At 43.8% G+C, this 72,089-nt stretch overlaps 1 non-coding gene across 1 annotated transcript; it reads left to right on the forward strand.

Annotated features, from left to right (window-relative positions):
* The first annotated feature begins 21,121 nt into the window (after positions 1-21,121).
* On the forward strand, positions 21,122-21,204 carry trnal-uaa (transfer RNA leucine (anticodon UAA)). The gene has a single exon. It is a non-coding gene; the product is annotated as a tRNA-Leu (tRNA).
* The last annotated feature ends 50,885 nt before the right edge of the window (positions 21,205-72,089 follow it).

Consider the following 72,089-nt stretch of genomic DNA (forward strand, 5'->3'; position numbering starts at 1 on the left):
TTCTACATCTAACTACTGAACATATTGAACTTCCATCCTCTCAGGTCAGATGGCCTACACGTAGAGAGACAGAGGGGCGCTGTTTCGCTCACTCGGATGCTTTCTCCTGTGAGACACATTCAGCCTCTTGCAAATTAAAGAAAAATTATGAAACACAGAGACAAAAGATAAATTATTTAATGTTGTATTTTTATTTATTTATTGTACATTTTTGGGAGAAGCCTGGCTTCCCTTGACGTCCATGAATACACGCCACTGCTGGCCGCTAGACTTATTTACCAATCAAACTTATTTTAGCTGACTTAGACTAACTAAGTGACAATCAGTGCTTGACATAACAAAAGAAACTGCTGAGGCAACAACACTCTGGATTATCAAAAAGAAAGGAGGACCAAGGCACTTTTCATATAATTGATTAAAAGGCTTTTATTAGTATGGCATGTTCAATAGAAACAATGTTTTTATAAATCCGACGCGTTTCGGCTGCATGGCCTTCGTCAGGGAGTACAAAGAAATAATACAATGTTCTCTTTTTAACAGCTTTTCCAATTAACCCTAATTTGAAGAGGGAGTGGTTAAAATTGCTTGGACACACCTAGTAAGCAATAGTATACACCCTTTAAAATTAAATACTGTAGCTATGTTATCATAAAAATGTAACTCCAAGCTAGAAGTATCAGAACACTTAGAAAGGTAGTTCTAACCTTAAATATGTCTGGGAGAAGTGTCAAGAATAAGAAAGCAATATATTCCATAGTACACTAGAACACAGCAAAACATGAACAACAAGAGTCTAAACATAGCTGAGGGCAATTGAGCAAAATGTCCACTAGATGACAGCAAATGTACCCATCACAACCCTACAGGAAGGGTGAGAAATACATATCTTCATTTAAACCCGGGTATTTAGTGGCCTGTAGTTTGTAAATCCAAAAACTTTCCCTTTGGTTTAACTGTTTAAGACGGTCCCCTTTTCTAATAGAGGCCGGGATATGATCAATACCCATAGCTTGTAGGGAGGCAGGGCTGCCATGGTGTAAGGACTTGTAGTGCCTTGCCATGGGGTAGTCTTCATTGCCTACCCGTATGGCGTACTTGTGTTCCGATAGGCGATCTTGAAGGCGTCTCTTTGTCCGTCCAATGTAGAACACCTTGCGCTGTGGACATTCCAATCTATAGATGACATGAGTGGTTTTGCAGTTAATGAAATGCTTGACGTAATAATCCATTTTGGAAGCTGTATCAACAAAATACTTTTTCTGTGCAATATTTCTGCAATGGTTGCACTGGTTACATTTAAAAGAGCCCTTGGGTTTGTGGCCAAGCCAAGTTTTTTGAGAGTCACCCGGAAGATAACTGTGGACTAATTTATCCTTTAGGGTAGGACATCTCTTAAAGCTTATGACTGGTGGCTCAGGAAAGACTTGGCGTAGTAGCGTATCACTTTGGATGATTCCTATTTTTAATGATTCTTTTAATGTTCTCTGCTTCAGTGCTGTATTTTGTAACAAAATACACTCTCTCTGATGCATCACGAGGCACTCCCCTTCGCAACAAGTTCTCTCTGTCAAGAAATCCAGCCCTTATACCTGCATCTTTCAGGACCTGGACGCTGTAGCCCCGATTCAAGAAACAATTCTCCAATTCAGCAGATTTGACACTATAGTCTGTTTCCTGATCGCAAATTCTGCGGACTCTTTGGAATTGGCCATATGGAATATTCTCTTTTAGCCTTTTGGGGTGAAAGCTGTCTGCCCTCAGAATGGTATTCCCATCTGTAGGCTTCCTAAAGATTGATGTGTGCAAACAACCTTTGTCATTTTTACTGATGTCGAGGTCCAAAAAAATTCATGTTATCCTTGCTGTACTCCATAGTTAGTTTGATGTTAGGGTTAATGCTGTTAAGTTATTGGTGGAAGGAAATAAGTTAATCTTCTGAGCCGGACCAAAAAAGGCAAACATCATCAATATAGCGTCCCCACCATATAATCCGGTCAAAGAAATGGTTATTAGAAGGATCCAAAATTAAGTCATTTTCCCATTTACCCAAGTACAAACCAGCGTAGGAAGGGCTGTAGCAAGCTCCCATGGCACATCCTTTGACCTGTTTAAAAATACGGTCCTGAAAGATAAAGATGTTATGATTAAGAGTCCATTCAGTCAGTGAGACAATGAATTCTGTAGGAGGCATCTCAGTTTCAGGTCGGGTACTCAAGAAATGGTGCATAGCTGCCAAACCTTGTTCATGTTCAATGGTGGTGTAAAGAGACTCCACATCCATGGTGACTAAAAAGGAAGCTGTACCTATATTATTCAATTCCTTAATTTTGTTCAACACATCTGTGGTATCTTGAAGATAGGCTGGGAGTGACGTCAGAAAAGGCTTAATAAAGTAATCAATGTACTTAGAGATGGGTTCTGTCAGACTTTCATTACCACTCTGGATTACATGAAAACAGCCTAACCAGCTCTGCTAGGGCGAGTGAAATGGTCAGCGTGAGGAGTTTGGAAGTAGCTAGCAAGTTAGTCAGTTAGCTTGGGTGCTTAAAGAAAACATTGATCGATGTAGGTCAATTTCAATCAAATTTGAAATGCCTGTATTTCCTTCCACCCCCAAAAAAGTATAACTACAGAATTTGAATCTGAGTTGTTTTTCTAACAAATCTAACATAACAAAGTGACTTTTTGTGAAGACACACACAATTCCACCATCCTCATCTCTGCTGCACTTTTTAAGCAGAAGGAGGCAGTAAAGCTCCATGTCAGTTCCATGAAAGTAGTTCCAACTTCCGAGACATTCTAACGCCTGCTTGTTCAGAATGTTTGCAAAAATAATATTAATACATATTAATATCTTAAGTTAGTGGATGAAAGAATGAAGTGCGGTATGCACAAGATGGCTAGCTAGCCAATAAGCTGGCTAGCTAGTTAGGCTGTATTTGTATGCTTGCTAGTATGCTAGCCATTTATTCAAGGTTTTCAAGGTTTTTCTTGGAAAGAAAAACATAATTAAGCTGCACAAATAATTATGTTTAGACTATATTCAAAGGCTACTAGCTAGCTAACATTATTAGCTAGCTTGGCTAACGATAGCAGATGAGACAGTTAATTAGGGTTGCATGATAGTAATGGTTACATGCACACAATTATGTGATTATTGTTGAAAGTCAGATTAATATAATAGTTAGATTAAAAAGTTTACATTTTTTGCAAGAAGAATGATTTTCCTAATCCTATTTACATGGACACATCTGAAATCTACCTGATCTGATGGCACTCTTGATAAATGCAGAAAATCGCCAATTAAAATAAACGCTCTACCACAGCAACCATGTTATTTTTAGGAAGCATATTTGATTCTGAGTTCGGACATACATATAAAGTTATGTGAAAACTACTTCCAACTCACTTCACTCATGTTAAAGAGGGAGGCTTGCTCTGCTGGTGCTATCTGGACATGCACAGATCAAATGCACAGCTGGAACGCTGATTAAGGTGTTTACATGTTCTAATAATTCAAAAGAATGCTCAGAAAACCAGAGGTGTGTTCGAATACTCCTACTAACAGCTCTAACCATATTATTTGTGATGTAAATAAGGTATGTAGTATGCTTATTGGTAGTATCGCTTGTCGGCCTTTTGGCTAAGTTCAAGTTTGGTACTGCGGTGCCGTAACCCCTTAGTCAAAAGCCGAAGGCCGGTGGGCGGTAAGTTTTGTTTGGAAACTTTTCCAACAATTTTTTTGGAGCGCGCCATTGTCGAAGAGGAGATGGCACGCAATCCAGCCAGCAGGTCAGTCCCAGGGATGGGACTGGCAAATACGATTCGGTTTGCGTGGAGGAATAAGGAGCAGGAGCCAGCCGGGAGAGAAACCTTCGGAAGGACTGTACTGATGGGAGCATTGAAGCTGGCCGTGAAAGACGTTTTCTGCCTCCAGGGGAACCCGATGGAGGGAGCTTTTGACGTGACCTTCTACACTGAGCTAAGACACGACGAGGTTTTGAAAAAAGTGAAAGAGGTGGGAGGAGATCGTCCGATGTGCCATTACGAAGTATCAAGCCTGGCAAGGAACAACTTCAGGGTGGTGACTGTTAACCTCTACAACCCGCATGTCAAGGACGAAGAGGTGAGGGCCTTTCTGGGGAGATATATGGACAGTGTATCCTCAGCAAGGCTCCTCAGGGACTCCCTGGGCTTCTGGAATGGGAGGAGAGGATTCCAGGCCTTGCTCAGGGAGGACCCTAAGGGTTTGGGAGGCTACCTCCATCCCCCTGCAATGTTCTCCCTGGGGGCTGACAGGGGGACGTTATTTTATGCCCGTCAGCCTCCTTTCTGCAGGCGTTGTATGGCCTACGGTCATACCGTGGCCTCGTGCAGCACTAGGAAGTGCAGATTCTGCGGATCAGCTGAGCACGAGGCCAAGGACTGTGACGAGCCTAAGGCTTGCCACGGGTGTGGCTCGTCGGCACACCTGTGGCGGGATTGCCCGGCTCGTCATAGGTCATACGCGTCTGCAGCTGGAGGGAGAGCAGGGGATGGGGGTAGAGAGGACAAGGACGACGGAGCGGGCCAGGATGGAGAGACAGCACGGGAGGAGAAGGTGGCCCCTAGAGAAGAGGGGCAAAGGAGCGAGAAGGCCGGAGCAGATGGGGAGGAGGGTCACAAAGAGGAAGTAGGCCAGAGAGTGGAGAGGCAGGAGGAGAAGGATACGGAGACAGGCCCAGCGGGGGATTTGGAGGGGGGGGGGGTGGAGGGAAGGAGTGGGGAGACAGTGATATGTCAAGTGCCCTGGTGGAGGAGATGAGGGGCATGGTGGAGAAGCTGGGGGGGAGGGGGGGCGATGTCTCCCCTTTGCCACCCACACCGAAGAAGAAAGGGAAGAGGCGTGCCATGGAAGACAAGAATTAGAGCGCTGGGGGGGGGGAAGGGGAGGCCAAGAGAGCAATGGGAAAAAAAGGAGGGAAGGAGGGGGAAACCTCAGTTTCCTCATTGGATTCCACGGTCACTGGACCGCTGGGGGAACTGGATCTCCCGGGAGGGGCTCAGGAGCTGCGGACTGGGGTGCTGCGGTCCCTTTTTGGTGATGCAGGGTCCCCTTTTTTCTGCCCAGCCAGCGGGGAGGCAGGGGAAATGGAGGATTTGGGTGGCCAATCCAGGATGCCGGGCACTCGGGTACCCAACACCATTCCTGCATCCTGGATTGGGGAGATGGAGGAAGACGGGGGGCGTCAGGAAAGGAGAGGACGTCCCCGCTGGATGAGATGGAGCAGGGGAGCATCGGGTGAGCCTCCTTTTTATTTTTGTGTGTTTTGGGGGTGAGGGTTTCTTTGTTTTATTTATAAATAAATCTTTCTGTTACTTTTCTTAGTTTAAATGTAAGGGGATTAAGGGATTTTGTTAAGAGGAGGGCGGTTTTTAGTTATTTAGAGGGTGTGGGGTTTGATTTCTGTTTTTTACAGGAGGTTCACCTGAGGGATGGAGGGGATGTAAATAGATTTAGGAGGGAGTGGGATAAGGGAGATTCGTATTGGGGTATAGGAGGGGTGCACTCAACAGGGGTAGGGATTTTGTGTGGGAATAGGGAAATTAAAATAGAGAGCACTTTTGTCATAATGCAGGGGAGGGTTTTAGGGATAGATGTAACATTTAGGGAGGGTAGATATAGGTTAATTGGGGTGTATGGGCCACAGGTGGCGGCAGACAGAAGGGAGATGGTGGACTGTCTGGCGCCCCTGTGTGTTACAAATAGGCACTTAGTGATAGGAGGGGATTTTAATATAGATTTAGGGGTAGGGGGGGATAGTAGTGCAGGCTCCATCACTGGGCTAATGGCTTGCCATGGTCTGGTTGATGGAGGCCTGCACACTACTCCGACAATGGCTGGTCCCACATGGCGCAACTCCCGGGGGGTTGCGCGGAGGCTCGACTATATTTTTCTATCAAGGTCTTTGGGTCGGTTGTCTGGGCGGCTGTTGCCTGTGTTCTTCTCAGACCACGACGGGGTGCTCCTGCAGGTGGGGTCGCCAGTCTGCCTCTTCGGTAGGGGGTACTGGAAGTTAGATCGGGAGGTGCTGGAGGAGCAAGCTTTCGTCGACGCTTTTTTTGTTTTCTTTCGGAGGCTTGAAGGCCTCCGGTCCATGTGCGAGGGGATGTTAGAGTGGTGGGATTTAGTTAAGGTAAGGATTAGGGCTTTTATAATAGGATATTGCAGGAGGAAAAAAAGGGAGGAAAGGAGGGAGGTGGATCATATCCAAAGGTTGATTGAACTCGAGTATGAGGCAGGCAACCTCGGCGGGTCGATTGACTGGGAGAGATCCACAGCCCTGAAGGCGCAGCTCAGGGAGCTGCAGGAGCGGAAGGCTCGAGCTTTCCTGGAGCGTGCGCATAATGGCTTTTTAGAACACAATGAGACTTGTTCCGCTATGTTCTTTAAGTCAGTTAGGGGCAGGCAGAGTAGGAAGGTAATGCATGGGGTTAGGGAAGAAAATGGCAGTATAGTTAGAAAGCCGGAGGAGATGGTCAGGGTGACAACTGATCATTTCCGAGGTTTATTTAAAGAGAGGGTAATAGATGTAGAGCAGGGAAATGTGTTTTTAGAACACTTGTCCCGGCGTTTGCCGGAGGACATTAGAGACGTGATGGAGGCTCAGATCTCCCTCGAGGAGGTTGAGAGCGCTCTCAGGAGGATGGGAAAAGGGAAGGTGCCGGGGATGGATGGGCTGCCGGCCGAGTTTTACCTCAAGTTTTGGGGTATACTTGGACCAGTGGTCCTCGAAGTCTTGAAGGCCATCCTTGAGACGGGGGTCCCGGGGGGATCAATGGCTGTCGGTGTGCTGTCACTTCTTTACAAGAAGGGGGAAGTAACAGACCTTAGCAACTGGCGGCCGTTGACCATGCTGTGCGTAGACTATAAGTTGTTAGCAAAGGTCTTAGCGGACCGGTTGCGCACAGCCCTTCCCTACGTCGTCCATGAGGATCAGACGTGCGGGGTAGAGGGCCGCTCTATTAGGTGGAACCTACAGTTGATCAGGGACTCCATCGCGTGGGTAGAAGACAGAGGGCTGCCTTTAATGGTAGCAGCGCTAGATCAGGCGAAAGCCTTTGATCACGTGAATAGATCCTTTCTATTCAGGGTGTTAGGTAGATTAGGATTTGGGGAAAAGTTTATAGGATGGATCCGTACTTTATATGTCGGAGCGGGGTGCCGGGTTAGCGTTAACAGTCACTTAGGTGACGTTTTTGACCTCTCGTCTGGGGTCAGGCAGGGATGCCCGCTCTCGGCTCTCCTCTTCGTTCTGTACATGGAGCCTCTGGGGGCTGCCATTAGGGCAGACACAGGGGTGGAGGGATTGCTGATACCTGGAAGTGGCGGTCACCGTGTCAAGTTGACGCAGTACGCCGACGACACCTCCTTGCTGCTTTGCAAGGACTCGTGCCTGACAAGGTCCCTTGCCATCATTGGGGACTTCACCCAAGCGTCGGGAGCGGTTCTTAACCACGTGAAGTCTTCCGTTAAGTTTTTCGGGAGATGGAGTGGTAGGACGGATGTGCCCGGAGGGTTATCTCTCTGTAACGGGGCCCTGAGGATTCTCGGGGTCCATTTTGAGACCTCCGGCTCAGCGACACTGAACTGGAACATGCGCATCGCAGTGGTACAGAGGAAGCTAGCGATGTGGAGGGCTAGGTCTTTGTCTTTTTTAGGCAAGGTCCTGGTTCTAAAGGTGGATGTATTGCCATCTCTATTGTACTTGGCGTACATCTACCCATTGCCGGCTTGTCTGAGGAGGCCTCTAGTGAGGCTGGTGTTTCAGTTCATGTGGGGTGGCAGGTATGAGTGGGTCACCAGGTATGAGTGGCTGCGTGCGCACCCCGAGGTTGAAGTCGCCCGAGTAGGTTTAGATCACAGGCACCTGTACGAGGAGGTTAGACGGGCAGTAAGTCCGGCACCTGTAGTGGGCATCCCGGCGGCGGTCTGGGAGGGAGTGCAGGCGCGGGGCCTGGACAACAGGCTCAAGGACCTGAATTGGTTGAGCCTCCACAAGTGTTTGCCGGTACGCTCCACCATGTACCGGCATAGCTTGGCGCGATCCCCCACCTGTCCAAGACTTTCTTGTGGCAGGGAGGAGACTGTGCGCCATGTCTTTTGGGACTGTGCCATTGCCGGAGTAGTATGGGCAAAGGCACGGGTGTTGTTAGGAAGGGTTAGAGGTGATTTTGTATTGACGTGGGCTAGGTTAGAGAGAGGGGTAGGGAGAGCGAGGGGGACGGATAGGGATAGGTTTCTGCTCTGGCTTCTCATGAGCCTCTTTAAGCGGGGGCTGTGGGAAGCCAGGCAGAACATGGTTAAGACAGGGAAAGATTGGGGGGTGGAAGGGATAGTGAGGAGGGTGGAAGGAGATTTGAGAGGGAGGATGAAGAGGGAGGAGAGGAAGTGGGGGCAGCATGCTGCCCGGGAGAGATGGAAGGGGGGTTTAGGGCTGGGGTTATTTTAGATTAGGGACGGGAAGATAGGGAAAGTTAGTGTTTAGGATGACGGGGAGGGATGATGCTCCCCTGAGTTTTTGTTTTGGGTTTTCGTTTGGTTTTGAATTAAAAATGCCATTATTATTTGTGTTTGGATGGAATGTATGAGTTTGTATTGTTTTGTATTGTATGAATGGCATTGATTGTAATAAATTATTTTTTGTAAAAAAAAATTTTTTTATATAGTTAGTATGCCAAAAGTTCCCGGATGTCGTACTACTGTCGCCAAAGTACGAAGTATACAAGCAGTGGACACTATTTCCATGATTTTACGGCCCATAATGCAATTCTTCTACAACGTTTTCAGATTTAAAGAAAATGGGAGAAAATATGCAGTTCGACGAGAGCGGATACAAATTCATTGCTTTAACTAATTATGACAATGTTAATAACATGTTGAGCAGTGTAATAAAGTAATGACTTTTCAAATAAGTTACGTTACACATTATGTTGGCTAACAATTTGTTAGCTACGCTATCCTTACGAACCGCATAGCATATCATTACAGCAGTATGTACCGGTGTGTTAGTTAACTACCTAACGTTAGTTGGCTACTAATACATCGAACTTGCCAGTATATATGCTATCTTACTACCCAAAGTTTATTGAATTGATTATTCATGTAATTCTTAGCATAGCTAAGTGGTATAGTCGTTGTGTGTTCCCAATGGACATTCAGGTGCATTCTTCAGGGATGCAAACTGGTGAGGGGCCAAAAAGCTGACACTTTTTTTTGCACTGAAACATGCAAAAAATCCCTGCGAGGGGGAAATGGAGGTTTTAACTAATTAAACAACAAAGAATATGATCTACATGATTAGTCTCTGTGTGTAAAAATAAAAAGTGGTTAATGTGAACCTAACTTACAGGTAAAAAAATGTAAAGAAAGCAATCCAATGTTATTTGTTGCCTAGACTTTACTGCAAATGACACTCAAGTCTTGAGAAAAAACAATACACTTTTATTGCAGTTAACCTCTATGGGCTAGGCGGGACGAATTCGTCCCACCTACGTAACAGCCAGTTGAAGCCTGTGGCGCGATTTTCAAATACCTTAAAAATCCTATTACTTCAATTTCTCAAACATATGACTATTTTATAGCTATTTAAAGACAAGACTCTCGTTAATCTAACCACACTGTCCGATTTCAAAAAGGCTTTACAACGAAAGCAAAACATTAGATTATGTCAGCAGAGTACCAAGCCAGAAATAATCAGACACCCATTTTTCAAGCTAGCATATAATGTCACAAAAACCCAGAAGACAGCTAAATGCAGCACTAACCTTTGATGATCTTCATCAGATGACACACCTAGGACATTATGTTATACAATACATGCATGTTTTGTTCAATCAAGTTCATATTTATATCAAAAACCAGCTTTTTACATTAGCATGTGACGTTCAGAACTAGCATACCCCCCGCAAACTTCCGGCGAATTTACTAACAATTTACTAAATTACTCACGATAAACGTTCACAAAAAACATAACAATTATTTTAAGAATTATAGATACATTACTTCTCTATGCACTCGATATGTCCGATTTTAAAATAGCTTTTCGGTGAAAGCACATTTTGCAATATTCTAAGTACATAGCCCGGCATCACAGGGCTAGCTATTTAGACACCCAGCAGGTTTAGCACTCACCAATATCAGATTTACTATAAGAAAAATGGTCTTACCTTTCCTGTTCTTCGTCAGAATGCACTCCCAGGACTTCTACTTCAATAACAAATGTAGGTTTGGTCCAAAATAATCCATAGTTATGTTCCAACAGCGACGTTTTGTTTCGTGCGTCCCAGACACTATCCCAATGGTAAATAACGGTCGCGCGCGCGGCGCATTTCGTGACAAAAGATTTCTAAATATTTCATTACCGTACTTCGAAGCATGTCAACCGCTGTTTAAAATCAATTTTTATGCCATTTTTCTCGTAAAAAAGTGATAATATTCAGACCGGGAATCTGCAATTAGATAAACAGCCGAAGGAAAATATATCACTTGGTCGAATCGGGCACGCGCCTAATTCCATTGTCCTCTGATGGGCCACTTGGCAAAGGCGATTATGTGTTTCAGCCTGAGGCTGCCTCGTCATCGTTCAGGTTTTTCCCGGGCTCTGAGAGCCTATTGGAGCCCTAGGAAATGTCACGTTACAGCTAAGATCCTGACTCTTCAATAAACAGAAGCAAGAACAACAACACCTTGTCAGACAGGCCACTTCCTGCATGAAACCTAGTCAGGTTTTTGCCTGCCAAATGAGTTCTGTTATACTCACAGACACCATTCAAACAGTTTTAGAAACTTTAGGGTGTTTTCTATCCAAATGTAACAAGTATATGCATATTCTAGTTACTGGGTAGGAGTGGTAACCAGATAAAATCGGGTACGTTTTTTTATCCGGACGTGAAAATACTGCCCCCTATCCCAAACAGGTTAACCATGACAGGCTTTATAATAGAACGCTTGTGACCACACACATCTAAATATTGCACTTGGGGAAAAAAACATATTAAGTAGAAATATAATGAAACAATCAGGCATTCTATTTTTGCTCTATTATCGTGGCCACTATAGTAGACATCGATCAAGTGCACGAGGCTACATGTGTGCAAAAATGTAATAATCTCCCTTCACTCAAACACAAGTGTTACTGTCAAGTTCCACACAACAAAAGCAATATCTTTGGGCAGAGCATGACACCCTTTTTTGGCATAATTGATCTCTTTCAGGCAGAGAGTACACCTGGCATACCCCTGTTTATCCAGTGTATTGAAAAGCTAGCAAGTTAGCCAGTTGGCTTGGGTGCTTGACTGCCGTTGGGAGGTCAGAACGCTCAGATCAACCCTACTCCTCGGCCAGAGCGTCCAGTGTGCACTCTGAACGCTCTGAGAGCGAAACGCTTTGAATTTAGCAATGGACAATCTGACAACACTCTGAATTTACGAACACCCAGAGCGCACTCTGAGCGCACTCTGGTACTCCAGATTGAATTTACAAAGACACCCGAAGTCTTCTTCTTCTTCTATGGTATATTGGCGATCACACAATTTAATGTGCATCCCACCACCTACTATGTGGGATGGAAACAGGTTTTCGCAAAAAACTGAACTACCAAAAAATGACCCAAAAAATTAATAAATCAAACAACTTTTCTTTTCAAAATAAATAAATAAAACAGATCTGATCCCTACACAGGCTCAAGGGGAAACTGGGAGGCGGGTCTTCCGGCGCCAGTACCCCTTGCAAGTCTTCAAATGTAAACTCTTTGAGTCCCAAAAACTTTTCTGCTGCAGCCACAATAATGTCTGGTTTCCTTGACTTCTTTGAGACTTGTGCTGTACAGTTTATAACTGTGGCAATGAACACAACAAATCCACCTTTTTAACACACAGGGTATCTTTTGTCTGGCAGCAAACATTTAGTGTATCCACTATCATCACTGGCTTTCTCAATTATTTTGATTGCCTCCGCATAGGAGATGACATCTAGACGTTCCGCTAGCGGAACACCTGCTCCAATATCCAATGATAGGCGTGGCGCGAATTACAAATTCCTCAAAAATCCCAAAACTTCAATTTTTCAAACATATGACTATTTTACACCATTTTAAAGACAAGACTCTCCTTTATCTAACCACACTGTCCGATTTCAAAAAGGCTTTACAGCGAAAGCAAAACATTAGATTATGTCAGCAGAGTAACCAGCCAGAAATAATCAGACACCCATTTTTCAAGCTAGCATATAATGTCACAAAAAACAAAACCACAGCTAAATGCAGCACTAACCTTTGATGATCTTCATCAGATGACACTCCTAGGACATTATGTTATACAATACATGCATGTTTTGTTCAATCAAGTTCATATTTATATCAAAAACCAGCTTTTTACATTAGCATGTGACGTTCAGAACTAGCATTCCCATCGAACACTTCCGGTGAATTTACTAAATTACTCACGATAAACGTTCACAAAAAACATAACAATTATTTTAAGAATTATAGATACAGAACTCCTTTATGCAATCGCTATGTCCGATTTTAAAATAGCTTTTCGGTGAAAGCACATTTTGCAATATTCTGAGTAGATAGCCTGGCCATCACAGGCTAGCTATTTTGACACCCACCAAGTTTGGCCCTCACCAAACTCAGATTTAGTATAAGAAAAATTGGATTACCTTTGCTGTTCTTCGTCAGAATGCACTCCCAGGACTTCTACTTCAATAACAAATGTTGGTTTGGTTCCAAATAATCCATAGTTATATCCAAATAGCGGCGTTTTGTTCGTGCGTTCAAGACACTATCCGAAGGGTGACGCGCCCGGCGCGTTTCGTGACAAAAAATGTCTAAATATTCCATTATGCGATTTTTCTCGTAAAAAAAACGATAATATTCCGACCGGGAAACCCTGTTTTCGTTCAAAGATGAAAAAATAAAAACATGGAGTCGTCTCGTGCACGCGCCCCCAGTCTCATTGTTCTCAGATCGACCACTATCCAAATGCGCTACTGTTTTTCAGCCATGGCCTGCAAAGTCATCATTCAATGTTTTGGCGCCTTCTGAGAGCCTATGGGAGCGTTAGAAAATGTCACGTTACAGCAGAGATCCCCTGTTTTGGATAGAGATGATCAAGAAGGCCAAGAAATAGTCAGAGAGGGCGCTTTCTGTTTGGAATCTTCTCAGGTTTTGGCCTGCCAAATGAGTTCTGTTATACTCACAGATACCATTCAAACAGTTTTAGAAACTTTGGAGTGTTTTCTATCAAAAGCGAATAATTATATGCATATTCTAGTTTCTGGGCAGGAGTAATAATCAGATTAAATCGGGTACGTTTTTTATCCGGCCGTGAAAATACTGCCCCCTATCCATAACAATTTAACCACTAACTTTTGCCACCTTAATTTCCTTCACCCTTACAGGGCACTCCAGGAACTCAGGATCATGATCCCCACCACAACTGTAACACCGTCGTCCTTCTAGACACCGTTCTTCAGTATACTCTGTTCACGGCACACACTTGAAACATAGCCAAATCCTTCACAATTCTTACACTGCAGTGGTTTGGGGACAAAACCTGTTACGACGTATCTTACATAACCAAGCTTCACATGCGTAGGTAATTGCTCTTTATCAAAAAACAACAGGACCGACAGACTTTCTTATTTTTTTACATTTACCCAGTGGGTCAGACGCCAGGCTACAACCACACCAGGAATTCTCTTCAGGTATTCAACCTGAACATCCGTTGTCACCCTTGAGATGACTCTTTTGACGGGTGCTCTACTCCAAAGTTCAAAACACAAAACTTCTGTTGTCTGGATTCGTTTGAGGCTCACTGCAATCTTCCTCTGCTCGTCAGAAATAAAATTAATAAAAATAAAGCCACTCCTGGTCACTCTGACAGACTCAACTTTTCCAAGTGCATACAATTTGAGACACCTCAAACTGGTTTCCCACAAACACATCCCAACAAGAAGCGATTCATTATCATTATACACGTATCCTCCACTCCAATTTTAGACAATTTCCTTTTAGTTCCAGTTTTTGATATTACTGTTGTCCTTTCAGAACATTGTTCTTCACCAAATTTACTCGACGCGCTGCTTAATTCGAACTCAACCACTTCTGCTATCTTCCTCCGGCCCTCGTCCTAAAATGTCTACCTAGTAATTTGTTATGGAGGTTCCAGGAAGGTGGTAGCAAGTGTAGACGAGATTTTAGCTTGCTCCGAGTCACCTTACATTTAAGTAAGATTGAGAGGGATAAAAGTTAACAAAACCTGGCTTATAGTAGATACAATAGAGAACAACGCTCAGGAGACTGCTAATTTGATCTGAAACTTGGCAAAATGTAAGAAAATGTGCGAAAGAGCAAAGGGAGGAGAAGGCAGTTGCTAGCTGACCACTCATACACCAGAGAGAAACCGCCACCTGACTCCTTTGGAGAAGAAATGGAGGAATTTGGACATTCAGTTGATTCTGAAAATCCAGTCAATAGTCCCACACCCAAAAAGACAGAAAGAATTGTCTTTGCGCAAACTCCAGGTCAACATAATCGATGCTGTCTCTGCAAAGATAAACGAAAGAGCCAATGGTCTGGAGAAAATGATATGCGTAAACACATTAAGAAGTCGTTGACCTCTCTGAATTGTGCATACAAGAGTATCGAAGAGCTTAAACTTGCAAACAATGCTACTGTAACCGTGTGGCTCCAGACTTCTCCGATGGATATATGGACATGGCTGTGGATGTCGCTCATCGTATTGGGAAAAAGCAAGATGCCATCGGCAGCCGCTCGATCATCACCCAGTTTGCTTTTCGCACAGCGAGAGATGTAGTTTGAAAGAAAGCAAAAGAAAGCACCTTTCTCAAAGAGAGGAAATGTAGATTCGTTGAGGACCTGAGTGCAGCAGACAAGGCAGCAAAGGCAAAGTTGTGGCCTCTCATCCAACAGGCATGAAATCAAGGAAAGGGTAGATACTACAGGGGAATCAGAGCCTTCTTCGCTGACGGAAAAGAAATACGAATGGGGTGATTTGTTCCGCTGGTAGGTTTATAAGGTAGCCCCTTCCTCACAGCAAACTGAGCGTTCTAGTTTTGAATGGTGGTGTTATGGTTTACAAGTTAAGACTTCTGTTAATACATATATGAAGCAACTTTTTAGAGAGGGTAGAGTTGAGATTGCATAGGATTTTTCGATCTATTCTGTATATATTGACTTGAAGTTTATGGCAATCAATTCCAGGATACGAAACCTGTTGAAGAGAAAAGCTTTTTTTTGTAAGTACTGCAACGCAGATCTTGTATTCGTTCAAGAAACACATTCATGCAAAGAGGGCTATACATTTTGGATGAATCGGTGAGCCAGTGAAATGTGTTAGGCCCACGTGACTAATCATTCAGCTGGGGTTGCAATTTTAGCAAACAATTTTAAAGGGACATTTTTGTTTACTGAAATGGACACCAATGGACATTGGCTAGTAGCGTGGACAGATTATTTGTGTTGTAATTTATATGGATACTGTTCTAGTCCTCCAAATAACTTATTTCAAGAGGAAATTGAGGAAATTCTTAAATCTTCTGAGAAAATATCCATCCAGTCAGATTATAGTTGGAGATTTTAATATGGTTTATTAGAAAGAGACTGATACAGTTGAAGTCGAAAGTTTACATACACTTAGGTTGGAGTCAGTAAAACTTGTTTTTCAACCACTCCAACTCCCGTAATCGGGATCAACATCCAGCAAAAAATCTGAGCGCCATATTCATAACCAAATCTAATCATTTCTGTTTCTCAAACATAGGACTATTTTATACCGTTTTATAGATACACTTCTCCTGAATCGAACCAGGTTGTCCGATTTCAAAAAGGCTTTACAGCGAAAGCAAAACATTACATCGTCAAAATAGCCACACCGCCATTTTCCGACCAACCACATGCATCAAAAATAACCAAAACACAGCTAAATGAAGCACTAACCTTTGACAATCTTCATCAGATGACACTCCTAGGACATCATGTTACACAATACATGCATTCTTTTGTTCGATAAAGTTCATATTTATATACAAAAACAGCATTTTACATCGGCGCGTGACGTTCAGAAAATATTTTCCCTCAAATGCATCCGGTGAACAGCGCTACAATTTACTAAATTACTATTCGAAAACATTTTTAAAATGTAATATTGTCATTCAAAGAATTATAGATTAACATCTCGTGAATGCAACCGCATTGCCAGATTTAAAAATAACTTTACTGGGAAATCACACTTTGCAATAAAAGAGGTGCTATGCTCAGAAAAATAGGCTAGGCGATACAGGTTAGCGCCATCTTGGAACCATCTAAAATCAAATATACTATTGTAAATATTCCCTTACCTTTGATTATGTTAATCAGAAGGCACTTCCAGGAATCCCAGGTCCACAACAAATGTAGTTTTGTTCGAAAAAGTTAATAATTTATGTCCCAATAGCTCCTTCTTGTTAGCGCGTTCCGAAGGCTACTCAAAATGTACTGAAGCGCGCGGGACTTGTCGTCACGAATGTGCAAAAAATATATATTTACGTTCGTTCAAACAAGTCAAACGTTGTATAACATAAATCTTTAGGGCCTTTTTCAATCAGAGCTTCAATAATATTCAAGGGGGACGATTGCATTGTCTTACTAAACGTTTTGGAAGGGGAGGCTACCCATGGGCGCCCGCGTCATAGTAGTAATGGCCCTCCCCCTATGACCAACTTTCCGAGCCTCTCTTTTGGTCAGTTTCTACCGGAGAAGACTCAAACCACTTTGTAAAGACTGTTGACATCTAGTGGAAGCCTTAGGAAGTGCTCAATGAATCCTAACTCACGGTGTGTCTCATAGGCAAAGTGTTGAAGGTGATTCCACAAATCAGATTTCCACTTCCTGTTAGGATCTGTCTCGGGTTTTTGACTGCCATATGAGTTTTGTTATACTCACAGACATCATTCAAACAGTTTTAGAAACTTTAGAGTGTTTTCTATCCAAATCTACTAATTATATGCATATCCTAGCTTCTGAGTTTGAGTAGGAGGCCATTTAAAATGGGCACGTATTTTTTTCAAATTCGCTGTAGTACCCCCTATCCTTAAGGTGCTGTAAGAAGTTAACAAACTATAGTTTTGGCAAGTCGGTTAGTACATCTACTTTGTGCATGACACAAGTAATTTTTCCAACAATTCTTTACAGAAAGATTATTTCACTGTATCATAATTCCAGTGGGTCAGAAGTTTACATACACCAAATTGACTGTGCCTTTAATACAGCTTGGAAAACTCCAGAAAATGATGTCATGGCTTTAGAAGCTTCTGATAGGCTAATTGACATCATTTGAGTCAATTGGAGGTGTACCTGTGGATGTATTTCAAGGCCTACCTTCAAACTCAGTGCCTCTTTGCTTGACATCATGGGAAAATCAAAAGAAATCAGCCAAGACCTCAGAAATAAATTGTAGACCTCCACAAGTCTGATTCATCCTTGGGAGCAATTTCCAAATGCCAGAAGGTACCACAGTAATCTTTCCAAATGTGAGATGTTTGTTCTGAATGGAGCTGTCAATCCAGCAGACTGTAACATCTCAGAAAAATATACTGTAACCTACCTCGGTGTAAAGATCACCAAAAATCTTAAGGCTGTGAATGATCTTACTTTGAACACTGTAACTGAATTTGTAAAAAAATAAATGGATCCTCATGGTTAGTGAGGGATTTAAGTCTTCAAGGAAGGGTGCTTTTATCCAAAGCTGAGGGGCTATCTTGTGCATCTTCTTTTTTCATCTATTGACATTCTCAAATCCTCTTGCTGTACCTTAGACAGGTTATTGTATAACTTCATATGGATAAACAATCCACATAAGATAAAAATCTAATGTTATCTTATCACCAACCGGGTTTGTGATGGCGGTCTAAATGTCTTAGACTTCACTCTCTTTAATCAGTTATCAAAAGTCAACTGCGTTAAAAGGTACTTAAAAAAATCCTCAGTTTCTTTAATTTTATACCTCATTTTGTTTTTCAGAAGCTCGGAGGGCTTAATTCTTTACTACAATGTCCCTATATTGTGGGTAAACTTCCTGTGAAATTGGCAGCTTTTCACAAGCAGACTTTAATGTGCTGGGCTTTGTTATATAAACAACTTTTCACCTCAAATGTTTATATGGAATAATGGGTCGATATTACATAGAAACAAGATGTTATTTTACCTTAACTTTTTCTCTAAAAACATTATCCTGTCAGCCAATTAGTTAGTATTGGTGGGAATCTATTTACGTGGAGAGAATTTATGGAAAGAAACAACTTTGAGGTTTCAAGTAATGAGTATGACACTGTTATAAAAGCTATACCTAGTGGGATAAAATCTTTACTTCAGAATAATGCATATTTTGGAATATCTCCTATTGTAAGCAATATCCAGGTGAATGGCATAGGTTTACCAGATAAGAAATTCAACAATCATTATTTAAGAGTTATTTTCTACAGGAAGTCTATTCCCTCTGCGATATTTTGTTGGGCTTCATATGGCACCATGCTTGGCTCACTCCATACAAATGTATGGTGACCAATAAAGTAAAGGAGATCTCCTTTAAGATTATCATTAGATTCTATCCGTGTAATAGCTTGATTTCTAAATATAGACCTGATGGTACCAGTGAATGCAGTTGTGAACTAGAAACTGACTCTATTGGGGTGGCAGATAGCCTGGTGGTTAGAGCATTGGGCCAATAACTGAAAGTTTGCTGTATCGAAACCCTGAGCTGACAATGTAAAAATATGTTGTTTTGCCCCTGAACCCTGTCATTGCAAAATAAGAATTTGTTCTTAAAACCTCTCTAGGCTAGGCGGGACGAATTCGTCCCACCTACGTAACAGCCACTGCCAGCCTGTGGCGCGATTTTCAAAACCTTAAAAATCCTATTACTTCAATTTCTCAAACATATGACTATTTTACAGCCATTTAAAGATAAGACTCTCGTTAATCTAACCACACTGTCCGATTTCAAAAAGGCTTTACAACGAAAGCAAAACATTAGATTATGTCAGCAGAGTACCAAGCCAGAAATAATCAGACACCCATTTTTCAAGCCAGCATATAATGTCACCAAAACCCAGAAGACAGCTAAATGCAGCACTCACCTTTGATGATCTTCATCAGATGACAACCCTAGGACATTATGTTATACAATACATGCATGTTTTGTTCAATCAAGTTCATATTTATATCAAAAACCAGCTTTTTACATTAGCATGTGACGTTCAGAACTAGCATACCCCCCGCAAACTTCCGGGGAATTCGCTAACATTTTACTAAATTACTCACGATAAACGTTCACAAAAAGCATAACAATTATTTTAAGAATTATAGATACAGACCTCCTCTATGCACTCGATATGTCCGATTTTAAAATAGCTTTTTGGTGAAAGCACATTTTGCAATATTCTAAGTACATAGCCCAGGCATCACGGGCTCGCTATTTAGACACCCGGCAAGTTTAGCACTCACCATAATCATATTTACTATTATAAAAATGTCATTACCTTTTGTTGTCTTCGTCAGAATGCACACCCAGGACAGCTACTTCAATAACAAATGTTGGTTTGGTCCAAAATAATCCATCGTTATATCCGAATAGCGGCGTTTTGTTCGTGCGTTCCAGACACTATCCGAAATAGTAAAGAAGTGTCACGCGCTTGGCGCAATTCCTGACAATAAAATTCAAAGTATTCCATTGCCGTACGTCGAAGCATGTCAACCGCTGTTTAAAATCAATTTTTACGTCATTTTTCTCGTAGAAAAGCGATAATATTCCGACAGGGAATCTCCTTTTCGGCAAACAGAGGAAAAAATCCCAAAGGCGGGGGCGGTCGGGGTCACGCGCATAAACTAGTGTCTCTTGATGGGCCACTTGAGAAAGGCGATAATGTGTTTCAGCCTGGGGCTGGAATGACGACATTCTGTTTTTTCCCGGGCTCTGAGAGCCTATGGAAGACGTGGGAAGTGTCACGTTAGAGCAGAGATCCTTAGTAAATGATAGAGATGGCAAAGAAGTTCCAGAAATGGTCAGACAGGCCACTTCCTGTAAAGGAATCTCTCAGGTTTTGACCTGTCATTTGAGTTCTGTTATACTCACAGACACCATTCAAACAGTTTTAGAAAATTTAGGGTGTTTTCTATCCATATGTAATAAGTATATGCATATTCTAGTTACTGAGTAGGAGTGGTAACCAGATTAAATCGGGTATGTTTTTTATCCAGCCGTGTCAATGCTGCCCCCTAGCCCTAACAGGCCTAGTTAAATAAAAGTTAAATATGTAAAAAATAAAAACACTTCTTCTGTCATTGTTTACATAGTGTTCTGGACTGATGTAATACTATATCTTTGCAACAAAATGCATGCAACCATTGAAATATCAAAGTTTAACATGTTATTTTACTATACTGATTCCACAATTGAACGCATGTCATACATCTCATTATTTTATTATGAAAATGTTTCATACACACAACATTTATGAAGAAAACGCCCCTTTTCTTAATTTTTTATCTGATTTGGAAAACTATTTGAATCATTAAAACGTATACAAAACAAAATGTCAAACAAATTTATTCACTACATGTCTGTATTTGAATTGATATATGGATTTGTATTATTATAATATTTTTTCTCTTGCATGTTACTGTTTAAATATATTTTTTTAAATAAAAAACAAGTAACTTGTTAAGCTAACAAGAAATTGCATAGCAACAGCATCAATTTCCGATAAACAGGCGAAGCGTGTAGTACTCTCAATTGAAAGAATACCGTTAATTTACGGTATACTAAAATTAAGTATTAGTATATAGTAGGTAGTATATAACGTTACTTATTAAGAATGTATTATACAGTATGTTAGTATGGGTATTCTAACACAACTAGGGTATTTTAATAGACGTATGCTTACTTCGTTTTTGACCTTTGTTTACATTTAATATGGAATTATTACTGTGCATGTTAGCGTACATGCAACTATCGCCGTTGTAAAAATGGTTCACTCTCAGGTTTATAAAGCAAAATGTCATTGCACTTAGTCGTACTTACCAGGATGGCCGAGTGGTTAAGGCGTTGGACTTAAGATCCAATGGACATGTGTCCGCGTGGGTTCGAACCCCACTCCTGGTAGAACATTTTTCTCAAGGAATTCCGTGAAATTAGATGCTCTTTCATAAACACAAACATATGCGGCCTTGTTATTCAATTGAAGGATTTGTATTGTAAGCAGATGCTCTACACAACCGTAGTGTAGTCTTTGTAACATGCTGCAGTCAGTTTGTAGCAGTAAACGAAGCTAGAATGTTACAACGTAGTCCGGCACCATTTTCAGTGTGTTAGATCGCAAAATCATGTCTGACAGTTGGGCTACTGTTATTGTAACACCTTTATGCCATATAAGAAGCAGTTTAATATATTACGGTTTATTTCACGTTTTTGTCAAATGATAAAGCGTATATGGCTACCTCCTACTGGTCAATGTAATGCATTGTCTTGATTACTACGATGTAATGTTGTAATAACAATGGGTTATGTTTAGATTTTTTTTTATAGTGTGCTTATTGTTGAAATACGCAACGTCCACTTGACTATCACTATTTTACTCCTGAGCTTCATTCATGCCACATCTGTGTTTAGAATAACGTTATTTTATTATTTCGTCAGTGATTAAATGACAGGACTATGTCCTCTTTTGGACACAAGGGGTCATTAGAACTCCTTTATGTGTAGGCCTGCAATACATGCCCATTCAATTCCATAGTTTTCAGGCCAAGGGCACCACATAATTTACATTACAAGAATTAGAGCAGTATTATATATCTCAGACAGTAACACTTTATCATAGGTTTCCATATATCTATGTAATTACACAGTAATAAAATAACAGCATTGTATTAACTAGTAGCTTTGTAAATACTTGGCAATATGTAATACACATTGAAATATCTGATAGATACTGCTGCCAGTGTATTCAACATTTAATACCAAATGTTGACTAATTTCATGCATGTTTTAGCATGTAGCCTAATGGTGACATGTCAGCTGCCTATAGCCTATGGTTCTTTTCCTACAAATAAGCTCTCTCCCAACCTGACCGATAAACCAGTTGGTCTTACATTCCATCTTCTTTTTGGAGTCCTCCTCTCTGGTCGGCTCACTTTACCTGTGCTGTTCCCTGAAAACAGCACGAGGGCCCTATGGAGCACTAATTTGTACAATCGAGCCGGACAACAGCCTACAATGGAAGATCAACATCTCTGCATCACTAAAGCCACTGGGATCCAGGCAGAGACTGTTTTTTAGATTTCCATTTCCATTTTAGATTTCCAAGTGTTGCCTTGTGTCCTTTAATATCAATTAGATACAGTTGAAGTCGGAAGTTTACATACTAGCATAAACAAGTTTTGATGATTCCAAGTGTTTCAACCACTCCACAAATTTCTTGTTAACAAACTATACATTTACATTACATTTAAGTCATTTAGCAGACGCTCTTATCCAGAGCGACTTACAAAATGGTGCATTCACCTTATGATATCCAGTGGAACAACCACTTTACAATAGTGCATCTAAATATTTTAAGGGGGGGGGGGTTAGAAGGATTACTTTATCCTATCCTAGGTATTCCTTAAAGAGGTGGGGTTTCAGGTGTCTCCGGAAGGTGGTGATTGACTCCGCTGTCCTGGCGTCGTGAGGGAGCTTGTTCCACCATTGGGGTGCCAGAGCAGCGAACAGTTTTGACTGGGCTGAGCGGGAACTGTGCTTCCTCAGAGGTAGGGGGGCCAGCAGGCCAGTGGTGGATGAACGCAGTGCCCTTGTTTGGGTGTAGGGCCTGATCAGAGCCTGAAGGTATGGAGGTGCCGTTCCCTTCACAGCTCCGTAGGCAATCACCATGGTCTTGTAGCGGATGCGAGCTTCAACTGGAAGCCAGTGGAGAGAGCGGAGGAGCGGGGTGACGTGAGAGAACTTGGGAAGGTTGAACACCAGACGGGCTGCGGCGTTCTGGATGAGTTGTAGGGGTTTAATGGCACAGGCAGGGAGCCCAGCCAACAGCGAGTTGCAGTAATCCAGACGGGAGATGACAAGTGCCTGGATTAGGACCTGCGCCGCTTCCTGTGTGAGGCAGGGTCGTACTCTGCGAATGTTGTAGAGCATGAACCTACAGGATCGGGTCACCGCCTTGATGTTAGTGGAGAACGACAGGGTGTTGTCCAGGATCACGCCAAGGTTCTTAGCACTCTGGGAGGAGGACACAAGGGAGTTGTCAACCGTGATGGCGAGATCATGGAACGGGCAGTCCTTCCCCGGGAGGAAGAGCAGCTCCGTCTTGCCGAGGTTCAGCTTGAGCTGGTGATCCGTCATCCACATTGATATGTCTGACAGACATGCAGAGATGCGATTCGCCGCCTGGTTATCAGAAGGGGGAAAGGAGAAGATTAATTGTGTGTCGTCTGCATAGCAATGATAGGAGAGACCATGTGAGGATATGACAGAGCCAAGTGACTTGGTGTATAGCGAGAATAGGAGAGGGCCTAGAACAGAGCCCTGGGGGACACCAGTGGTGAGAGCGCATGGTGCGGAGACAGATTCTCGCCACGCCACCTGGTAGGAGCGACCTGTCAGGTAGGACGCAATCCAAGCGTGGGCCGCGCCGGAGATGCCCAACTCGGAGAGGGTGGAGAGGAGGATCTGATGGTTCACAGTATCAAAGGCAGCAGATAGGTCTAGAAGTATGAGAGCAGAGGAGAGAGAGTTAGCTTTAGCAGTGCGGAGAGCCTCCGTGACACAGAGAAGAGCAGTCTCAGTTGAATGCCCAGTCTATAGTTTTAAAAACTATAGTTTTGGCAAGTCAGTTAGGACATCGACTTTGTGCATGACACAAGTAATTTTTCCAACAATTGTTTACAGACACATTATTTCACAATTCCAGTGGGTCAGAAGTGTACATACACTAAGTTGTCTGTGCCTTTAAACAGCTTGGAAAATGCCCGTAAATGATGTCATGGCTTTAGAAGCTAATGATAGGCTAATTGACATCATTTGAGTCAATTGGAGGTGTACCTGTGGATGTATTTCAAGGCCTACCTTCAAACTCAGTGGCTCTTTGCTTGACGTCATGGGAAAATCAAAAGAAATCAGCCAAGACCTCAGAAAAAAAATTGTAGACCTCCACAAGTCTGGTTCATCCTTGGGAGAAATTTCCAAATGCATGAAGGTACCACGTTCATCTGTACAAACAATAGCACGCAAGTATAAACACCATGGGACCATGCAGCCGTCATACCGCTCAGGAAAGAGACGTGTTCTGTCCCCTAGAGATGAACGTACTTTGGTGCGAAAAGTGCAAATCAATCCCAGAACAACAGCAAAGGACCCTGTGAAGATGCTGGAGGAAACAGGTACAAAAGTATCTATATCCAAAGTAAAACGAGTCCTATATCGACATTACCTGAAAGGCCGCTCAGCAAAGAAAAAGCCACTGCTCCAAAACCACCATAAAAAAGCCAGACTACGGTTTGCAACTGCACATGGGGACAAATATTGTACTTTTTGGAGAAATGTCCTCTGGTCTGATGAAACAAAAATAGACCTGTTTGGCCATAATGACCATCATTATGTTTGGAGGAAAAGGGGGAGGCTTGCAAGCCGAAGAACACCATCCCAAACGTGAAGCATGGGGGTGGCAGCATCATGTTGTGGGGGTGCTTTGCTGCAGGAGGGCCTGCTGCACTTCACAAAATAGATGGCATCATGAGGCAGGGAAATTATGTGGATATATTGAAGCAACATCTCAAGACATCAGTCAGAAAGTTAAAGCTTGGTCACAAATGGGTCTTCCAAATGGACAATGACCCCAAGCATACTTCCAAGTTGTGTCAAAATGGCCTAAGGACAACAAAGTCAAGGTATTGGAGTGGCCATCACAAAGCCCTGACCTCAATCCTATAGAAAATGTGTGGGCAGAACTAAAAAAGCATGTGCGAGCAAGGAGGCGTACAAACCTGACTCAGTTACACCAGTTATGTCAGGAGGAATGGGCCAAAATTCACCCAACTTATTGTGGGAAGCTTGTGGAAGGCTACCCCTAAACGTTTGACCCAGGTTAAACAATTTATAGGCAATGCTACCAAATACTAATTGAGTGTATGTAAACTTCTGACCCACTGGGAATGTGATGAAAGAAATAAAAGCTGAAATAAATCATTCTCTATCATTCTGACATTTCACATTCTTAAAATAAAGTAGTAATCCTAACTGACCTAAAACAGGGATTTTTTACTAGGATTAAATGTCAGGAATTGTGAAAAACTGAGTTTAAATGTATTTGGCTAAGGTGTATGTAAACTTCCGACTTCAACTGTATAAGTAACGCGCCCTTCCTAAGAACAATGTCCAATTGTTGACAAAAACGTTTGGTAAAAATTAGGTATGTGTTTGATGGTTATTCTTTGGCAAACAAACTACGAAGGGAAATTAGTGGATAGTTTACACTTTTTTTGTTATTTAATGAAATATTGTTTTTAGAAAAGGGGCATTTCCCCCAACTATGGTGTAACAGCCCGCCAGTGTGTTATAATCTAATTGATACATTCTCTTTCGATTTTTTGTTGTTGTAATGAACTCTTAAAAGCTAAAGTCTAGGTGTTTTATTTTACTTAAATAAATTAAATATTGAAACAAAATGGTATTGCACATCTTGCTATTAATATTCTCACTATGATGAGGTTTTGATGTAAGGTCCCTCTTTTCATTTTCGTGCCAAATCATTTCCAAATCATCATACAGTATATATAAAATGTCTGCGTAACTCAATGACATTGGACATGATTTGGAAGATGCTATTTTAGTTACCATTGCTTGCATTGGTTTGCCGGGGGGCCCAGTTGCTCCGTTGGAGGGGCCAGTTGCCCCCAACATACTCACCTTACATTTGAATGCTTTATTAAAAACTGAAGATTCCCTTAAGGAGATGTACATATATACAGTGGCTTGCAAAAGTATTCACCCCCCTTGGCATTTTTTTTATTTTGTTGCCTTACAACATGGAATTAAAATTGTTTTTTGGGGGGTTTGTATCATTTCATTAACACAACATGCCTACCACTTTGAAGATGCAAAATATATATATTTTTGTGAAACAAACAAGAAATAAGACAAAAAAACTGAAAACTTGAGCGTGCATAACTATTGACCCACCAAAGGAAATACTTTGTAGAGCCACCTTTTGCAGCAATTACAGCTGCAAGTCTCTTGGGGTATGTCTCTATAAGCTTGGCACATCTAGCCACTGGGATTTTTGCCCATTCTTCAAGGCAAAACTGCTCCAGTTCCTTCAACTTGGATGGGTTCCGCTAGTGTATAGCAATCTTTAAGTCATATGCACGCACCACTTTCATATACATATGCACGCACCACTTTTACATTTTTTGGAAACAAGTTATATTTTTCATTTCACTTCACCAATTTGGACTATTTTGTGTATGTCCGTGACATGAAATCCCCCAACAAATCCATTTAAATTACAGGTTGTAAAGCAACAAAATAGGAAAAACGCCAAGGGGGATGTGTCACGGTTGTCGTAGGAAGGAGTAGAGGACCAAAGTGCAGCGTGTGTGTAGTTCCACATTTTATTTAATCTGTGAAACTATGCAATACATAAATAAACTGAATCGACAAAACAACAAACCGTGACTCAGAAGAGAAACAAACACTACTCAAAAATAATCACCCAGAAAACCCAGAAAGAAAAACCCCTATTTAAGTATGATCTCCAATTAGAGACAACGAGGACCAGCTACCTCTAATTGGAGATCATCCCAAACAAACCAACATAGAAATACAAAAACTAGAACCTAAGAACATAGAAATAGAAAACATAGAAAAACACAAAACGCCCTGACCTACTCTACCATAGAAAATAACATCTTACTATGGTCAGGACATGACAGGATGAATACTTTTGCAAGGCAGTGTACGTCCATTTTAGCTCGCTCATTGATGTCTTAATCAAAATTACGGATTGCCGCTCCTCTACTCATCGTTCCCTTATGCCATAGCTTGTACATCTCGATTGTCAGTAGAAACCACATTTGTTTAAGCAATTCAGCCATATCAGCTATGTCTTTTTAAAGGCAGTAAATGAGGCTGAATGAATTGTTTTTCTGCCAGACAAGGCTCCGCTGATAACCAGGTGTACAGCAGCCGTGGTAAGGATTCACTCCATGGTGTTGAAAAGAAAGCTCTACTGTTGGGACAGCTTTATGAAGGCCCTAACAGTCTGTGGGCACCGTTTGTCACCGTTATTGTTTAATTAATGGTTTGTTTAGTGTTGTGTAGTGGCTTTGCTGACATGCATCAACCTCCAAAAAGTTGAGTTTGCACCAACAAGATTTACATGCTAAAATCGCCACTGGTAGAATGGCAGTACATTTTTATTTAAAAAAATAACAATCAGGGAGAAGGACCCCCGGACCCCTGTCTACTGCTCATCCTTCCCAGTATCTACAACACAATTTCGCCCTTGACTCAAATGTTAAGGGCGAACGATATAGTCTCCCATTCCTGTCAATGTGTCAATATTAAAACAATAATAATAAATCAGTAACATATCCATATATTTGAGATCATGTTACACAACAGTTAACAGAAAAACAGATAAATTGCATTTTGGGAAAATGTTTTTGCTTGTTCAAATTTTCTTTTCCATCGTTGGGGGACTACTTGAGTGTTGGCGCGGTCGGCGTCACATGACCACGCGCCCATGTTTACATCCGAGCGTCAGAAGTTTGCGGGTAGACAGGTAAACGATAGCAGCAACAGGAACAAAGTTTGGGACGGAGACTCACTCCTTAGCTGAACCGGTTTGTCCCGTGAAATAGACGAGAAAAAAAACGAAACTCACTGGATAACCATCAGGAAGTCAACAGTCTCTACCGCAGTGACTAGGAACATTTTATTGTATTGGACATTTGAGAAATGTACAGGTAACCCATTAGGGCGTACACCCATGCAGCCAGCGCCATCAATAAACGAGGGATATTGACCAAATGAGACACAAATTACAAAAACACAATTCCTTGTGTTTCGATGTGTAGCATATGAAAAACTTTATAGCCAATTGTTTTATTGGTTTTTACTTTCCTAAAACAATAATAGGTTTCATGCATGTTAACATTAGAAGCCTCCTCCCTAAGTTTGATTTATTCACTGCTTTAGCGCACTCTGCCAACCCGGATGTCCTAGCCGTGTCTGAATCCTGGCTTAAGAAGGCCAACAAAAACCCTGAAATTTCCATCCATAACTATAACATTTTCCGACAAGACAGAACTGCCAAAGGGGGCGGAGTTGCAATCTACTGTAGAAATAGCCTGCAGAGTTCTGTCTTACTATCCAGGTCTGTGCCCAAACAGTTCTCCTTTTAAAAATCGACCTTTCCAGAAACAAATCTCTCACTGTTGCCGTTTGCTATAGACCAGCCTCTGCCCCCAGCTGTGCCCTGGACACCATATGTGAATTGATTGCCCCCCATCTATCTTCAGAGCTCGTGCTGTTAGGTGACCTAAACTGGGACATGCTTACCATCCCGGCCATCCTACAATCTAAGCTAGATGCTTGCATCCGTAATGGGTCTGCGGTCAAACGACCACCCCTCATCACTGTCAAACACTCCCTAAAACACTTCAGCTAGTAGCCCTTTCTAATCGACCTGGCGCGGGTATCCTGTAAGGATACTTACCTCATTTCGTCAGTACAAGATGCCTGGTTATTCTTTAAAAGTGCTTTCCTCACAATCTTAAATAAGCATGCCCCATTCAAAAAATGTTGAACCAGGAACAGATATAGTCTGTGGATCACTCCAGACCTGGCTGCCCTTGACCAGCACAAAAACATCCTGTGGCGTTCTACATTAGCATCGAATAGCCACCGCGACATGCAACTTTTCAGGGAAGTTAGGAACCAATATACACAGTCAGTTAGGAAAGCTAAGGCTAGCTTTTTCAAACAGAAATTTGCATCCTGTAGCACAAACTCCAAAAAGTTCTGGGACACTAAATTCCATGGAGAATAAGAGCACCTACTCCCAGCTGCCCACTGCACTGAGGCTAGGAAACCCTGTCACCACCGATAAATCCACGATAATCGAGAATTTCAATAAGCATTTTTCTACGGCTGGCCATGCTTTCCACCTGGCCACCCATACCCTGGTCAACGGCCCTGCACCCCCCACAGCAACTTGCCCAAGCCTCCCACATTTCTCCTTCACCCAAATCCAGACAGCTGATGTTCTGAAAGAGCTGTACAATCTGGACCCCTACAAATCTGGACCCTACAAATCAGCAGGGCTAGACAATCTGGAACCTCTCTTCCTAAAATTATCAGCCAAAATTGTTGCAAACCCTATTACTAGCCTGTTCAATCTCTTTCGTATTGTCTGAGATCCCCAAAGATTGGAAAGCTGCAGCGGTCATCCCCTCTTCAAAGGGCGAGACACTCTAACCCAAACTGCTACAGACCTATATCTATCCTACCCTGCCTCTCTAAAGTCTTCGAAAGCCAAGGTAACAAACAGATCACCGACCATTTCGAATCCCACTGTACCTTCTCCGCTATGCAATCTGGTTTCCGAGCTGGTCATGGGTGCACCGCAGCTACGCTCAAGGTCCTAAACGATATCATAACCTCCATCGATAAGAGACAATACTGTGCAGCTGTATTCATCAACCTGGCCAAGGCTTTCGACTCTGTCAATCACCACATTGTTATCATTAGACTCAACAGCCTTGGTTTCTCAAATGACTGCCTCGCCTGGTTCACCAACTACTTCTCAGACAGAGTTCAGTGTGTCAAATCGGAGGGCCTGTTTTCCGGACCTCTGGCAGTCCCTATGGGGGTGCCACAGGGTTCAATTCTCGGGCCGACTCTTTTCTCTGTATACATCAATGATGTCGCTCTTGCTGCTGGTGATTCTCTGATCCACCTCTACGCAGACGGTACCATTCTGTATACTTCTGGCCCTTCTTTGCCATACAACTCTCCTTCCGTGGCCTCCAACTGCTCTTAAATGCAAGTAAAACTAAATGCATGCTCTTCAACAGATGTGGACAACTACAAATACCTAAGTGTCTGGTTAGACTGTAAATTTTCCTTCCAGACTCACATTAAGCATCTCCAATCCAAAATTAAATCTAGAATTGGCTTCCCATTTCACAACAAAGCATCCTTCACTCATGCTGCCAAACATACCATCGTAAAACTGACTCTCCTACTGATCCTTGACTTCGGCGATGTCATTTACAGAATAGCCTCCAACACCACTCAGCAAATTTGATGCAGTCTATCACAGTGCCATCCGTTTTGTCACCAAAGCCGCATATACGACCCACCACTGCGACCTGTATGCTCTCGTTGTCTGGCCCTCGCTTCATATTCGTCGCCAAACCCACTGGCTCCAGGTCATCTATAAGTCTTTGCTAGGTAAAGCCCCGCCTTATCTCAGCTCACTGGTCACCATAGCAGCACCCACCCGTAGCATGCGCTCCAGCAGGTATATTTCACTGGGCACCACCAAATCCAATTCCTCCTTTGGCCGCCTTTCCTTCCCGTTTTCTGCTGCCAATGACTGGAACGAATTGCAAAAAAAACATTAAAAGATCACTGAAGCTAGAGACTCATATCTCCCTCACTAACTTTAAGCACCAGCTGTCAGAGCAGCTCACAGATCACTGCACCTGTACATAGCCCATCCAACTACCTCATCCCAATACTGTTATTTATTGTTTTTCCTCTTTTGCACCCCAGTATCTCTACTTGCACATTCATCTTCTGCACATCTATCTCATTTGCACACACTGTATATAGACTTTGTTTTCTATTGTGTTATTGACTGTATGTTTGTTTACTCCATGTGTAACTCTGTTGCTGTTTGTGTCCTCTACTTTGCTTTATCTTGGCCATGTCGCAGTTGTAAATGAGAACTTGTTCTCAACTAGCCTACCTGGTTAAATAAAGGTGAAAAAAATAATAATAATTGTCTACCTCACGGTTCTGCTGCAGAGATTTAAACAATAAATTCATCTAGGCTTAGGTGTCCAGTGTATGCTACTAATATATATATATACATACATATAGGAAGAGAAGCTTAGCTTAGGCCTAGCCTCAGAGACAGAGATATACCGGCGGCATGCTATGACACCAACATGCATTTCTTTATCCTTGCAATACAGAAATAGGTGTACAGAGGAAGTCTAATTTGTTGTTTTTCTATCTGAAATGTTTTATAAAGACACAGTGCCTTCAGAAAGTATTCACACACATTGACGTTTTCCACATTTTGTTGTGTTACAAAGTGGGATTAAAATGGATTTAATTGTATTTTTTTGGTCAACGATCTACGCATAATACTATGTGATGTCAAAGTGGAGGAAACATTCTAACGTTTGTTTTAATTCATGGAAAATAAAAAACAAATGTATTATGATTAAATAAGTATTCAACACCTGGGTCAATACATGTGTCGTGGACGAATCAGAATTAGTTGGGTAACATAGATAATTAAGATGTTTTATTAGTATAATATGCTTATGTGAGATACTTGTCATTAGAAAGTGTCCTTTGACTCTGGAATGTTTCAGTTACACATTTCCCTTAGCTGGGGCTCAGACACTTGGGGCCCAGAGAGGGGAAGAGGTCAGACATGTCTTTTACTTGTCTCTGTTACTCTGCAGAATATCAGCAAGAGAGGAGGACAGAATGAAATATTGTCTTCATATGTGAATGTCTCTTTACCTATGCTTAAACCATGTGAAGGGATGGCGTGATTACTGGGGAAGCAATGACTTGTCTCCACAATGTCTGTGAGCAAGTCACACCCTCCTTTTCCTTATTGTGGGGAGGTTTATGGCAGTGTCTGGGACCATTGTCTCTTAGATCTCACACGTATCCTGTGATAATATATGGCCTAGAGGCTCACTCCCTCCAGTGAGCCTGTCCAGGAGTGGGGTCAAGAGGGGGTTTGCTTGAGATGGGAGTATCTAGATTTGTAAAATGTAAATGTAAAAAATGTAGATTTGACAATTGATATATGCCATTGGATGAAATGGTGTTTTCGTTCTATACCGTACCTGGGAGGGACAGTTCTAAGGAGACCAGATACTGGGCTATATAATGAACCAGGTTGACATAGCAGTTACTGTCTGATGTGTTTTATGGATATCTGTCATACAAAACGTAACCTTTGTGAACTGTTACTAAGTATCTGTGGTTTGTCAATGTACGTTGAAGGGGCTGTATCGTTGCTATAAAAGATCCCTGAGCCATTCTGTAAGCACCTCATTAAATGATTCATTCGAGAGAATGCATTGGTGGGGTCAAGAACTTTTGCAAAAGTATCATAAAGTATTAAAGATGTAGTTTAACTCGGACTGGTGTGTTTTGTAACTCCTCATTTGGTAATGCGGAAATTAGCCACCACATTTGGCGACGAGGATGTGATGTGAATCTTCACTTGGTGATCGCTCCTGACGACCTAGGTAAATCGTGCACGAGGGATCCCTCAAACTTGGGATCTCAGGGAAACCACACTTCGGGAACGAAGCAGATGGACCCACCTTTGATCTGAGAGGCAGCGAGCCGAGTGGATAGCACATTTCGAACTTAGTTTTTTTTAAAGAAAGAGGTGAGCAAAACACACTTGAAGTCGAGTTTTTAGAAATTAGCCTCTGTTACGTGAGCTCTGAGTGTGTATTCCTTTGTGAGGGGGGCACCTTGGAGGCGTAAACAGGGCCGAGTCAGAGGAGAGCAATCTGAGAGTTTGAGGACTCAATGATACTCTGCCACTGGTCGGTTGCGGGCGACCTAGATCCGTCCTGACACTGAATTGATCACAGTGGGGATTGGTGCAGTCTGTGGGGGTGAGGGGCCAGGGTGACTGTGTGTTCTGTGTGAAACATGGTACTTGGTGAAGCCCTATTGGAATAAGGACCTAGTTCTGAGAATGTCTGTGTGACTGTCTAAGTGACCCTCAGAGGTGGTGAATTCCAATTATTTTAAATGTGCTAGCCAGGTATGCCCTGGGTTACTCTGTGTGAGTATTTTGTTAAAGTTACCACTAGGTAATCTTTGTAGGAGCGTTCTGTGTGAGCGTGAGTAGGTTTACTCTGTGTGAGTAACCTTTCAATTATGTTCTGATGTTCTGTGTGAACATCGGACCAGTTCTGTGTGAGTATCGGGCCAATCCTGTGTGGGTGATCCTTAAAGTTCTGTGTGAGTACCTAAAAGTTTCTAACGTTTTATATGGATTCTGTGAAAATATGATAAATTGTATGTGTGTGTATAATCGATTACTAGAGATTTGATAAAGAAAGTAATGCTGAGAATATAATTAGATACAATTTAAACCACCCATTCGTAGACGTACGTAGGTTTTGAGTTGGTATCTTTAATGGATAATTTAATAAAGATGAGGTTTTAAGCGTTATTAAACTGTCTACAATGTTTGGGAAATTGTGCTCTAGAAACTGATTGGCGTGTGTCCGCTTTTGGTTCTTACCCTAACGATGTAACTATAAATGCTTATTGTATTATCCCCGTCTGGGTACAACAGTTGAAATAAAAATGGCCTTAAGGTCTAAGGTCTGAAACTGTTTTATTTTTCCTCCCAGTATGAGAGGAGTTGTTGGATTTATTGAATAAACCGTTTTCCATAAAGTTAGAGCGAATTAAGATGGAATCTCGACGTAATTGATAAAGTCGGACAAAGCCTAGGGTATCCATCAAACTAATTATCATTGGCAGATTTTAATATGATGAAGTAAAGTAATTGAAATACGTTGAGAAAACATAATCTACTTTTATTAAAAGGCGCAAGATCTGTTTCCTAGTCTATGAATGTTGATTTTACTCTTTGACTGCTAATCTATTCATTTGACATGTGAGAATCATCGCTGGTGTAAATCTTGGATTTTTTTAAGAGGGCTATTTTCTGGGAATTGTCTCGGTAATACGTGCCTGATTTTACGACTACAGACAATTGTGAATGGGTTTATTTGCTGGGAGTCTTGTTCAGTTAAATAGCATTGGTGGTACAGGGGTAGAATTGTCGCCTGCCACGCAGGAGGCCAGGGTTATCCTAGCCCATCTACCAGGGAACTAAATGTTAATTCAACTATTGGTATGTTTTGCCTGGAGAGATACGGTTGCTAGCGTTTGTTTAAGATATAAATGTAACGTTTTGATAGCTTGATTAGTTTAAATTGAAAGACTAATTCATTAGAAAATAATAGCGAGGGAATTTTGATATGATAATGTAACGACCCTGGGTTTATAAGCGCGGAAATCAACCCTGCCGGGCGAGCATGCTTTTGCGGCACAGTCGATAGCGCGCCGGACTTCGGGCTAGAAGGTCGAGGGTTCGAGACCTGCTCCCTGCTGTTTCATTACAATACGTTGTCTGTTGCTGGAACTGACGTACAGAGAAAGAGTTGAATGATGTTATTGTTATAAGTATGGCGATTTACATGTTACTTTTAAAGTATTGGATATTTCATAAGTGTGAAGCTGAAAGAGAAGAGGAAGTTGTAAAGTTTGGGTTTAATCTTACTATAGAGGTAAGGCAGAACGTTGGTTGAGTAGTGGGTTATATTTTTGCTTACGGGTAAAGCAAAAGATGAGAAGAATTGGTTATGTGCGCTGAGCTATGCTTGGGCTATGTTTGGCTGGAAGGAAGGATTTTGTGATGTGAAGCTGGTTATTGATTCTTGGTTTGAATGTTTAGGTAACACCAGTGAATTAGAGAAGGAAGTTTATGTATTTAAACATTATACTCTGTTTCCATTACGTGGAACAATGTCAGGACAGTACAGTGAATTGCAGGTTGAGTTAATTTTATTTTACAGGGACAGTGCGAATTCATCACAGTTGTGCGTGTGCTTGGCCGGTGTGCGCGTTCCTGTAAGACGTAGAGTCGCAAGATAGCGCGAGGACGCGCTTTGTGAGGGGGGTGAGTGTAACCAAGGTGGTGCGCGCTAATAGCGTTTCAATCGGTGACGTTACTCGCTCTGAGACCTTGAAGCATAGTTTTGTTACTTCTGTAGTAAAACAATTTCATATGTTTTGGAAATTAGCTAGGTTGCATTTGGTTATTTGAATTACCTTTTTCATTTGCTTTTAAAAGAGAGGTTGGAATCAAGTATGATGCAGTGGAACTTTTCCCCTGATACATAGACATCTGTCTCAGGGGCATCAGTTGTTTTCTTTGTAAGGAACATGCAGACTGTGTTTGGTGTTTTATTTTAATTTTATTGAGATGCAAACATGAGTCTCTGAGCAACTTTGTCATCTGAACCATTACAGTAGTGAGTTCTTGTGTAGGTTGTTTGTTAATTGCATGCATTTATCACTGTATCATCTGCATACATTGGAACTTCAGACTCTGTACAGACAGAAGGAAGATCATTCATGTATGAGCTGAACAGTATTGACCTTTGGGGAATTAAAACATTGTGTATTATGAGTGGAAAAAAGTTAGTTTTGATTCTTATGCTGATGAGACGGCACACTTTTTTAAGGTTTTAGATTTGTTAAACGACAAGGTTTGTTTTTACTAAATTTATGCAACAGGTTGAAATGATTTGATTGCTAGAAAGAGGTTATGGGTTTGTTTATTGTTTACTGTTTATTGTTTATTTTTGGTGTTGTTTTTACTTAATTAAACATTGTATTATCTGATGTGTTTGAGTAGGATTCTTTCCTCCAGGACGGATGAAAGTCAACTGAAGTATGTATGTTAAAGGCGACATGAGAGAACACGTCTCAAACTACATTTTATTAAATGCCTGGGATTAAATATTGCTGAACAATCCAAAGGTGAAAAAGCTATCACATATTTGTTGGACATTGGTCTAGTAATGATACCAGGATAATTGTATCTAAGGGTCAATTAAGCATGCATATACATTGATGCAGATTAAAACTAATGATTAATGATGAGGGAGTACAGTGGAGTTATCATTAGGTTTTGTTTGTAGTTAACTTTTGGGTTTCTGAATCAGTTGTATAATGAATGCTAACGAAGTGTTTTGTGTTTGTCTTTGGGAAAATGGGGATTTCATTGTCTCTCTTTGGAATGTTTCCTGGGGCTATAATCTTGGGTGTGTGAGATTGAGGCTGTAAACTACCAAATTGGAAAAGGCCTGGAAATGTTTTGTTTGTTTTTACTTTAGGGTTTGCAAATACCCATACACAACACATTTGTTATTACTATTTGTTGGTGTTCTTAAAATAGTATGTTTGATTTGTTTATCTCTTTCCTGTGGGATTGGTGAATTTTCCATTTGACTTAGTGCTAAGATATCTTAAAGGGGTATACACATGGCATTTTTGGAAGTTTTTTCCCCCTGAGTTTTAATTAAAGATGTGGATTCTTTTGTTAATGAAATGTTCTGGGTAACCTGTGATACAACATGTAGAAAATGATGTTTGATTTTGATTATTTTTTTGTCTAGGATAGTAAGAAACATTTCTGTGAAGGGGTGGTTTGACTTATGACCTTTGTCTGGGTTTTCCTGTGTGGTCTGATCAGCCTCATGGGAAAGCCATTTGGATAATACATTTTAGGTCATTTGTTATACTGATTTCAAGGTAATTCGTGAAATGTATAATTATGATGGAATTTAAAGTTCTTAAGACATATTTGTAATTTGGACCTATGTGATATAGGGCATTGCCTTTCACTAAGGGTAGGCTGCTTGAAGTCTGTTTTCCTATGACCATATGGGTAAATTATTTTTTCTTTGTGGAGGTTTTCAGAGTTGTGATTTGCATTTGGTTATGTTATTTGACATTTTGTTTTATCTTTTGATTTGTAGTAGTGTTTTTTTATACATTACTCTCATGGAGAGTTATGTGTTAAAAAAATGGGGGAGGATACAGTTCTTTGAGGGTTTGGATTCAGTTCTTTGAAATTTGGATTGAAGTTTACACACCTTGAGTGATATTTGAAGGAGTGTATTGTTGTGTTGTTTGTTCTATTCTATTCCCGATGGGTTATAGGTCTAACTTCCTGATTCTGTGGCTCTGCGATGGAGTTGAAATTAAGATGGGAAGTATTAGCCAATTTGAAAGAATAGTGTCAATAGAATGTGTTGTTATTCTCTTTGAATAATGTTTAGACATTTGTATTAAGAATAATTGGTAAAAGTAATAATTTATCATGTAGTTAACCTCTTATGGCTAGGGGGCAGTATTTTCACGGCTGGATAAAAAACGTACCCGATTTAATCTGGTTACTAATCTTATCCAGTAACTAGAATATGCATATACTTATTATATATGGATAGAAAACACCCTAAAGTTTCTAAAACTGTTTGAATGGTGTCTGTGAGTATAACAGAACTCAAATGGCAGGTCAAAACCTGAGAGATTCCTTTACAGGAAGTGGCCTGTCTGACCATTTCTGGAACTTCTTTGCCATCTCTATCTTTTACAAAGGATCTCTGCTCTAACGTGACACTTCCTACGTCGTCCATAGGCGCTCAGAGCCCGGGAAAAAACAGAATGTCGTCATCCCAGCCCCAGGCTGAAACACATTATCGCCTTTCTCAAGTGGCCGATCAAGGGACTGTGGGCTTAGGCGCATGACCTGGCTGCCCCCGTCTGTGATTTTTTCCTCTGTTTGCCGAAAAGGAGATTCCCGGTCGTAATATTATCGCTTTTCTACGAGAAAAATGGCATAAAAATAGATTTTAAACAGCGGTTGACATGCTTCGAAGTACGGTAATGGAATATTTAGAATTTTTTGGTCACGAATTGCGCCATGCGCACGACCCTTCTTTACCATTCGGATAGTGTCTGGGACGCACGAACAAAACGTCGCTATTCCGATATAACGTTGGATTATTTTGGACCAAACCAACATTTGTTATTGAAGTAGCAGTCCTGGGAGTGCATTCTGATGAAGACAACAAAAGGTAATCAAACTTTTATAATAGTAAATCTGATATTGGTGAGTGCTAAACTTGCCGGGTGTCTAAATAGCTAGCCCGTGATGGCTGGGCTATGTACTTAGAATATTGCAAAATGTGCTTTCACCAAAAAGCTATTTTAAAATCGGACATATCGAGTGCATAGAGGAGTTCTGTATCTATAATTCTTAAAATAATTGTTATGCTTTTTGTGAACGTTTATCGTTAGTAATTTAGTAAATTGTTAGCAAATTCCTCCGGAAGTTTGCGGGGCTATGCTAGTTCTGAACGTCACATGCTAATGTAAAAAGCTGTTTTTTGATATAAATATGAACTTGATTGAACAAAACATGCATGTATTGTATAACATAATGTCCTAGGTGTGTCATCTGATGAAGATCATCAAAGGTTAGTGCTGCATTTAGCTGTCTTCTGGGTTTTTGTGACATTATATGCTAGCTTGAAAAATGGGTGTCTGATTATTTCTGGCTTGGTACTCTGCTGACATAATTTAATGTTTTGCTATCGCTGTAAAGCCTTTTTGAAATCGGACAGTGTGGTTAGATAAAGGAGAGTCTTGTCTTTAAAATGCTGTGAAATAGTCATATGTTTGAAAAATTGAAGTTTTTGTATTTTTGAGGAATTTGTAATTCGCGCCACGCCTATCATTGGATATTGGAGCAGGTGTTCCGCTAGCGGAACGTGTAGATGTAAGAGGTTTTAATGAACTGAACTAAACTGTTGTTCTGATCTGTTCTTTCGAGGTTATCATGAAAAGTGACATCAGACGGTATCTTAATGCATGGAAGAGATAATTGGACCGAAAAGTGTGTGTACCTCAAACCCCCTCTAATTGGCTGAAGAAGGAGTGACGAAGGCGTTGAATATGGCCCTGTCCGAACCATTTCTACTGAGAGGAATGGCCGAGCCAGCAACCGGTGTACAGTATCCGATCTAAGCTATCAACTGCTTTTCTCTCATGTTTCTCTCAGGAGTGTGAGAGGAGTCCACGTGGAGTGAGCATGGGGAAAGGTGCTGTTCTAAACTATTCTTATGTTGCTGGTATATTGGTTGACGAATGGACAAGACATAATGGGCATCTAAGGTGAAACATTGACATTGGGACATTATAATGGGTCATTCACTTTGAACTTTAAAGTTATCTGAAGAAGAACGAAGAGGACGCCAGAAGAATCAGTGCCTGGAGAGAGGGGTTTGGTCAACTGTGCCCATAACTGTTTAGACTTTTGGGGTATCAGGTTGATTGTAGAGGTCTACACCACGTAAAATTATAGTAATTTAGATTAAGAATGCATTGAGATACTGATCTGTAGAATAATCGTGATAAAATTGTTAATAGTAGAAATTATGGGATAATTATACTGGATGTTAAAATGAATGGACATTCTGCTAATATTGATGTGTGTTTAAATTTAGTTTTTACTTTGAGTGATAAGACAAATTTGAATCACTGAGCAATGTCATTTTGAAATTTTGGTTGGATAATTAACTGAGTTCTAATTATAATTTTATTTGGAAATTGAATGAATTTTAAAACTGAAGGATTGATTTGAGTTGAATATGTTAATATCTAAATAAGGTGAAGAAATTAATGTATTAGAGATTGATTGTTATGAACTAAAGATGTTGAGGTTATTATAAGCATGCCATGGGTGAATGACATGGGTGAACTCTGATCTGGAGAATGAAAATGATCCTAATCTATTTGATCAATAGGCATTGCCTTATAAATAGTGGAATCATGATGTTTGTCTTGGGTCATGTTCATTAGGCACCAAGGATATACATTTTATTTTAACTAGGAGTCACTACCTGGATTTGTACAACAAGATATGCTAATTATAGTTTCTGGGATGGAAATAGTCATTTCCAACATACTATGCTGATCCATTGGAGTGTGATAGATAACTAAAGATTATTGTATTAAACTCCATTGGTGCATGCACTGCATTATGCATTCATTATGTGCTTTTCACTGTCTATGGAAAATATAGCTGTGAATCTCATAAACTGTATGCATTTTTTGTTTTTCTTCATGGGTTCGTGCAGGTGACTGTGTATCTTAACCTTCCCAGACAAATTGCTAGAGTGTTTAGTAAATGTTGGGGGATGGTAATAAGAGACAGTGCTGAGTTTCTTGGGATGTTATGTGCAGGAACCCCATGCAATTAGTTATTGTGTTGTGATTTTTTGTTTATGTAGAATATATGTATGTTCTATGTGAATGAATGTTCTTAAATCTGGTGATTTTCTTTTAAGTTGAGAGGGGACACAGAGGGATGACTGTCTTTTCTGTTGTGATGATGTCTGTGTTTAGACACTGGTTCCGCTGTAACGTTACCGTTCTGATTCTCTAGAAGGGATGGAGTCCCTTGAGAGGGGAATGTCGTGGACGAATCAGAATTAGTTGGGTAACATAGATAATTAAGATGTTTTATTAGTATAATATGCTTATGTGAGATACTTGTCATTAGAAAGTGTCCTTTGACTCTGGAATGTTTCAGTTACACATTTCCCTTAGCTGGGGCTTAGACACTTGGGGCCCAGAGAGGGGAAGAGGTCAGACATGTCTTTTACTTGTCTCTGTTACTCTGCAGAATATCAGCAAGAGAGGAAGACAGAATGAAATATTGTCTTCATATGTGAATGTCTCTTTACCTATGCTTAAACCATGTGAAGGGATGGCGTGATTACTGGGGAAGCAATGACTTGTCTCCACAATGTCTGTGAGCAAGTCACCCCCTCCTTTTCCTTATTGTGGGGAGGTTTATGGCAGTGTCTGGGACCATTGTCTCTTAGATCTCACACGTATCCTGTGATAATATATGGCCTAGAGGCTCACTCCCTCCAGTGAGCCTGTCCAGGAGTGGGGTCAAGAGGGGGTTTGCTTGAGATGGGAGTATCTAGAGTTGACAATTGATATATGCCATTGGATGAAATGGTGTTTTCGTTCTATACCGTACCTGGGAGGGACAGTTCTAAGGAGACCAGATACTGGGCTATATAATGAACCAGGTTGACATAGCAGTTACTGTCTGATGTGTTTTATGGATATCTGTCATACAAAACGTAACCTTTGTGAACTGTTACTAAGTATCTGTGGTTTGTCAATGTACGTTGAAGGGGCTGTATCGTTGCTATAAAAGATCCCTGAGCCATTCTGTAAGCACCTCATTAAATGATTCATTTGAGAGAATGCATTGGTGGGGTCAAGAACTTTTGCAAAAGTATCTTAAAGTATTAAAGATGTAGTTTAACTCGGACTGGTGTGTTTTGTAACTCCTCATTTGGTAATGCGGAAATTAGCCACCACACATGTTAGAATAACCTTTGGCAGCGATTACAGCTGTGAGTCTCTAAAAGCTTTTTTTTATCCTTCAAGCTCTGTCAAGTTGGTTGTTGATCATTGCTTAACAGCCATTTTCAAGTCTTTCCATAGATTTTAAAGCTGTAAAAAAAGACACCTGTACCATGTCAGCTATAGAGTTGAAATGTATTTCATTTTGAGTTTGCATCTCAATATTACATCACAGAAGACTGAAATATAACAAAACCTTTAAACATAGAAACACCAGATTTTCAGCGTAAAAATGAAAAATATTAATAACATTGCACCCATAAAGCCACTAGGTCATTTGGCTGCAGGAAAGGCCTACGTCAAAACTGTAACTAGGCCGCTCAGGAACATTTGATGTCGTCTTGGTAAGTAACTCAAGTGTATATCTGTGACCGACCGGCACGAGTCGGTCTTATGTAGCAACATTTGAAATGCCATTTTTTACATTGAATAAAAGTAGAGATTGGGAGCAAAAAAATTGTATATCATACACTACAGTTGAAGAACAATGGGAAAGTAATTATGCTTTGAAGTTTATAAACTTGTAACACCACTTTTGAGAAAATTGCCCTTGAATATTTTGGTACAGCTACTGGAGAGCTCTTCTTTGTCTACACCCATTCAGCATCATTCAAATCCTCTTAAGCCTTATGCCCACCCATCTCTTTAAGGATTCACATGTGAGGGCATGTGCTAAACAGGGTGAGTACTGTAGTGTAATAAACAACCAGACTAAAGGTTTGTTTATACTACGTCTATCGCCATGTCTGTAGTGACATCATGAACATTCTATTGTGGTCCGACATTTAACTTGTTGTTATGAAAAAGTATAAACTCAAAAATGACAGCAGCCTGTTGGTCCAAAATAGCAAAACTGGTGTATTTTAACACCAATAAACCCATCGTAATTTAGTATATGTCAATCTAGCTAGCCAGGCAACTAAAAGCAACTTTATAAACAATGTTTTCGTTAGTTTCTAGCTTGTTAGCTAGCTAGCCAGTTCAAAGAATGACCATATCATAGCTGACAACGTCTTAACTTTAGCTAATTTTTATTCATTATTACAGGAAAATAAACTCACAACAAGATCATTATTTACATGTTAATGGCAAGCTAATTACAGAAAATAACTTACGGATTGTGAGTGTGAAGAAATAAAAGCAGGGCATTTTACCGGAGAATGGTAAGACAGTCTTACCATTTGGCAGCTGGCATTATCAACTGTTTTTATGAAGACAGAACTTTGACAGACTACATTGAGTGCCACAGTATGAATCATAAAACCCGGAAATGGTTGCAACTGACCTTTCACCAGGTCATGTTGTTCTTCACATTACCGTCTCTGGTAAACACGCTCTATATCAAATACATTCTAACAGTAGGTTATAACTTGCAATGAAAACGACTGACTAAATTAGAAACTTATATCTGAAAATGTAGCTAGTTTTACTGTTTTACCCTTACAATGGATGAACCCTTCTCTCTCTGTCACAGATGCCATGGTTGTCCTTAGTTTGAAGATGTAATCCGGAGTCAGGTGTTTTATACAACAGGCTGTGTGTTCTCATTTCTAATCCCTCTGCATATTTGCAATCAAATGCCAGAATGTTCTCCATCTCCATAGCTATTATATTCTGCAGTCTACGGATTTCAAAAGTCAGTCTTTCAGAAAGTGGAGAGCATTAGCAACACATTTGCAGTTCATTATATCTTTCCAAGAAGCCGCATTAGAAAGGATTACGTACACATACTAAGCAGCTCATGTTATAGACAAAAGCTACATGGCAGACCAATCCTAACTTATCTCGGCATGTCGAGCCCATCCATTATCGCAGCCAATCATGGCTAGCGGGAAGGTTCCTGGCTTTTTGGGTGGTTAAATCATCTAGGCTGGTAATTTAACAATTGTATTCATATTTACAGATGGAACACAAGTTTGTTATTAAGGCACATGACAGTTCACATGTTCCAGAAGGCATTTCGATCAAAAATAAATGTTTATGTTCAAATGCCTCTCCTGTGAAGTAGTAATGTGTGACATTCGCTTAGTTTCCTGAAACTAGTCACTTGACCCGTTTTAGGCTATTGTCCTGCTGAATGATGTATTTGTCTCCCAGTGTCTGTTGGAAAGCAGACTGAACCAGATTGTCCTCTAGGACTTTGCTTAGCTCTATTCCTTTTATTTTTATCCAAAAATAGTCCTTGCTGATGACAATCATACATATATCATACATGACAATCATATATACTTGATGCACCCACCACCATGCTTATACAGTATGAAGAGTGGTACTCAATGATGTGTTGTGTTGGATTTGCCCCAGGACAAAAAGTGTATTTCTTTGCCACATTTTGTGCAATATTACTTTATTGCCTTATTGCAAACAGGCATGTTTTGGAATATGTTTTATTTTGTACAGGCTTTCTTTTCACTATGTCATTTAGGTTAGTATTGTGGAGTAACTACAATGTTGTTGGTCCATCGTCAGTTTTCTCCTATCACAGCCATTTTGACTTAGAATCATCTTGAAATTCTATGGCAAGACTTGAAAATGGCTGTCTAGCAATGGCTGGTCAACAACCAACAGAGCTTGAATAATTTTTTATTGAATAATGTGCAAATATTGCACAATCGAGGTGGTTATAGCGCTTAAGAGACTTGCCCAGAAAGACTAACAGCTGTATTTGCTGCCAAAAGTGATTCTAACATGGACTCAGGGGTGTGAATACTTATTTAAATGAGATTTTTCTGTATTTCATTTTTAAAAAATTTGCTAACATTTCTAAAAACATGTTTTCACTATGTCATTATTGGGTAGTGTGTGTAGATGGGTACAATTTGTTTTTAATCCATTTCGAATTCAGGCTGTAACACAAGAAAATGTGGAATAATTTACGGGGTATGAATACTTTCTGAAAGGGAAAGGGGATAACCTAGTCAGTTGTCTAACAGAATGTATTCAACTGAAATGTGTATTCCGCATTTAACCCAACCCCTCTGAATCAGACAGGTGCGGGGGCTGCCTGAAGGCACTTTACAACTGAAGTATCTGACCATCAACGAATTCGAAAAAGAAAATGCCCATTTGTTTTTTAACACAGCAGCCACATAGCATCAGGTAGGCTATATGCACGTTTTCCATTTGAGAAACTATACATTTCAAATGTATTCTATTTTATTCCATGATATTGTTGTTACAAAATATATTTTTGATGACTGTGATTTGGGCATGTGTAAGGTAGACACAGGGAGTCAGGAAGCAGGTGGGTTTAATAATAACCAATATGGAGAGTTACAAAACAAGAGAAGTGTCTGGACATGAAAACTGAACCAATACTGCCTGAGTGTGATGCTAGGTAGTGCTAGATAAAGGGGAAATAGTCAGGGTAGTGATGAAGTTCAGATGTGCCTCACGATGAGGCTCAGATGCGCGTAATGAGGGTTGCCATGTGTGCGTCCTGATGGGTTGCAGGACCGGTGGTTAGTTAACCGGCGACATCAAGCACTGGAGCGGGAGTAGATGTGACACCATAGGAATATAAGAGCATCTGCTAAATTAGGATGTGTAACAGTATAGCTTCTGTCCCTCTCCTCGCCAGGGACCCTCTGCACACATAGACAACAGCCACCCTCGAAGCATCATTACCCATCGCTCGACAAAAGCCGGGGCCCTTGCACGGCAAGGGGAACTAGCGTGCACCCCGCTGACTAGCTAGCCATTTCACATCGATTACAGATCCATAGCCCACCGCATGATCCTCAAACCAAAGACTGGCCAATGTAAAAGTGAATTCAAAGGCACTGTAGAATGACTGAATTGCCTAATAAGTAATTTGTTTCATTATTATTTCATTCTATATTTAACAAAAATATATGTCATTTTATACAGCCAAAATGCATTGTTGATACACTGCTGGGTTGTTGCCCTCCTACGGCCTCCTCCACGTCTGCTGATGTACTGGCCTGTCTCCTGGTAGCGCCTCCATGCTCTGGACACTACGCTGACAGACAGAGCAAACCTTCTTGCCACAGCTCGCATTGATGTGCCATCCTGGATGAACTGCACTACCTGAGCCACTTGTGTGGGTTGTAGACTCCGTCTCATGCTACCACTAGAGTGAAAGCACCGCCAGCATTCAAAAGTGACCAAAACATCAGCCAGGAAGCATAGGAACTGAGAAGTGGTCTGTGGTCACCACCTGCAGAACCACTCCTTTATTGGGGGTGTCTTGCTAATTGCCTATAATTTCCACCTGTTGTCTATTCCATTTGCACAACAGCATGTGGAATTTATTGTCAATCAGTGTTGCTTCCTAAGTGGACAGTTTGATTTCACAGAAGTGTGATTGACTTGGAGTTACATTGTGTTGTTTAAGTGTTCCCTTTATTTTTTTGAGCAGTGTATGTTGTTGAAATGCTGGGCACTGTCACGTTCGTTGGAATGATCAGACCAAGCCGCAGCGTGAGTAGTGTTCCACATATTTATTATAAAGTGAAACTAAGCAAAATACAAAAACAATAAAGAATAAATGAAACGTGACTACAGAGGTGCTACATACACTTACTCAAAATACAATATCCCATAACCCACAGGTGGAAAACATGCTACTTAAGTATGATCCCCAATTAGAGACAACGATTACCAGCTGCCTCTAATTGGGAATCATACACAATCACCAACATAGAAAAACAAACCTAGAACCCCACATAGAAATAAACTAGACTAACCCCCCCAGTCACGCCCTGACCTACTCTACCATAGAAAATAAAAGCTTTCTATGGTCAGGACGTGACAGGCACTCCTGCCAGGATCTAGCATGTCACAAATGCTTCACAATTTATTTCTTAAATGGCAAACTATAGCCTTGAAATAATAAAATATAGCCTAAATAATTAGGCTTGCTCCTGCCTGATTTAGAGTTAGTATGTTGTTCAATAGCCTGTTGAAATGTTGAACGTCAATTGACAGTGACAGAATCACAAGCAAAGTACATTTTTAGTTTCCTCGGCTATAGAAGGTTGTACGCAGCAATGTCATTGACACAACACAAAGATAATCCCATATGCATCGGAGTCACGTCTTCCCCAGGCATTTTACAACTTGTTTCTAGCACAAAGCATTGCAGACTTAAGAGTTGTTATAAATAGCTTTATATAGTCAAGTACTGAACATAATTTCTTTCCTCTCTCAATTTAAAAAAAAAAGTAACAGCAGGTCTTGTATGAGCAGGTCCAATAATATCCACTTCACTTTCATGCTCATATCACTTGTGGCAGATGTAATCAGCCAGCCTCATCCCCTACCAGCCCTCATTCACCTGCTTCTCTCCGTCCGCTCTTCACATCCCCTACCAGCCCTCACTCACCTGCTTCTCTCCGTCCGCTCTTCACATCCCTTACCAGCCCTCACTTACCTGCTTCTCTCCGTCTGCTCTTCACATCCCTTACCAGCCCTCACTCACCTGCTTCTCTCCGTCTGCTCTTCACATCCCTTACCAGCCCTCACTCACCTGCTTCTCTCCTTCCGCTCTTCACACCCCCTATCAGCCCTCACTCACCTGCTTCTCTCCTTCTGCTCTTCACACCCCCATCAGCCCTCACTCACCTGCTTCTCTCCGTCCGCCCTTCACACCCCCTACCAGCCATCACTCACCTGTTTCTCTACGTCCGCTCTTCACATCCCCTACCAGCCCTCACTCAACTGATTCTCTACGTCCGCTCTTTGCCCGAGTCTATTCCTTTGTCAGTAAAAAATAAATTAATAATTGCTGTGATGGCGAGCGGGGATGCAGACACAGATGAGTCTTCAGTTGTTAGATTGGTACATTTGTTACATTGTAGCAGCGCGCAAAGCGAGCAATGATGGTACATTGTATAATTTTTTGGCCTGTTACAACCAAGAGCACAGACCAGTCTGAGTAGACTTTGCAAGTTCACTGTCATGCAGCCTATGAGTGTCAGAGGGAAACATGGAGCACCGATCCGCGACAGGCATGCTAGCAGCTTTACAGCAGAGAAAACGGCTTGTCTAAAGCCTAAACAGTCAAAAGAAATATGATCTATATTACCAGAGATGCCTTTTTTTTTTTTATCAGGATTCGCAGGCATTTTATATCATTTCATAAACCATGTCACTGGACGTTTTAAACTAATCCCGGGTCGCTAATTATTGGTTTGATAACAAACAACTTTGTTCAGTCATGTTATCTAGCTAGCTAACAACCTGGTAACTTGACAGTAGGTTTAGGCACATTTGATTGGCACAGGAAGAAAGGAAAATGGTTTGCTACTACTCTATATAAAACAATCTATTTCTTTCTGATGCTACTTAAATTCTGTTTGGTGCCGTGAGTCAACACAAGAAGGAGTAATGGATAGATAGTTATTTTATTTCCAAAGCTGCAATCATGGGACACACACAGTATGGATGAATGATGAGTTGTAGACGGGATATAAACAGCCAACCCACAGCAATTCTCCATAAATCTGTTGTATAATAAACTGACAAAAGAACAATTGAAACGTCTTTCAAAGTCATTGTGATCGTTTAGTGGATTTAACAATTTCTAATAATTCCTAATTTACTATAATAAAAAATATATATTGTTTCCATGTGTAATCTCCTATTCACAACATCAGAATAAACTATCATGCATTTTAGTATTCAAAAGATATGAAATTAACCTGAAAAATGACTCAATGTCACACTCTGCGGCGAAGAAATATAATACACCTAGAATGTCCCACATATTTTCCTCAATTTACAAACTAGGCTAATAGACTGCTAGCAGGTGCTCATGAATTTATAAAACATATACCTTACACATTTGTCAAATTACCTGCAATCATGGGACACACACAGTATGGATGAATGATGAGTAGCAGACAGATATAACAGCACTCCTTAGGAAGATGCATTCTCCAGTTAGCTACCAACTTCAAAGAGGGAATTTTAGCTAGCATAAAACCCACAAGGCAAAATGAGCTTTGGCAAATAACATAAAGAGTGGCTTATTTGACGCCAAACCAAAAACATTACTTAATAACATAAATTGCTAATGTACGATGAAAAATTTGGATTTTATGATGTAATCTCAAACGTATACATTTCTATCCCGGGAACACTCAATTTTCAACTCACCCACAGCAATTCTCCATAAATCCACTGTGGATTACCCAGAATCCCATACTTTTATAGACAATGTAAACACACTACTCCACCAGGAGGTGGCACAATACCCATTTTATGCAGGAATTTAACAATTTAATCACACCGTTACACCTAATGTTTTAAAAGTTGGGAGCAGTGTGTGTGTGTTTGTGGGAGAGCGTGCTGTGTGTGTTTATGAGAGTGAGGGAGAAGGCGAGAGTGTTTGAGGTAGGGAGGGAGAACATGTGTGCCTGTGTTAATTGAAGAGTAAAGAAGGTTTCATGCTGTGTTTTCCCCTTACTGACATAATGACATGCAGATCATTATGCATGTATATCATTGGTGCCACTTTAATTGGGGAGGATGGGCTCGTGGTAATGGCTGGAGATGAATCAATGGAATGTTATCAAACACATGGTTTCTATGTGTTTGATGCCATTTTATTTGCCCCGTTCCAGCCATTACTATGAGCCGTCCTCCCTTCAGCAGCCCCCACTGATGTACACTATATACAGTGCCTTCGGAAAGTATTTACAACCCTTGAATTTTTCAACATTTTGTTACCACCATGCTACACCGTAGGGATGGTGACATGTTTTGACCAGATGTGAAGCTTGGCAGTCAGGTCAAAGAGTTCAATCTTGGTGTCATCAGACCAGAGAATTTGGTTTATCATGGTCTGAGAGTGGGCTGTCATGTGCCTTTTACTGAGGAGTGGCTTCTATCTGGCCACTCTACCATAAAAGCCTGATTGGTGGAGTGCTACAGAGATGGTTATCTTTCTGGAAGGTTCTCCCATCTCCATAGAGGAACAAGAGCTCTGTCAGAGTGACCATCAGGTTTTTGGTCACTTCCCTGACCAAGGCCCTTCTCCCCCAATTGCTCAATTTTAATCTAGCTCGAGGAAGAGTCTGGGTGGTTCCAAACTTCTTCCATTTAAGAATGATGGAGGCCACTGTGTTCTTGGGAACCTTCAATGCTGCAGAAATGTTTTGGTACCTCGACACAATGCTGTCTTTAAGCTCTACGGACAATTCCTTCGACCTCATGGCTTGGATTTTGCTCTGACATCCACAGTCAACTGTGGGACCTTATATAGACAGGTGTGTGCCTTTCCAAATCATGTCCAATCATTTGAATTTACCACAGCTGACTCCAATCAAGTTGTAGAAACATCTCAAGGATGATCAATGGAAACAGAATGCACCTGAGCTCAATTTCGAATCTCATAGCAAGGGGTCTGAACACTTATGTAAATAAGGTATATTTTTTTTACAAACCGGTTTTCACTTTGTCATTATGGGGTATTGTGTGTAGATTTCTGGGGAGTTTTTTTATTTAATACATTTTAGAATAAGGCTGTAACGTAACAAAATGTGGAAAAAGTCAAGGGGTCTGAAACTTTCCGACGGCACTGTATACAAAAGTATGTGGACACCCCTTCAAATGAGTTGTTTCGGCTATTTCAGCCACACCCGTTGCTGACAGGTGTATAAAATCGAGCACACAGCCATGCAATCTCCATAGACAAACATTGGCAGTAGTATTGCCTTACTGAAGAGCTTAGTGACTTTCAACGGGGCACCGTCATAGGATGCCACCTTTCCAACAAATCAGTTTGTCAAATTTCTGCCCTGCTAGAGCTGCCCATGTCAACTGTAAGTGCTGTTTTTGTGAAGTTGAAATGTCTAGGAGCGGTAGGCCACACAAGCTCACAGAACGGGAACGCCGAGTGCTGAAGTACGTAAACGTTGTTTGTCCTCGGTTGCAAGACTCACTACCGAGTTCTAAACTGCTTCCAGAAGTAATGTTAGCACGATAACTGTTCGTCAGGAGCTTTAAAACATGGGTTTCCATGGCCGAGCAGCCGCACACAAGCCTAAGATCACCGTGCACATTGCCAAGCATCGGCTAGAGTGGTGTAAAGCTCGACGCCATTAGACTCTGGAGCAGTGGAAACACGTTCTCTGGTGAATCACGCTTCAACATCTGGCAGTCGGATGGACGAATCTGGGTTTGGCAGATGCCAGGAGAACGCTCCCTGCCCCAATGCATAGTGCCAACTGTAAAGTTTGGTGAAGGAGGAATAATGGTCTGGGACTGTTTTTCATGGTTCATGCTACAGTGATTCCTCCTTTAAAAGTTGTGAGCTTACACTGCGGGACTTGGAGGTATCGAGCATCACGGCTTCATTGCTCCAGACCACCGCAAGTGGGAGTTAGAGCACTCATTATGCATTTGGATCCCAAGGTTTTCATATGACCAATCATATCGAGTGATTCCAATGATGAATTTGACGCAAGCCATCCGTCGCTGGTGACTTTCTTCAGCAAAGATGGCTGACCCTGTTTCCGGTCACAACTTGCAGACTTGTTTACGTGCTGCTGTGCGTTTTGTTGCCGATCTTACTTTGCTACCTGACTACCTCACGGTTTTTACTTTTTCATTACCGTATATTTTTAGTTTTTCCCTCACTCAACTTTTTTCATTCAACTTTTTCACCCCGGAGGTTTTATCTGGACATGGTTCGTCAGGACTTCAAACAGCCGAAGCTAAGTAACATTAACATGATGCCTTCTAATTGCAGTCGTTGTACTTATAATATACAGGAGAACGATCGCCTTACGGCAAGGATAGCTGTGCTGCAAGCCCAGCTTCAGACGCAATCGTTAGGCAAGGGTAATTTCAGTGTAGGAAAGGATGAAACAGCGTCTGTGCCACCAGTAAGTACAGATAGTAACGTTAGTATAAACCCCCTCGCACGGTCCCCGCAGCCGGACAACTTTCTCATGGCTTCTGGAGGGAAACGCTGTAGGAATGCTCAACCGGTGTCGCTTATTCAGCCGACAGAAACTTTCAACCGGTTCTCCCCATTAAGCGAGTCGGAGTCGGAGGCCGAAACTTCTCTGGTCTCTACTCCTCCCGTTGTGGGGTCTGAGACGCCGAAGGCTCCCACCATTAGCTCTGACAAATTGAAAACCCTAGTCATTGGCGACTCCATTACCCGCAGTATTAGACTTAAAACGAATCATCCAGCGATCATACACTGTTTACCAGGGGGCAGGGCTACCGACGTTAAGGCTAATCTAAAGACGGTGCTGGCTAAAGCTAAAACTGGCGAGTGTAAAGAGTATAGAGATATTGTTATCCACGTCGGCACCAACGATGTTAGGATGAAACAGTCAGAGGTCACCAAGCGCAACATAGCTTCAGCGTGTAAATCAGCTAGAAAGATGTGTCGGCATCGATTAATTGTCTCTGGCCCCCTCCCAGTTAGGGGGAGTGATGAGCTCTACAGCAGAGTCTCACAACTCAATCGCTGGTTGAAAACTGTGTTCTGCCCCTCCCAAAATATAGAATTTGTAGATAATTGGCCCTCTTTCTGGGACTCACCCACAAACAGGACCAAGCCTGGCCTGTTGAGGAGTGACGGACTCCATCCTAGCTGGAGGGGTGCTCTCATCTTATCTACGAACATAGACAGGACTCTAACTCCCCTAGCTCCACAATGAGATAGGGTGCAGGCCAGGCAGCAGGCTGTTAGCCAGCCTGCCAGCTTAGTGGAGTCTGCCACTAGCACAGTCAGTGTAGTCAGCTCAGCTTTCCCCATTGAGACCGTGTCTGTGCCTCGATCTAGGTTGGGCAAAATTAAAGATGGCGGTGTTCGCTTTAGCAATCTCACTAGTATAAAGACCTCCTCCATTCCTGCCATTATTGAAAGAGATTGTGATACCTCACATCTCAAAATTGGGTTACTTAATGTTAGATCCCTCACTTCCAAGGCAGTTATAGTCAATGAACTAATCACTGATCATAATCTTGATGTGATTGGCCTGACTGAAACATGGCTTAAGCCTGATGAATTTACTGTGTTAAATCTACATTTACATTTTAGTCATTTAGCAGACGCTCTTATCCAGAGTGACTTACAGTAGAGTGCATACATTTTTACTACATTTTAAATACTGGCCCCCCGTGGGAATCGAACCCACAACCCTGGCGTTGCAAGCGCCATGCTCTACCAACTGAGCTAAAGTGGGACGTAAATGAGGCCTCAACCCCTGGTTACACTAGTGACCATACCCCCCGTGCATCCGGCAAAGGCGGAGGTGTTGCTAACATTTATGATAGCAAATTTCAATTTACAAAAAAAAAACTATGATGTTTTCGTCTTTTGAGCTTCTAGTCATGAAATCTATGCAGCCTACTCAATCACTTTTTATAGCTACTGTTTACAGGCCTCCTGGGCCATATGCAGTGTTCCTCACTGAGTTCCCTGAATTCCTATCGGATCTTGTAGTCATAGCAGATAATATTCTAATTTTTGGTGACTTTAACATCCACATGGAAAAGTCCACAGACCCATTCCAAAAGGCTTTCGGAGCCATCATCGACTCAGTGGGTTAAGTCCAACATGTCTCTGGACCTACTCACTGCCACAATCATACTCTGGACCTAGTTTTGTCCCATGGAATAAATGTTGTGGATCTTAATGATTTTCCTCATAATCCTGGATTATCCGACCACCATTTTATTGCGTTTGCAATTGCAACAAATAATCTGCTCAGACCCCAACCAAGGAGCATTAAAAGTCGTGCTATAAATTCTCAGACAACCCAAAGATTCCTTGATGCCCTTCCAGACTCCCTCTGCCTACCCAAGGACGTCAAGGACAAAAATCAGTTAACCACCTAACCGAGGAACTCAATTTAACCTTGCGCAATACCCTAGATGCAGTTGCACCCCTAAAAACTAAAAACATCTGTCATAAGAAACTAGCTCCCTGGTATACAGAAAATACACGAGCTCTGAAGCAAGCTTCCAGAAAATTGGAACGGAAATGGCGCCACACCAAACTGGAAGTCTTCCGACTAGCTTGGAAAGACAGTACCGTGCAGTATCGAAGAGCCCTCACTGCTGCTCGATCATCCTATTTTTCCAACTTAATTGAGGAAAATAAGAACAATCCAAAATTTATTTTTGATACCGTCGCAAAGCTAACTAAAAAACAGCATTCGCAAATAGAGGATGGCTTTCACTTCAGCAGTAATAAATTTATGAACTTCTTTGAGGAAAAGATTATGATCATTAGAAAGCAAATTACGGACTCCTCTTTAAATCTGCGTATTCCTCCAAAGCTCCATTGTCCTGAGTCTGCACAACTCTGCCAGGACCTAGGATCAAGGGAGATACTAAAGTGTTTTAGTACTATATCTCTTGACACAATGATGAAAATAATCATGGCCTCTAAACCCTCAAGCTGCATACTGGACCCTATTCCAACTAAACTACTGAAAGAGTTGCTTCCTGTGCTCGGCCCTCCTATGTTTAACATAATAAACGGCTCTCTATCCACCGGATGTGTACCAAGCTCACTAAAAGTGGCAGTAATAAAGCCTCTCTTGAAAAAGCCGAATCTTGACCCAGAAATTATAAAAAACTATCGGCCTATATCGAAAAAGCTGTTGCGCAGCAACTCACTGCTTTCCTGAAGACAAACAATGCATACGAAACGCTTCAGTCTGGTTTTAGACCCCATCATAGCACTGAGACTGCACTTGTGAAGGTGGTAAATGACCTTTTAATGACGTCAGACCGAGGCTCTGCATCTGTCCTCGTGCTCCTAGATCTTAGTGCTGCTTTTGATAGGATCGACCACCACATACTTTTGGAGAGATTGGAAACCCAAATTGGTCTACATAGACAAGTTCTGGCCTGGTTTAGATCTTATCTGTCGGAAAGATATCAGTTTGTCTGTGTGAATGGTTTGTCCTCTGACAAATCAATTGTACATTTCGGTGTTCCTCAAGGTTCCGTTTTAGGACCACTATTGTTTTCACTATATATTTTACCTCTTGGGGATGTCATTTGAAAACATAATGTTAAATTTCACTGCTATGCGGACGACACACAGCTGTACATTTCAATGAAACATGGTGAAGCCCCAAAACTGCCCTCACTAGAAGCCTGTGTTTCAGACATAAAGAAGTGGATGGCTGCAAACTTTCTACTTTTAAACTCGGACAAAACAGAGATGCTTGTTCTAGGTCCCAAGAAACAAAGAGATCTTCTATTGAATCTGACAATTAATCTGGATGGTTGTACAGTCATCTCAAATAAAACTGTGAAGGACCTCGGCGTTACTCTGGACCCTGATCTCTCTTTTGAAGAACATATCAAGACTGTTTCAAGGACAGCTTTTTTCCATCTACGTAACATTGCAAAAATCAGAAACTTTCTGTCCAAAAATTATGCAGAAAAATTAATCCATGCTTTTGTTACTTCTAGGCTGGACTACTGCAATGCTCTACTTTCCGGCTACCCGGATAAAGCACTAAACAAACTTCAGTTAGTGCTAAATACGGCTGCTAGAATCCTGACTAGAACCAAAAGATTTGATCATATTACTCCAGTGCTAGCCTCCCTACACTGGCTTCCTGTTAAGGCAAGGGCTGATTTCAAGGTTGTACTGCTAACCTACAAAGCATTACATGGGCTTGCTCCTACCTATCTTTCCGATTTGGACCTGCCGTACATACCTACACGTACGCTACGGTCACAAGACGCAGGCCTCCTAATTGTCCCTAGAATTTCTAAGCAAATGGCTGGAGGTAGGGCTTTCTCCTATAGAGCTCAATTTTTATGGAATGGTCTGCCTACCCATGTGAGAGACGCAGACTCAGTATCAACCGTTAAGTCTTTACTGAAGACTTATCTCTTCAGTAGGTCCTATGATTAAGTATAGTCTGGCCCAGGAGTGTAAAGGTGAACGGAAAGGCTGGAGCAACGAACCACCCTTGCTGTCTCTGCCTTGCCGGTTCCCCTCTCTCCACTGGGATTCTCTGCCTCCAACCCTATTACAGGGGCTGAGTCACTGGCTTACTGGTGTTCTTCCATGCCGTCCATGGGAGGGGTGCGTCACTTGAGTGGGTTGAGTCACTGACGTGGTCTTCCTGTCTGGGTTGGCGCCCCCCCTTGGGTTGTGCCGTGGCGGAGATCTTTGTGGGCTATACTCGGCCTTGTCTTAGGACGGTAAGTTGGTGGTTGGAGACATCCCTCTAGTGGTGTGGGGGCTGTGCTTTGGCAAAGTGGGTGGGGTTATATCCTGCCTGTTTGGCCCTGTCCGGGGGTATCATCGGATGGGGCTACAATGTCTTCTGATCCCTCCTGTCTCAGCCTCCAGTATTTATGCTGCAGTAGTTTATGTGTCGGGGGGCTAGGGTGTTACATCTGGAGTATTTATCTTGTCTTATCCGGTGTCCTGTGTGAATTTAAATATGCTCTCTCTAATTCTCTCTTTCTCTCTCTCTTTCATTCTTTCTTTCTCTCGGAGGACCTGAGCCCTAGGACCATGCCTCAGGACTACCTGGCATGATGACTCCTTGCTGTCCCCAGTCCACCTGGCCGTGCTGCTGCTCCAGTTTCAACTGTTCTACCTGCGGCTATGGAACCCTGACCTGTTCACCGGACGTGCTTGTTGCACCCTCGACAACTACTATGATTATTATTATTTGACCATGCTGGTCATTTATGAACATTTTAACATCTTGACCATGTTCTGTTATAATATCCACCCGGCACAGCCAGAAGAGGACTGGCCACCCCTCATAGCCTGGTTCCTCTCTAGGTTTCTTCCTAGGTTTTTGGCCTTTCTAGGGAGTTTTTCCTAGGGAGTTTTTCCTAGCCACCGTGCTTCTTTCACATGCATTGCTTGCTGTTTGGGGTTTTAGGCTGGGTTTCTGTACAGCACTTTGAGATATCAGCTGATGTACAAAGGGCTATATAAATACATTTGATTTGATTTGATTTGACCAAACATTACGGTGGAAACAAATGTATGTGATTATAACGTTATAACGAGACAAGCAAAAAATTTACAATTGAGAGGAATATGTTAGTTAATGTAGAGACAAACGATTGTGTATATATTTTTTGTCATAAACTTAGTTTACGAAAATTGCTATTTAGCAAGTTAGCTGACTAGCTAACATTAGCCAGCTAGCTAGCTAGTGTTATGACATGAGTATGAAATTGTAATTCGTGTTGTTTAATGTTTTAGTCTTGTGAAACAGTGGATGTGAACGATCTTGTGTTAGCTTGCCTTGCTTATATTTGCCATGCAATGCAGCTGACGTAACATAGCGAGCTAACTATTTATTTGCTTATTATGTAGTGCAGGATAAAAAGAACGGTATGCCAATGGATGTGTAGCTAGATACAGTATGTAGCCGATCTGTGTATGGACGCTAAAATGTTTGGTATGAATATTAGTTCAGAGCCTATGCTGCCCTACCAAGCAAAAAGGCAGTAACTGCTCATAGCGTGAATATGAGAAAAATGGCTTTTATTTACCTTGGTTTCACAGTAACTTTTTGCAGTTGCTGCTAACATGACCGCCATTTTCTCCTGAACACAATACATTAGAGGCAGGATACTTGTCCACATGGTTAAGCATGTATTTAATGTAGCAAAAATTACATTAACTAATTTTAGACCAAATGAACAGTTACTGCCTTTTTGCTTGGTAGAACAGCATGAACCTCAGCTATAATAGTTGTTGTATCGACTTCAAGTCTGAATGGCATAAATGAAGCCTATGGATTGAGTAGAATATAATAACTTTTTTGTGCCAAGGATGCAAGTCCTACATACAGTTGAAGTCGGAAGTTTACATACACCGTAGCCAAATACATTTAAACTGTCACGACTCCTGCCGAGGGTGACTCCTCTCCCTGTTTGGGTGGCGCTCGGCGGTCGTCGTCACCGGCCTACTAGCTGCCACCGATCCCTTTTTCCTTTTCTGTTGGTTTTGTCTTTATTGGTTTCACCTGTGTCTCATTAGTGTTTAGTTAGGTATTTAAGCCCGTTTCCACACCTGTTCTGTGTGCGGGCTTATTTCTGTTGTTCACTGTGTTTCGTGTAGTGGTACGTGTTTTTGGATCTAGTGTTTGTTGGATTACACCCTGTTGTTGTTTCTTGGGTGCATATTATTTTTGACGGTGCATTTCATTATAGCCCGATAGCAAACACTCCTGTCTCCTGCGCCTGACTCCACACCCACTACAGTAAGCGTTACAGAAGCCCGCACCTTCAAGTATGGAGTCAGCAGGAGCAGCCACCACCCCTCTCCCCTCTATGGAGGAATGGGTCCTCCACCACACCACCGTACTCCATCGAATCGGGTCGGCGATGGACCAAATGATGGAAAGGATGGACCGATGGGAGAGGAGTGGTCTCCTCTCTTCGCCTCCGACTCACCAGAGGAGTCCACCTACTCCGTTCCCTCCTACGTCTGGTTCTGGAGCATTACGTCTTGCGCTCCCGAGGGAGTATGATGGAGCAGCAGTGGGATGCCAGGAGTTTCTGCTGCAGCTTGACTTGTACCTGGCTACCGTGAGGCCGACTCCCTCGGGAGAGGAGAGTGTCAGCCTCCTCGTCTCGTGCCTAACGGGGCGAGCGTTGGAATGGGCCAACGCTGTCTGGAACAGCCCCAACTCAGCGAGAGAAAATTACCCTGAGTTCACCCGCCGTTTCCGGGCCGTATTTGATCACCCTCCAGAAGGCCGGGCGGCAGGTGAGCGACTGTTTCATCTCAGGCAGGAGACGAGGAGCGCGCAAGACTTCGCTCTGGAGTTCCGGACCTTGGCTGCGGGGGCCGGGTGGAACGACAGGGCCCTAATGGATCAGTACCGGTGCAGCCTCCGGGAGGACGTCCGCAGGGAGCTAGCGTGTCGGGACACTACACTCTCCCTGGATGAACTGATTGACATGTCAATCCGACTGGAAAATCTGCTGGCTGCCCGCGGGCGTTCAGAAGGGGTCCTGTTAGTTCCACCTCCTAGCCCTCCCGCGCCCATTCCCATGGAGCTGGGAGTGGCTGCATCTAAGGGAACCGGAGAAGGGCTCTCCTCCTGCACCAATTGTGGTCGCCGAGGACACACGGTCGACTGGTGCTGGGGAGGTTCCTCTGGGAGTTGAGAAGGCAGGCAGAACACTCCTCATTCACCCCAGGTGAGTCAGCACCAAACTCACCCAGAACCCTCTGTTGGTCATATGTTTGTTTAAAAAAAAAAATCTTGATTTTTTTTCCCCTTGTTCCCAGCATAAGGCGCTAGTCGATTCAGGCGCAGCGGGGAACTTTATGGATCGCGGACTCGCCCTTAAGCTGGGAGTTCCACTAGTACCGTTAGATTCCCCCTTTCCCATGCACTCCCTAGATAGCCGGCCATTAGGGTCAGGGCTGGTCAAGGAGACTACGGTGCCACTGGACATGGTAACACAGGGGAATCATAAGGAGCGAATTAGTTTCTTCCTTATCGATTCGCCTGCGTTTCCAGTGGTGCTGGGAGTGCCTTGGCTGGCCAGTCACAATCCCAAGATTTTGTGGAAACAGGGGGTTCTCCAGGGGTGGTCAGAGGAGTGTTCGGGTAGGTGTCTGGGAGTTTCCATCGGTGCCACGTCGGTGGAGAGTCCAGAACACTGTGCGCATTTCCACTGTGCGCATTCCCCCTGAGTATGCCGATTTGGCTCTCGCCTTCTGTAAGAAGAAGGCGACTAAATTACCACCCCATCGACAGGGGGATTGTGTGATAAACCTCCAGGTAAACGCTGCGCTTCCCAAAAGTCACGTGTACCCCTTGTCCCAGGAGGAGACATTGGCTATGGAGACATATGTCACGGAATCTCTGAGACAGGGGTTCATTCGGCCCTCCATCTCACCCGTCTCCTCAAGTTTCTTTTTCGTGAAGAAAAAGGGGGGAGGTCTGCGTCGGTGCATTGATTATAGAGGTCTCAATTCCATCACAGTGGGGTTTAGTTACCCACTACCTCTCATCGCTACGGCGGTGGAATCATTTCACGGAGCACGTTTTTTCACGAAACTGGATCTCAGGAGCGCGTATAATCTGGTGCGTATTTGGGAGGGAGACGAGTGGAAAACCGCATTTAGTACCACATCGGGCCACTATGAGTACCTCGTCATGCTGTATGGGTTAAAGAATGCTCCAGCCGTCTTTCAATCCTTTGTAGACGAGATTCTCAGGGACCTGCATGGGCAGGGCGTGATAGTCTATATCGATGACATCCTGATTTACTCCGCCACCCGCGCCGAGCATGTGTCCCTGGTGCGCAGGGTGCTTGGGAGATTGCTGGAGCATGACCTATACGTCAAGGCTGAGAAGTGTGAGTTCTCCAAACGAGCCGTCTCCTTCCTGGGTTATCGCATTTCCACCTCGGGGGTGGTGATGGAGTGTGACCGCGTTAAGGCCGTGCATAATTGGCCGACTCCAGCCACGGTGAAGGAAGTGCAGCGGTTTTTGGGTTTTGCCAATTACTACCGGAGGTTTATTTGGGGTTTTGGCCAAGTGGTGGTGCCCATTACCTCAATGCTGAAGGGGGGACCGGTGCGTTTGCGTTGGTCGACAGAGGCGGACAGGGCTTTCACCCAGTTGAAGGCACTGTTCACTGATGCGCCTGTGTTGGCCTGTGTTCCTTACCATTCATAGTGGAGGTGGACACTTCCGAGGCTGGGGTGGGTGCCGTGCTATCTCAGCGCTCGGGTACGCCACCGAAACTCCGCCCCTGTGCTTTCTTTTCTAGGAAGCTCAGTCCGGCGGAGCGTAACTATGATGTGGGGGACAGGGAGCTGTTGGCTGTGGTCAAGGCTCTGACCGTGTGGAGACACTGGCTTGAGGGGGCTAGAGGGAAGTTACAACCCCTCCCCATTCCACAGAGGCCGTGGTCCCACCTGTCGGTGGACTTTCTCACCGATCTTCCCCCGTCTCAGGGGAATACCACGGTCCTGGTAGTTGTGGATCGGTTCTCTAAGTCCTGCCGTCTCCTCCCGTTGCCCGGTCTCCCTACGGCCCTACAGACTGCGGAAGCTCTATTCACCCATGTTTTCCGGCACTACGGGGTGCCGGAGGACATCGTTTCTGATCGGGGTCCCCAGTACACGTCCCGTGAATGGAGGTAATTTATGGAGCGCCTGGGGGTCTCGGTCAGCTTGACCTCCGGTTATCACCCCGAGAGCAATGGGCAGGTGGAGAGAGTTAACCAGGAGGTGGGTAGGTTTCTGCGGTCGTACTGCCAGGACCGGCCAGGGGAGTGGTCCAGGTACGTACCTTGGGCCGAACTGGCCCAAAACTCACTCCGCCACTCCTCCACTAACATTTCACCATTTCAGTGTGTGTTAGGCTACCAGCCGGTCCTGGCACCGTGGCATCAGAGCCAGACCGGGGCTCCTGCGGTGGAGGATTGGGTGCAGCGCTCCAAGGAGACCTGGAGGGCTGTCCAGGAGGCCCTTAAAGAATTAGGGGGACAACAGAAGAGGAGCGCTGACCGCCACCGCAGTGAGGCCCCCGTATTCCAACCAGGGGACAGGGTCTGGCTCTCGACCCGAAACCTGCCCCTTCGCCTGCCCTGCCGGAAGCTGGGTCCGCAGCGTGTAGGGCCCTTTAAAGTCCTGAGGAGGATAAACGAGGTGTGTTACCGATTACAACTCCTTTCGTATTATCGTATTAACCCCTCGTTTCATGTGTCTCTCCTCAGGCCGGTGGTAGCTGGTCCCTTACAAGACGGTAAGGTGCCGGAGGTCCCCCCGCCCCCTCTGGACATCGAGGGGCCCCCGGCGTATACAGTACGTGCCATTCTGGACTCTAGACGCCGGGTGACGGGCCTGCAGTACCTCGTGGACTGGGTGGGGTACGGTCCGGAGGAGAGGTGCTGGGTGCCGGTGGGGGACATACTGGACCCAACACTATTGAGAGATTTCCATCGCCTCCACCCGGATCGCCCTGCGCCTTGCCCTCCGGGTCGTCCCCGAGGCCGGTGTCAGCGCGCTGCGGGAGCCGCGCGTCAGGGGGGGGTACTGTCACGACTCCTGCCGAGGGTGACTCCTCTCCCTGTTCGGGTGGCGCTCGGCGGTCGTCGTCACCGGCCTAGTAGCTGCCACCGATCCCTTTTTCCTTTTCTGTTGGTTTTGTCTTTATTGGTTTCACCTGTGTCTCATTAGTGTTTAGTTAGGTATTTAAGCCCGTTTCCCCACCTGTTCTGTGTGCGGGCTTATTTCTGTTGTTCACTGTGTTTCGTGTAGTGGTACGTGTTTTTGGATCTAGTGTTTGTTGGATTACACCCTGTTGTTGTTTCTTGGGTGCATATTCTTTTTGACGGTGCATTTCATTAAAGCCCGATAGCAAACACTCCTGTTTCCTGCGCCTGACTCCACACCCACTACAGTAAGTGTTACATAAACTCAGTTTTTCACAATTCCTGTCATTTAATCCTAGTACACATTCCCTGTCATAGGTCACTTAGGTCACTTAGGATCACCACTTTATTTTAAGAATGTGAAATGTCAGAATAATAGTAGAGAGAATTATTTATTTCAGCTTTTATTTCTTTCATCACATTCCCAGTGGGTCAGAAGTTTACATACACTTTATTAGTATTTGGTAGCATTGCCTTTGTTAGGGCTTGGTAATTGTGGAGGAGGAATGAGGCGCAGGAACCAGCGAACACAGGGTAGTGGTGTTTTTAATATACACTCACCAAAAAAAACAAATGTTCCCACACACAGGGGAGAAAATACATGCGGCGTACAACAACGTCGACATGAACACAAGCCGTCACACAAGAAACAATCATTAATCCCGCACGAACAGGAGCGGGCCAGCTAAACTAAATAGCCCCTCTAATGGCTAATTGACCACAGGTGTCACAAAATAAAAAAAGGGAAAAGCAAAAGGGAATCGGTGGCAGCTAATAGGCCGGTGACGACGACCGCCGAGCGCCACCCGAGCAGGAGGGGGCGCCACCGTCGGTGGGAATCGTGACAGTACCCCCCTCCTGACGCGCGGCTCCCGCAGCGCGCCGACACCGGCCTCGAGGTCGACCCGGAGGGCGAGGGGCAGGGCGATCCGGACGGAGGTGGTGGAACTCCCTCAACATAGATGGGTCCAGGACGTCCGCCGCCGGCACCCAGCACCTCTCCTCCGGGCCGTACCCCTCCCAGTCCACGAGGTACTGTAGGCCCCTCGCCCGGCGTCGCGAGTCCAGAATGGCCCTTACGCTGTACGCCGGGGACCCCCCGATGTCCAGAGGGGGCGGAGGGACCTCCGGCACCTCATCTTCGTGAAGGGGACCAGCTACCACCGGCCTGAGGAGAGACACATGAAACGAGGGGTTAATACGGTAATAGGAAGGGAGTTGCAACCGATAACACACCTCGTTTATCCTCCTCAGGACTTTGAAGGGCCCCACACACTGCGGCCCCAGCTTCCGGCAGGGCACGCGGAGGGGCAGGTTCCGGGTCGAGAGCCAGACCCTGTCTCCCGGTGCGAACACGGGCGCCTCACTGCGGTGGCGGTCAGCACTCCTCTTCTGCCGCGCACTGGCCTCCTTTAGTGAGTCCTGGACGGCTCTCCAGGTCTCCTTGGAGTGCTGGACCCAGTCCTCCACCGCAGGAGCCTCGGTCTGACTCCGGTGCCATGGTGCCAGGACCGGCTGGTAACCTAACACACACTGAAAGGGTGATATGTTAGTAGAGGAGTGGCGAAGTGAGTTCTGGGCTAACTCAGCCCAGGGAATATACCTCGCCCACTCCCCTGGCCGGTCCTGGCAATACGACCTCAGGAACCTGCCCACCTCCTGGTTCACCCTCTCCGCCTGCCCATTGCTCTCGGGGTGATAACCGGAGGTCAAACTGACCGAGACCCCCAGCCGCTCCATAAACGCTCTCCAGACCCTGGATGTGAACTGGGAACCTCGATCAGAGACAATGTCCTCCGGCACCCCGTAGTGCCGGAAGACGTGGGTAAATAGGGCCTCCGCAGTCTGCAGGGCCGTAGGGAGACCGGGCAATGGGAGGAGACGGCAGGACTTAGAGAACCGATCCACAACCACCAGAATCGCCGTGTTCCCCTGAGAGGGGGGAAGATCTGTCAGGAAGTCAATGGACAGGTGCGACCATGGTCGTTGTGGAACGGGGAGGGGCTGTAACTTCCCTCTTGGTAGATGCCTAGGAGCCTTACTCTGGGCACACACCGAACAGGAAGAGACATAGGCCCTCACGTCCTTAGCTAAGGTGGGCCACCAGTACTTCCCCCTTAGACTCCCCACTGTCCTCGCCTCACCAGGATGACCCGCAGTAGGTAGCGTGTGCGCCCACCGAATCAAACGATCACGAACACCGAGCGGCACATACATGCGCCCCACGGGCACCTGCGCAGGCGCAGGATCCAACACCAATGCCCGCTCGATGTCCGCGTCCACCTCCCACACCACTGGTGCCACCAGCCTAGACGCTGGAATGATGGGAGTTGGATCGATGGGCCGGTCCTCCGTGTCATAGAGACGGGACAGCGCGTCGGCCTTAGTATTTAGGGAACCCGGTCTATAGGAGATGGTAAACCTAAACCGGGCGAAGAACATGGCCCACCTCGCCTGACGTGGATTCAGTCTCCTCGCTGCCCGGATGTACTCCAGGTTTCGGTGGTCGGTCCAGATGAGAAAGGGGTGTTTAGCCCCCTCAAGCCAGTGCCGCCACACCCTCAAAGCTTTAACCACTGCTAGCAACTCCCTGTCCCCCACATCGTAGTTACGCTCCGCCGAACTGAGCTTCTTCGAAAAGAAAGCGCAGGGGCGGAGTTTCAATGGCGCACCCGAGCGCTGTGATAGCACGGCACCCACCCCAGCCTCGGATGCGTCCACCTCCACTACGAACGCTAAAGACGGGTCCGGGTGCGCCAACACGGGTGCGTCGGTGAACAGCGTCTTCAATTTCTTGAAGGCTCCGTCCGCCTCCGTCGACCATCGCAAACGCACCGGCCCCCCCTTCAGCAGTGAGGTAATGGGAGCCGCTACCTGGCCAAAACCCCGGATAAACCTCCGGTAGTAATTGGCAAAGCCTAAAAACCGCTGCACCTCCTTCACCGTGGTTGGAGTCGGCCAATTACGCACGGCCTTAACGCGGTCACACTCCATCACCACCCCCGTGGTGGAAATGCGATAACCCAGAAAGGAGACGGCTCGTTTGGAAAACTCACACTTCTCAGCCTTAACGTATAGGTCATGCTTCAGCAGTCTACCAAGCACCTTGCGCACCAGGGACACATGCGCGGAGCGGGTGGCGGAATATATCAGAATGTCATCGATATATACAATCACGCCCTGCCCGTGCAGGTCCCTGAGAATCTCGTCAACAAAGGATTGAAAGACGGCTGGAGCATTTTTCAACCCATACGGCATGACGAGGTACTCATAATGGCCCGATGTGGTACTAAAGGCGGTTTTCCACTCGTCTCCCTTCTTGATACGCACCAGGTTATACGCGCTCCTGAGATCCAGTTTTGTGAAGAACTGCGCTCCGTGAAATGATTCCACCGCCGTAGCGATGAGAGGTAGTGGGTAACTAAACCCCACCGTAATAGCGTTTAGACCTCGGTAATCAATGCACGGACGCAGACCTCCCTCCTTTTTCTTCACAAAAAAGAAACTCGAGGAAGCGGGTGAGATGGAGGGCCGAATGTACCCCTGTCCCAGGGATTCCGTGACATATGTCTCCATAGCCGCCGTCTCCTCCTGTGACAAGGGGTACACGTGACTCCTGGGAAGCGCAGCGTTAACCTGGAGATCTATCGCACAATCCCCCTGTCGATGAGGTGGTAATTTAGTCGCCCTCTTTTTACAAAAAGCGATCGCCAAATCGGCGTATTCGGGGGGAATGCGCACGGTGGACACCTGGTCTGGACTCTCCACCGACGTGGCACCTATGGAAACTCCTAGGCACCTACCTGAACACTCCTCTGACCACCCCTGGAGAACCCCCTGTTTCCACGAAATACGGGGATTGTGACCAGCCAGCCAGGGGACCCCCAGCACCACCGGAAACGCAGGCGAGTCAATAAGGAAAAAACGAATGCGTTCCTTATGATTCCCCAGCGTTACCATGTCCAGTGGCACCGTAGACTCCCTGACTAGCCCTGACCCTAATGGTCGGCTATCTAGGGAGTGCACGGGGAAAGGAGAATCTATCGGCACCCGCGGAATGCCCAGCTTAATGGCAAGTCCACGGTCCATAAAATTCCCAGCTGCGCCTGAATCGACTAGCGCCCTATGCTGGGAAGAGGGAAAAAATTTAGTAAACAAAACAGGTAAAAACACATGACCAACAGGGGGTTCTGGGTGAATCTGGTGCTGACTCACCTGAGGTAACCGAGAAGTGTTCTGCCTACCATCTCGACTCCCAGACTGGCTCCTCCGGCACCGGTCGGCCGTGTGTCCTCTCCGACCACAGCTGGTGCAGGAGGAGCCACCTCCTCCGGTGCCCCTTGGCACGGCCCCCCCTACCTCCATAGGGGTAGGGGCGGGGGTGCACGGGGGTGGAACGGGCAGGACCCTCTCCGAACGCCCGCGGGCAGCCAGCAAGTTGTCCAGTCGTATGGACATATCTATCAGTTCGTCCAGGGACAGAGCTGTGTCCCGACAGGCCAGCTCCCTGCGGACGTCCGCCCGGAGACTGCAGCGGTAGTGGTCTATGAGGGCCCTGTCGTTCCACCCCGCCCCAGCAGCCAAGGTCCTGAAGTCCAGCGCGAAGTCCTGGGCACTCCTCGTCTCCTGCCTGAGGTGGAACAGCCGTTCACCCGCCGCTCTTCCTTCCGGAGGGTGGTCGAACACGGCCCGAAAGCGGCGGGTGAACTCCGGGTAGTGGTCCCTCGCCGAGTCTGGACCGTTCCAGACCGCATTAGCCCACTCCAGAGCTCTGCCCGTCAGGCAGGAAACGAGGGCACTCACGCTCTCCTCCCCCGTGGGAGCAGGTCTAACGGTGGCCAGGTACAGCTCAAGCTGGAGCAAAAACCCCTGGCACCCAGCCGCCGCCCCATCGTACTCCCTCGGGAGCGCCAGACGAAGCGCGCCAGAGCCAGACGTCATGGGAGGCGAAGATGGCTGTATCGGGGCAGGTGGAGGTGGAGAGAGGATACCACTTCTCTCCCATCTGTCCATCCTCTCCATCATCTGGTCCATTGCCGATCCGATGCAATGGAGGACTGTCGTGTGGTGGAGTACGCGTTCCTCCATCGAGGGCAGAGGAGTGGCCGCTGCTCCCGCTGATTCCATGCCTTCTATCGTGGTGCGGGATTCTGTTAGGGCTTGGTAATTGTGGAGGAGGAATGAGGCGCAGGAACCAGCGAACACAGGGTAGTGGTGTTTTTAATATACACTCACCAAAAAAAACAAATGTTCCCACACACAGGGGAGAAAATACATGCGGCGTACAACAACGTCGACATGAACACAAGCCGTCACACAAGAAACAATCATTAATCCCGCACGAACAGGAGCGGGCCAGCTAAACTAAATAGCCCCTCTAATGGCTAATTGACCACAGGTGTCACAAAATAAAAAAAGGGAAAAGCAAAAGGGAATCGGTGGCAGCTAATAGGCCGGTGACGACGACCGCCGAGCGCCACCCGAGCAGGAGGGGGCGCCACCGTCGGTGGGAATCGTGACAGCCTTTAAATTGTTTAACTTGGGTCAAACGTTTCGGGTAGCCTTCTACAAGCTTCCCACAATAAGTTGGGTGAATTTTGGCCCATTCCTCCTGACATAGCTGGTGTAACTGACTCAAGTTTGTAGGCCTCCTTGCTTGCACATGCTTTTTCAGTTCTGCCCAAAAATGTGCTATAGGATTGAGGTCAGGGATTTGTGATGGCCACTCCAATACCTTGACTTTGTTGTCCTTAAGCCATTTTGCCACAACTTTGGAAGTATGCTTGGGGTCATTGTCCATTTGGAAGACCCAAGCTTTAAGTTCCTGACTGAAGTCTTGAGATGTTGCTTCAATATATCCACATAGTTTTCTTTCCTCATGATGCCATCTATTTTGTGAAGTGCACCAGTCCCTCCTGCAGCAAAGCACCCCCACAACATGATGCTGCCACCCCATGCTTCACGGTTGGGATGGTGTTCTTCAGCTTGCAAGCGTCCCCCTTTTTCCTCAAAACATAACCATGGTCATTATGGCCAAACAGGTCTATTTATGTTTCATCTGAGGATATTTCTCCAAAAAGCAGTTGCAAACCGTAGTCTGGCTTTTTTATGGCGGTTTTGGAGCAGTGGCTTTTTCCTTGCTGAGCCGCCTTTCAGTTGATGTCGATATAAGACTCGTTTTACTGTGGATATAGATACTTTGTACCTGTTTCCTTCAGCATCTTCACAAGGTCCTTTGCTGTTGTTCTGGGATTGATTTGCACTTTTCGCACCAAAGTACGTTCATCTCTAGTACGTTCATCTCCTTCCTGAGCGGTATGACGGCTGCGTGGTCCCATGGTGTTTATACTTGCGTGCTATTGTTTGTACAGATGAACGTGGTACCTTCAGGCGTTTGGAAATTGCTCCCAAGGATGAACCAGACTTTTTTCTGAGGTCTTGGCTGATTTCTTTTGATTTTCCCATGATCTCAAGCAAAGAGGCACTGAGTTTGCAGGTAGGCCTTGAAATAGATCCACAGGTACAACTCCAATTGACTCAAATGATGTCAATTAGCTTATCCAAAGCTTCTAAACCATGACATAATTTTGGGGAATATTCCAAGTTAGTGTATGTCATCTTATGACCAACTGGAATTGTGATACAGTGAATTATAAGTGAAAGAATCTGTCTGTCAACAATTCTTGGAAACATTACCTGTGTCATGCACAAAGTTGATGTCCCAACCGACTTGCCAAAACTATAGTTTGTTATTATCAAGAAATTTGTGGAGTGGTTGAAAAATGAGTTTTAATGACTCCAACCTAAGTGTATGTAAACTTCCGACTTCAACTGTATAGTCACAGTGGTTACAACATCTCCTATACACTTCCTTATAAACTCACTCACCGAATCAGCGTATACATTGATATTATTTTCTGAGGCTACCCGGAACATATCCCAGTCCGCGTGATCAAAACAACCTTGAAGCGTGGATTCCGATTAGACATGCCAGTGTTGAATAGTCCTTAGCACGGGTACATCCTGTTTGAGTTTCTGCCTTTAGGAAGGGAGGAGCAAAATGGAGTCATTTTGCCGAAGGGAGCGTGGGGGAGGGCCTTGTATGCATCGCGGAAGTTAGATTAGCAGTGATCCAGTGTTTTTCTAGCACGAGTGCTACAGTCAATATGCTGATAGAATTTAGGTAGCCTCGTTCTCAACTTTGCTTTGTTAATATCCCCAGCAATAAATGCAGCCTCAGGATTTTCGTTTTCCAGTTTGCGTAAAGTCAAGTGAATTTCCTTGATGGCCGTCGTGGTATTGGCTTGAGGGGGGATATACATGGCTGTGACAATAACCGAGGAGAATTCTCTTGGGAGATAATACGGTCGGCATTTGATTGTGAGGAATTCTAGGTCAGGTGAACAAAAGGACTTGACTTACTGTATGGTGTTACAATTACACCATGAGTCGTTAATCATGGAATTTACACCCCTGCCCTGCTTCTTCCCGGAGAGATGTTTATTCCTGTTGGCGCAACACACAAAGAATCCAGGTGGCTGTACCGACTCCGACAGCATTTCCCAAGAGAGCCATGTTTCTGTGAAACAGAGTATGTTACAATCCCTGACGTCTCTCTGGAAAGGAACCATTGCCCTAATTTCGTCTACCTTGTTATCTAGAGACTGGACATTGGCGAGTAATATACTCGGAAGCGGTGGGTGGTGTCGATGAAACATTTCGATGAAACATGGTGAAGCCCCAAAATTGCCCTCACTGGAAGCCTGTGTTTCAGACATAAGGAAGCTGCATATGTTCTACTTTTAAACTCAGATAAAACAGAGATGCTTGTTTTAGGTCCCAAGAAACAAAGAGATCTTTTGTTGAATCTGACAATTAATCTTGATGGTTGTACAGTCGTCTCAAATAAAACTGTGAAGGACCTCGGCGTTACTCTGGACCCTGATCTCTCTTTTGACGAACATATCAAGACTGTTTCAAGGACAGCTTTTTTCCATCTACGTAACATTGCAAAAATCAGAAACTTTCTGTCCAAAAATGATGCTGAAAAATGTATCCATGCTTTTGTCACTTCTAGGTTAGACTACTGCAATTCTCTACTTTCCGGCTACCCGGATAAAGCACTAAATAAACTTCAGTTAGTGCTAAACACGGCTGCTAGAATCTTGACTAGAACCATTTTTTTAATCATATTTCTCCAGTGCTAGCCTCTACACTGGCTTCCTGTTAAGGCAAGGGCTGATTTCAAGGTTTTACTGCTAACCTACAAAGCATTACATGGGCTTGCTCCTACCTATCTTTCCGATTTGGTCCTGCCGTACATACCTACACGTATGCTATGTTCACAAGACGCAGGCCTCCTAACTGTCCCTAGAATTTCTAAGCAAACAGCTGGAGGCAGGGCCTTCTCCTATAGAGCTCTATTTTTATGGAATGGTCTGCCTACCCATGTGACAGACGCAGACTCGGTCTCAACCTTTAAGTCTTTATTGTAGACTCATCTCTTCAGTAGGTCCTATGATTGAGTGTAGTCTGGCCCAGGAGTATGAAGGTGAACGGAAAGGCACTGGAGCAACGAACCGCCCTTGCTGTCTCTGCCTGGCCGGTTCCCCTCTCTCCACTGAGATTCTCTGCCTCTAACCCTATTACGGGGGCTGAGTCACTGGCTTACTGGCGCTCTTCCATGCCGTCCCTAGGTGTGTCACTTGAGTGGGTTGAGTCACTGACGTGATCTTCCTGTCTGGGTTGGTGCCCCCCCTTGGGTTGTGCCGTGGCGGAGATCTTTGTGGGCTATACTCGGCCTTGTCTCAGGATGGTAAGTTGGTGGTTGAAGGTATGCCTCTGGTGGTGTGGGGGCTGTGCTTTGGCAAAGTGGGTGGGGTTATATCCTGCCTGCTTGGCCCTGTCCGGGGGTATCGTTGGATGGGGCCACAGTGTCTCCGGACCCCTCCTGTCTTAGCCTCCAGTATTTATGCTGCAGTAGTTTACGTGTCGGGGGGACAGTCTGTTATATCTGGAGTATTTCTCCTGTCTTATCTGGTGTGCTGTGTGAATTTAAGTATGCTCTCTCTAACCCTCTCTCACTCTCTTTCTCTCTTTTTTTCTCTCTTTCTTTTTTTTCTCTCTTTCTTTCTCTCTCTCTGAGGACCTGAGCCCTAGGACCATGCCTCAGGACTACATGGCCTGATGACTCCTTGCAGTCCCCAGTCCACCTGGCCATGCTGCTGCTCCAGTTTCAACTGTTCTGCCTGCGGCTATGGAACCCTGACCTGTTCACCGGATGTGCTACCTGTCCCAGACCTGCTGTTTTCAACTCTCTAGAGACAGCAGGAGTGGTAGAGATACTCTGAATGATCGGCTATGAAAAGCCAACTGACATTTACTCCTGAGATGCTGACCTGTTGCACCCTCGACATCTACTGTGATTATTATTATTTGACCCTGCTGGTCATCTATGAACATTTGAACATCTTGGCCATGTTCTGTTATAATCTCCACCTGGCACAGCCAGAAGAGGACTGGCCACCCCTCACAGCCTGGTTCATCTCTAGGTTTCTTTCTAGGTTCTGGCCTTTCTAGGGAGTTTTTCCTTGCCACCGTGCTTCCACACCTGCATTGCTTCCTCTTTGGGGATTTAGGCTGGGTTTCTGTACAGCACTTTGAGATATCAGCTGATGTAAGAAGGGCTTTATACCAGAAGACCAGAAGACCGCTCCGTCTACCTTTTCTCCGGCGGCGTTGTTTTGGCTCAGCCTGTGGAATCATGTGTAATGTGTATGTTCAAGGCTTGCTGAAGGAATCTGAGAATCGTAAGGCAGATCAGGCTGTACTGATGGAGATTACTGCTGGGCTGCAGGGGCTGGTGGAGGGGAGCAAGGGCCCTCTGGAGGAGGGCTGGGTACAGGTCCGCACCTGGACTGGGGACGGGCACAGCAGTGTACTGGTGGGTACACACTTTACTATCAGAGAGACAGTGTGACTAGAGAGGTTAACCTATGTATAGTCATGTTTGAGTAAAGTAATTTGTGCATTACATGACAGCAAAAATATCTTGTCAGAAGTAGAGGTCGACTGATTAATCGGAATGCCCGATTAATTAGGGTTGATTTCAAGTTTTTATAAGAATCGGTAATCGGTATTTTTGGACACCGATTTGCTGATTTTTTTTTTTTTAAATATATATATTTTTTTTTTACACCTTTATTTAACTAGGCAAGTCAGTTAAGAACACATTCTTATTTTCAATGACAGCCTAGGAACGGTGGGTTAACTGCCTTGTTCAGGGGCAGAACGAAAGATTTTTACCTTGTCAGCTCGGGGATTCAATCTTGCATCCTTAGTCCAACGCTCTAACCACCTGCTTTACATTGCACTCCACGAGGAGCCTGCCTGTTACGCGAATGCAGTAAGAAGCCAAGGTAAGTTGCTAGCTAGCATTAAACTTATCTTATAAAAAACAATCAATCAATCATAATCACTATTTAACTACACATGGTTGATGATATTACTAGTTTATCTAGCCTGTCCTGCATTGCATATAATCGATGGGGTGCGCATTC

Source organism: Salmo salar, chromosome 15 (genome assembly GCF_965601325.2).
Source record: "Salmo salar chromosome 15, fSalSal1, whole genome shotgun sequence".
In the NCBI taxonomy this organism is placed as follows: domain Eukaryota; kingdom Metazoa; phylum Chordata; class Actinopteri; order Salmoniformes; family Salmonidae; genus Salmo; species Salmo salar.